Source organism: Patiria miniata, unplaced genomic scaffold (genome assembly GCF_015706575.1).
Source record: "Patiria miniata isolate m_02_andy unplaced genomic scaffold, ASM1570657v1 HiC_scaffold_29, whole genome shotgun sequence".
NCBI lineage: Eukaryota > Metazoa > Echinodermata > Asteroidea > Valvatida > Asterinidae > Patiria > Patiria miniata.
The window spans coordinates 7,058,874-7,130,962 of record NW_024037068.1 but is presented as its reverse complement, the minus strand read 5'-3'; the positions used below and the strand labels follow the sequence as shown (position 1 = coordinate 7,130,962).

General features: G+C 40.7%; 4 protein-coding genes across 6 annotated transcripts; 2 read left to right on the top strand and 2 right to left on the bottom strand.

The window, feature by feature from the left end:
- Positions 1-3,404: 3,404 nt before the first annotated feature.
- On the bottom strand, positions 3,405-6,811 carry LOC119735433. Its single transcript, XM_038209133.1, has 4 exons — positions 6,618-6,811; positions 6,367-6,426; positions 5,082-5,237; positions 3,405-4,320 (listed from the first exon to the last, which is right to left on the bottom strand). Exons 1-4 carry the CDS (start codon positions 6,619-6,621, stop codon positions 3,965-3,967), a joined length of 576 nt encoding a protein of 191 aa, XP_038065061.1. The 5' UTR covers positions 6,622-6,811; the 3' UTR covers positions 3,405-3,964.
- A 13,756-nt stretch (positions 6,812-20,567) lies between these two features.
- Positions 20,568-22,329, top strand: LOC119735911 (lactadherin-like). The gene is made up of 3 exons (XM_038209858.1): positions 20,568-20,664; positions 21,167-21,381; positions 22,183-22,329. Exons 1-3 carry the CDS (start codon positions 20,568-20,570, stop codon positions 22,327-22,329), a joined length of 459 nt encoding a protein of 152 aa, XP_038065786.1.
- Positions 22,330-31,793: 9,464 nt separating this feature from the next.
- Positions 31,794-42,458, top strand: LOC119735910. The gene is made up of 9 exons (XM_038209857.1): positions 31,794-32,256; positions 32,912-33,053; positions 33,678-33,917; positions 34,053-34,299; positions 34,733-35,242; positions 39,024-39,199; positions 40,044-40,283; positions 40,405-40,639; positions 41,626-42,458. The coding sequence occupies exons 1-9, from the start codon at positions 32,225-32,227 to the stop codon at positions 42,144-42,146; spliced, it is 2,343 nt and encodes a 780-aa protein (XP_038065785.1). The 5' UTR covers positions 31,794-32,224; the 3' UTR covers positions 42,147-42,458.
- A 6,465-nt stretch (positions 42,459-48,923) lies between these two features.
- Positions 48,924-59,955, bottom strand: LOC119736058 (actin, cytoplasmic-like). 3 transcript variants are annotated; one of them, XM_038210065.1, is made up of 7 exons: positions 59,872-59,955; positions 59,067-59,129; positions 53,238-53,282; positions 52,451-52,604; positions 51,586-51,825; positions 51,204-51,450; positions 48,924-50,738 (listed from the first exon to the last, which is right to left on the bottom strand). In XM_038210065.1, exons 2-7 carry the CDS (start codon positions 59,096-59,098, stop codon positions 50,221-50,223), a joined length of 1,236 nt encoding a protein of 411 aa, XP_038065993.1. In that variant the 5' UTR covers positions 59,099-59,129; positions 59,872-59,955; the 3' UTR covers positions 48,924-50,220. The 3 variants fall into 3 exon arrangements, with proteins under 3 accessions (XP_038065993.1, XP_038065991.1, XP_038065994.1); XM_038210063.1 differs by lacking the exons at positions 59,067-59,129; positions 59,872-59,955 and adding exons at positions 56,339-56,401; positions 57,146-57,240; XM_038210066.1 differs by lacking the exons at positions 59,067-59,129; positions 59,872-59,955 and adding an exon at positions 54,418-54,449 and having other exon boundaries at positions 48,925-50,738.
- Positions 59,956-72,089: the final 12,134 nt, after the last annotated feature.

Sequence of the window (72,089 nt, the reverse complement as noted above, 5' to 3'; positions counted from 1 at the left end):
ATTTGAAATTGTAAGTTTTTTTCCGGTCAGTAGTTTCGTAAGCGTATGATTTGAGTATAAATTTGCCTTTTTCTTTTCTTTGTATCAATATGGTGTTTTTAGTAAGGCGGCAGAACGCTATACCCAAATTTAAAGCCAATTAGCTAAAGTTGTTTAATGACACTCATTCAAATGGCCTTGTTTTTTCGACCGTAATTGGAAAAACTGACTCTCCATAGCAAACTATTGGTGACGCACTGCATTGTGAATCGCCCGAATTCTATGATTTTGGTCATCCCCCCACCTCCGTCACAAATTTACCCCACTGGCCGTCAGTGCACTCGCGTGGTCACGATTCTAATCATGCCACCGGCTGACGTTAATGTGACATTGTATTATAATGGCATCATTCCCTAGATTTTGCGTAAGTACAAGAAAAGATGGAATTTTCCAAGCTAGCCAAGGGAGCTGAATTAGAATCAGACAAACAAAATTCCCTCGTAAATATTTGTAAACGGGTCACTAGTTTGATATAAATATAATGAGGTAGGGGAAACTTGCTAGAATTTTTCTCTTTCAGCGCGACGTGTCAGTGCCGACCGAAAGACGCGGGACGCGAAACAATTGATGAGACAGAATAAGGACGAGCTTGGTAAGGTTAATTGCTCGTAGTGACTCTGAATAGTCAACTGCTCGGTACATAAGAATGATTGTAGAAAAGAGTTACGTAACAGCATTCATGTGTATAGCGCGATTCTGATGCATCTTTCGTGCAGCTATGAAACACAAAGTAACTCTCCCACTGCGGAAAGAAGGATTATGTTTTAAACGCAAAGAGAAAAGCACCTACTGAAACAGCCTAGTTGTTAAGCTGTCTGACAGCGGACCCAGGGTTAGGGGTTCGAACCCGCTCGGTGTCATTTTTTGGTTTTCGATGCCCGCGGTTCTGTCATTTAAGACTATTAATTTTCCGTCGTCATTTACCAACAGCAGTTAGCTCGGTCGGTCGGTAAGCTGACTCACAAGTTGGGACTGTCTGCGAAGTCCAGGTTGGCATCTGCGTATAGGTACGGGGTTCTTTTGCTGACTCGGCAGCAAGGCTTAGGGTGCCACCTCGTTTCCTCCCTTTATGGTGCCTGACTTCGAGTTACATGGATGGACAGGGAAGGAGGTGTGGTGGGCCGGGTACCGAGTCCCAGAAGAGTTCTATATGGAAGTCGGTAAGGGGCTCATTGAGTTAGGGTCATAAGTCCGACTCCTGAAGACTTGGCCATCGCCACATAACTTTTTGTTTTATTTTCTTTCTTATCTATCGGAGGACAATTGCAAGAATGATTAATTTGTTATATTGAGAGCTTGTACTGTAATCGTTCGAAAGTAAGTTTTTAAATTGCTCGAAAATACAAAATTCAATCCAGCTATAATGTTTTTATTTCATTGTCGCAAAACTGTATGTACATGCTCAGTACCTTTGCGCATACCTTGTTCAGGCCTGTTCCCTGATCCCAGACTGCAGGGGGGAGTCTTTAAATCCTATACTGGAATTGTTTTTACATTTTTATATTTTTATATGCACAGCTGTAGCTGTCAACCCCCGTATATGAAGCGACTTCGCGCGGCAGCTTGTGCCGACATGACAGAATGTACAATCTTTTGACATGGGTTTCAGAACCGGATTTAAACTTCGCGGAGTTTTGAGCAGCGGTGTTTATTATTTACATTCTTCACTTTGTTCTTATTCCCTCTTCCTTTCCCCTTCCTTCTCCATTCTTCGGAACACTGCTGCCTAGGGCCTACGAAACACTTAATCCGGGCCTGCGCGTAGGCCCTTTGTAAATTAGGATGGGAGAACAATGTGCCCCCCCCCCTCCCGTTCTGAGGGACCCCAAAATAGCTCGGTCCTATCCTGACAGGGATAAATAATTTGCGGCACCGGTTTGATGCTGACCGTTTGACGCTTTTTTATGTAATGGGGGCGGGGGGGGGGTGTTCTGAGGATTGTTTTGGAAAAATATATTGCCAATCACGGCTTCAATTTATGCGCTTGCGACAGGCTCACAGTCCATACAAATGACGTTCAATGCTTACAAACCATAGAAAGGTCTATCGCTTATCGGCTGACCAACATTCCTTCCAGAATTTAGGAAAATCGGCCGTCGCGTAGGCCCTTCGTAAATTAGGATTGGAGAACAGTGTGCCCCCCCCCCACCCTCCGCTTCTGAGAGGACCCCAACATAGATCGGTCCTATCCCGACAGGGATCAATATCGTGCGGAACCGGTTTGATGCTGACCGCTTTAGCTCATAATTCGTTGGCTTTATTCACTGGAAACAGGTAAAGGGGTTCACCCCAGTAATTAGGCCAACAATCCGTCCGCCAAGCTCATGAATAAAAGCTGTACATTCAAATTATTCTATATCAGATATAGTTCTGAGAGCCATGGAATTGGGGAATTGAAGACATAATGGCACTGCACTTCTTGCCTGGACTTAGGGCTTCCAACTCTGAGCATTTTGATGCAATTGCGTCCGTGGACAGACTTTCGAAAAAGTGCTGACTCAGCATTTATGGAAATGGAATAAACTCCGCTATTTTGTTGAGCAAAGGTTTTTTTGGTGGAACTTTTTCTGAAAAATTAGATCTTATAATTGTCAGACATCCTTTTATGCTATTCAGAACTTTAAATTTCAGATTTTAGTGGAAATTAACTACAACTATGACAGTATAATACACCATGTGAACTTTGACCTTGGCCTGACCTTGACCTAGGCCGACAAAACCGGGCACCCCCTCTAGAATGACTTCTTGGGACCTATACAGTTAGTGTACCAAATTTGGCGCTTTAATCCGGCGAGTCACGATGTTTTCCTCAAGTCACTGGACTACTTGCCTATGCTGGGAATCAGCAGTTGCAGTTCTGATGGCGGTGCGACGAGTTGACCGCAGAGTTTGGCGAAATAAGAGCTTCCTTTTGAGTAAGAAATCCTACGTATATAATGGTGTAAATCGAGGACACACACTTGCAAAATCATCGATGAATTGACGACAGAAACCAAATCGAGGACTCCTCGGTTGGGAAACGTGTACAAAACCAATGAAAGATGTTGCAAAAAAGTATAAACAAAGGAAAGGGGAAGAGGAATAACAGAAAATCCGATTTACACCATAAACAAACGTGCTGGTGACGGTGTGTGTGTGTACTAGTGCCTCCCCTTTTCTTGCATTTTGCTCGACTTGGAGGACAAGAGCCCATTAGGTTCCCGCTACATTAATATACTCTATGTTTGAAGAATTATTGCTTCTTTATTTAAAAAATCTATTATCACGAAAATTTGGAATTCCCCACGGCTTTCTTTGGATGGGGGTGCCTTGAACAGCAAAAAGGTTTGAAGCGATTACATAAATTTGGAAACTTGACACTATTATTTATTCACGGTACACAAAACAAATTGTCCAAAAACATGAAGTATTTTATTATTATTTTTGTATGGAATTGGACGCAGCTCTGATCTTTGTCTGAACATTTAGGCAATGTATTACTGTGGCATAATCAGATTTTACTAGATAGATCTGGGGCCCTTTAGCCAAGGCCCAGTGGTGTTCAATACATTCTCAAGCCTGTATAGCCAGGGGGACTTCATGGTAAAAACGACCCTCTCTTTCCACCACGAGGCTGGCTGTGGCCATGATTCTTAACTATGGCCTTCGCGTGATACTAAGTTGTAATGCAAACTATTCTCGTACTCTGAATATGAAATAGTACTAAATCACACCGGCCGTGCCTTTTATTATCTTTTCTTTGATAAATCAAATCTATATTTTGAGGTGTATCAAACTAAGGATTTCGAAACAAATGAAAAATATTAAGTAGCCTACGGTATGGAAAATATTTCTCTACAAAAAAAACACGGGAATGATACTTTAGTCGGCGAACATTTTGGCGGTGAGGATTCCCATCCTGCAATATTAAAAAGGGTGTTCAATGTCAGAAGATGGTGAACAGCCCCACTGAAAACCAACTAAAACCGACACCCATAGCAATAAGCCACAACAGCGCCCGCTCGTGGCCAGTGGCGTTGCCATCGCCGTCAGTTGGATGTACATGTTCGTCGTCGTGAGGACAGACATCCTCCGTTGAGTTACGGCGGTTGCAGCTGTCTTCATTGCAGAAACAAAAGCCGCCCTCTACGGTCAGGTCGTCCGGTGCAATGATGGGTATGAGTACCTCGAGCCAGTGGGCGGCATCTTGGTCGCAGTAACATTGGTTTTCAGGAATTGTGGTGTTGGGTATGGCACCTGGTGGAGGACCGCATAGACGCGCCACACCAGCCTGTGATGCTCCTGGAGAAAGAAAAAAAAATAAGTAGGCCTAAGTAAAAAAAAAATAAAAAAATAATAAGAGTTGGTAACAGAGTGCAGCCTGCACAAAAGTCTATTTAGTCGATACATAATAGCTGTTCGCGGCATGCCGTGAATCCCCATATTTTAAGACAAAACCCGAATGCAAAGCTCAGTTACATTCGGGTTCTTACCCAAGCCTGTACCAGGATTTGAACTCCATCTTATCTCAAAATGTAATCTACTTTGGAAGTTCATTACCGGTTGAATGCCCACAGCAGGAAGCAATTACTTATCACTTAACTGAACGACTTGTTATAAGTTTGCCTGAATCCGTCCCAAGTGGCCTACAACGCACACATATACGTATTATCTAGTGTAACATTATTGAATTTGCGTTTATTTCCAAAAATGAAACCAACTAATTTCCTTTGTTTTGATCGTAGGTTGGTGCGCAAAAACCGTACTAAATCCTGAATTGTAGGCCTGTATTTGTGTCCAGAAAGGATGGCCTGGACTAGCTGGCCTTTCGATCGTGGTTTGGCGAATCGCCTTCATGTATTAACCCAAAAAAATGTTAGAATGGAATGAGTTAAAAAAAAAGTAAATCCTGGTATGGAAAAGACCATAGCTGACTTTTAAAAGGCAAACCCAATACGGGAAGTCTTTCCATGCATACAGCCTACACTGTGATCCGACGAATTTAGTCCGTTTCACTCCTATTTCAAATTTCAAATATTAGCCAATTATGTATTATTGCATACCATTTGGTCTCGTCATAACTCCCTCAAACAACATACACTGGGCGATTCCTTCATCGCAGACTGTGAGCAGCTCGTCACCAGGGTTGTCGCAGTCTATTGTCGAGTCTGGCATTTCTTCCATATCGACGCACTGGTAACACGACAAGGCTGCTCCAACTGGTGGCAGCGGTGGGATACGCAATTAAAAAACAAAAAGAGAACTCAACGTTGCATGACATTAGTCTTGCAAAAAGCTGCATTTTGTTTTCACTGTAGACACACTTTTTTTTATAATCAGTATTCGTCTACACTCATTATCCAAAAATAGACCGGTCGGATTATTGCCTTTCAGAAATATGGACAAAATTGTTGCATGGGTGATATAACGTTCTCTCAACCTCGTCCCCAGTGCTTACTTTATTTCCAACCTCGTTTCAAATAGTAAGCCCCATAGTATCCTGATTCGATACCGCAATTTGCTAATGATGGATGTTTATCGTGTAGTTGGTGTTGTTATTTTCAACGTGCATCATACATCCACGGCTTCTCAATATTAATACTCCCTTTCTTTCCAGTTTGCTCATATTAATATGACATGTGATACTGCATATTGGCGGGCCAGATTGTAACATTTTAACTTCAAAAAAGTTGTGTTTTCATAACTCACGGCACAACGAATTGATGCTGTTTTAACCCCAGACACAGCATGCAAAAACAAACGCTAATGTAACGCACATGCAGGCACTAGACTATTCCTCATTTGCATATGTGTTCAAAATCTTGCACATGCAAGTGATCCAATACCAGGGTGAGAGAGCAGGTAGTGGTGGGCGTGTTCTGCTCGACACCCTAGGGACGAGGTTGCCGGCCACCATTGCTTCGCCGTCGCCTCTGTACAGTGTAGGTGACGCGATATGCCGTCTTCAGGACACCATGGCTCAAAAATCGACGAGTTTCTTTATTGCTGGAAATAAGCATCTGTTGCAAACAAACAGTGTTTTCGCCTACATTTTCTCCATACATGTAGAAAAATTTGCTATATAGCAAACTGTATGAAACACTGAATGTTTACGACTCTCCAAACGTGTGCTGGGATACTTCACAGCGCAGTGTCCGAATCACATGCAAGCTAGTACGCACGGCCAGAAATAACCACGCATCTATGGAAGCCACTGGCTATAGCGCCTGCAACCACTAGACTCTTGTGCCATTACCGACCACAGCCGTGTCATTCGGACACGGCCACAGTATACCGAATGCATTTTTACGTTCGAGCACCCCGAATCAGCTCGTACTTTGTACTCACCTTCATAATTGATTGAGACCAAAATTAGTCCATAAAACAGCATTCCCGTGAAGCTCAATTCTGATTAAAAAAAACATGCGAGAGAACATTAAACCCTAAACAGTTCAATATAGGACTGAGTGTATAATAATATACGAACATGATGTCATCTTGTGAACAATATGCCTTCTTTGGATATAAAACACATATACTTTTCATAAATCAAAGAGTACATGCATGATGCACGTCGTAAAAATGGGGTGAAAAGTTACCCATTTTGGAGGTCTGGCAAGTGCGCTGTCGTCGTGAAGCTTGGCATTCAGTAATATCCAAGACGATTTTGAGATTTAAAAACGATCTTATTCAGTATTCTTACGGTAATATAAAAATACAGCAGGTGGGCGCCTAAATATAACGACTATTTGCATGAACTATAGGTAAGCCTATGCAAATATTGTTGAGTAGAGTGCATTATTTTGAAGTATTACTAAGCAGATTAGTGTGTCTGACTTTGGAATTTGACCGATAATTGTTTGCGCAGTCTGGGTATATACGTAGTGCATGTATAGTGCATGGCGCACCCAGGATTTGTATATGTGTGTAACGCTGGGAGGGGGGGGCACTAATAATGTAGCCCCCCCCCCCCCCCCCCCAGTGGCGTAAACTGTGCCGGGAAGTGGGGTGGTGGGCTATGGGATCATCAACATCAAAAACTTGCCCGGCCGTGTAAACTCCAAATGGCGGGGGGGGGGGGGGGGGCGCTCTTAAGGAAATATGTTTACTCGTGCTTAAATCAAAACGGCGCCACAGTACACTAGGGGGCGCTCTTCAGGATATATATGTTACTCCTGCTAATATTAAAACTGGGCATTTTTAAAGCTTCTGTACTTTATGTTTCCACTTTTCAATGCTATTGAATACATTTTGGTTTGGGATGTTCGACAATTTCATACCTCGAAATCCGTATTTTTCTTATATCTTATCGGGGCCGTATCATAAGTCCGAAATTTGGGACTAGGCATAAATTCCGCCTCATAGGTCCGACGCCTCAAAAGTCCGACGCCTCACAAGTCTGAGAATGGACAACGCTGTTTTGGACTGATGCGGCGTCGGAGCTATGAGGTGTCGGACTTTTGAGGCGGAATAAATAAATGCTTTGCCTCATAGGTCCGACGCATCATAAGTCCGATGCCTCATAAGTCCGAAATTTCGGACTTCAAGTTAATATGAGGCGTCGGACCTATGAGGCGTCGGACTTATGAGCGGACCCCATCTCATCACGGAAAAGTGGGGGGGGGGAGGAGATGATTCAACAGCCCATCCCCTTCTGGTCAAAAATTGGGGGGATATCTACCCCCATCCCCCGGAATTTACGCCCCCCCCCCACCATGAAACATATAAACGTTTAAAGTAGTGCACTTTGCAAACAGATTAGTTTTATCCCCTACTTTACAATGTATACAAACTTAGTATGCATGTTCATGGCATGAAACTTTAAGTACAAGAATACATATACTACTCCTTCAATCGCTTTTCCCCTGTTCATGATTCCTTTACATGTTGCCGGAGGGGGTGGGATGGGCTTGGAGCCTCACTCAAGGAGGGGAGGGGGCCACTGTTTGGGTGCGCAACTAACGAACCATGTAAACAAAAACCGTAAAATCACTGTCCATTTTTCAGTAGTTTTTACGGTTTATTACCGTTATTGCTCGAACCGTCACAAGAAAGAACGTGCTACGTGAATTTCCCGTGAAAACTGGTGCCCTGACGCGTGCTGGGATTCACAATGCTTTTATATTTCGTAACATTTCAAAACCCATCCCCTTTCAAACCATCACAACCGCCTTTTTTGAAACTGTGATTTGTATACACACCTAGTACATACAAGGAAGCTTCGTTACGTGTTTAAAAGCTGATCATTGTATACTGCCAAAGCCGTAATGCTTTGATATTGCCGAATTTGAAGAGCCAATGAAGCAACTAAACTAATCCTGCGGTGTTGACCAACTAGACAGGTTGAACCCTTTCCGCGGGGTAAGTAAAACGTTGAAAATGAAAATTACATAACAAAGAACAGATGCAAGGTATGTTGCAACTGTAAGATAACTTTAGCTGAAATGATATGAAAACCACTAAAAACAGACACGCCGTAAAACTATGCATACCCCACTCCCAGCTGCCGCCCCCCCCCCCCGCCCCACCCCAGGCCCCACGGCACCCCACTTTGTATTAAGTTTGCACTAACGGCAAATTACCGTTAAATTTACCGGAAATTCGTGCTGAAATTACAATCACCGTCATTTAGGAAACCCGTAACGGACCGTAATGTTACGGTATTTTGTTGACAACCCGTTTGACAGTGCTATTACCGTAACATTACGGGAACATGTTTTACAGTATACGGGCTGAAGTGAAGATGAGCGGAATTGAAGAAAGAAAATCAGCGTATAGCTCGACCAGCTGACCAGACCGCCGCTTTCAGAAACAAGACATCCGAGTCGGGTGAATGTAAAATAGGCCAAGGTCTTTTTAATTGGTTTTAAATTTGGATTTTTGACCAACAAAGATGCAAATTTACACTGTTTATTCGCTAAGACTTTATTCATTAGGGTCCTATGTCCTTTGCAATTACGTTTTGCGTACGAACACTACTTGGCGTTTCCTTCGCAAACCTTTCTGGGGGCGGGATCACCATTTTTTGTTATCGAAATTCACAGAGAAAAAAACACATAATCAATTGTCAATTCATTAATCCTATCAAGCGTCGCCGTCTCGCTCTCGCAGGCCACGTTTCCCGACACGACGAACCCGCAGCTAAGCTCCTGCTATGGTAACCCGAGGCGAAGCGCCGAGTCGGCCGACCACACATCACTCTAAAGATGCTCCTGGAGAAGGACACTGGGCTCGAGGGAAACGAGCTACTGTCGGCAATGAGGAACAGAGCACGCTGGCGAAAGGACTTCGTGAATACTCCACCAACGCCTCAAAGCATTGGGTGACTCAAGAGAGAGAGAGAGAGAAAGATTTGGTTCAGTGCTGGTTGTATCAATAACCAGCGCAAAGTTGTGGCCAAATCCGTGTCGGTTGCGTTGTCATGAAGTGTTAAACCTTGTGCGTAGGAGAAACAGAGTCCGACTGGAATCCAGTTTACTACTGTTTTTGGCTTTTCCGCATAGTTTGTTCTCGTTTTTTTGCTTTTCGCAAACGGTGGAAAAGCCTTTGCTTTTGCGCTTTTTTTTTTTTTTTTGGCTTTTCCGCATAGTTCTGCTCAAGACAAAATGCATGACAAAATGAGGAGTTGCAATTGTAGTTTAAATTGTAATGACAAATCTGACAAAATGATGGTGTTCTGTGTTACATGCTTGTATTTATTCTACATGCAATGGAGGAATATTAGACATGACTCTCGCCAGAGTTTAAATGGAGTCATACAAGTCCAGAACTTTTTTTCTCGTTTTTTTTTTATCCCGTTCACGATCAACAATAATGCAATACATCAAGTTGTAATCATTCGTTTACAGATGTTAAGATTAATAATGTTTTAAATGTGCTTCAGAGTTCTTGATTATGTCAATGGGATACAGATTTTTTTCTGAAGGCTTAAGCCACATGTGACTTACAATTGGGGTCGAGGAGTTCACTGCATTTAAGAAACACTTTTGTTCAATCATACTTGAGGTGAATGCAACTGGTGTCCATGTACCAAGACTACTGTAATAGCCCATTTGGAGTTGTGACAAAATTTGAACTTGTTGGAATAAGGTTTTGTACTTTTACTGTTTTGGGAAAAATAGTTTGTACCTGTTTTGAGCAGATATTTTGTAATTTCTCTGTTTTTAGAATATAACTAATCATGTATCACTAACCGTTAATGTAACAACAATTGACTGAAAGTGTAGTAAAAAATACTACACTCTGCCTATCACTACTTATAGATGATACAAGAGAAATTGATCAAGAGTTTTGTAGTAAATGCTACACTGTCGGTCATTTGTTGTTACATTATCGGTTTGTGAGAGATATTCTTTCAAAGTTTTTTTTATGAAGGCTTTAACTTCATTATAAAACGTACACTTTTTTCAATCCAGAATTCAATCCCTTGTGAAATATGGTGTAGTAACAAATAAGTCACGTGATCCGTGTGGCTGTGCGTCATATTTCTCGTCCAGTGAGCACACACATTCACACACCCAAGTTTACGTTACATACCAAGTGTGGACTTTCCATTGCTTTCGTGTAGTTAAGAAAAACCAGTGAAAAAAAAATCAGTTTTCTCAAACTGTGAAAGCTCTTTCAACCCAATTTTTTTCTATGATTCCCTTTAGTGTTTCTCTTTATTCTGCTACGGATAAACCTAACCCAAAAATGCCTCTAAACCTGTTTTCCAGAAATGGGGAAACACTGTGTGGACTTGCCCAAGTCCGCACAGTGTCTCCTCTACCTGGTTTAATGTGGACCTCTTTTGTTCAGAAGTCCACACAGTGAATGTAATGCCTGTACACTCACACACACACACAGAGTGTCGTTTTTTGCTATGCTTCCGAGGATCGGCTTTGTGTTTTCCTTTGTTTCCTGATCTAAACCTTTCCCATAGACTTAGTGCACAAACCTGCGTTCGAGGACAATAGGCAGGATGAATGGCCCCTTTGTGCTCTTTTTGTTGTCTGTCCTCGAGCGAAATACAATACCAGAACACAAGCTCATTAGGTCATAATATTGGTACAATTCGAGACCACCTTGAAAAGTAGGTATTAGGGCCTCGAATCGTATGCGGAACAAGTATGTGTGTTGTGTGAATTGTGATCAAAATGCACCGAAGCCATGCCGCGGCTGTAGAGTATACGACAAAACTGAGCGTCAATCGTAATAGTGCCTTGTAATATTCCATTCAGCGTTACAATCGATACTAGACTACGGTGGTTCCAATTTAGACGAGTCCACAGAATTCTTGGCCTCAATTCCTTCTAGCCAAAATGGCGAAAAAGATAATGCTCTGTGTACTTTCTGTAAGTTAGAGAGCCAAACGCTTGTTCATATATTTTGTAGAAGTGAGATTTCATCTATGTTTTGGACCCAGGTTAATGATTAGTTTGAGAGGACTCTTAACTTAAACATACGCTTAGACGATGAGGCTATACTTTTCGGTATCAGTACAAAATCGTGGATTGCTCTCAACCTGATCCTTACTTTGTGTCGTTTTCACATTTATAAGATGAAGATGAACGATAACAGACCATCCCTTGCACTATTGAAAATTGATTTAAAACGTTATTTTACTTTGGAAAAGTACATCTCGATTACAAATGGATCTATTGCAAAATTTCATACAAAATGGTACTGTGTCAAAATAAACGCTGTATTCAAAATGTGTTATAGGTCAAGATATTTTGCGACATTGCCTTGGTTTCTTAAGTAGTTTGTGTAAAGCTGAGAAGATGCTTTGAGGTTGAATAAAATATTTCCTCCAGGGGAAAAAAAACAAAAACCGAGCGTCACATGACATTGGGTTTCGCTCTGTCATGATCGTCGATGAACCAACTCCAAACAGTAACCATTGTTACGGTTACCGTGGAAACAATGGGACCACAGCAAGCGATATTCCAAACATAAGGCTCATCGTGCCAGCGCCAGGGAGTGGCGCTCTGCCCGGTTTGAACGCAGATATCAAAATGAAGACCTACTGGCTGGATATGAAAAACCCGCGTAAAATGTGGGTCTTCGGTTGGACTTTGGGGCTTTTTAGTTCCCTCTGTATTCTACCTGTACGAGGGAACACGTGTAGTGTCATGGTCAAGGCTGCACCCGGTGATGATCTGACCGCACTTCGTAACAAGGCTTTCGCGTCTTTCAGAACCCAGTGCCGTGGTAAACAAGGCAAGTAATTCTACTCCATAAAGATCTGTTAAAAGTGCAACTATAGCATGTTGTCTTACGGGGAAATCTCAGAAATGTAGTGGTTGTGCCAAATAACAAGTAAGAGGTTTTTTTTACAATTAATATAAGTCCTTTGATTGCAAAACCACATTTCTAAAATTATCTGTTTGCTAGCGTTTTGCGATCCGTATGCAAATTAGGAGACCACGTTACTATAGTGTTAGTCTCTTTATTATATTTAAAATCGAGCTTTATCTTATCGAATAGACAGGGACCGTGCAATGGAGTTGTTCCCATGATTCGAATTTCTTGAAATGCAATTACTTTTCGAACTTCAGGCTTTTCCGCCAACTTTGCAGATTGGCTTTTCCGCCATCAACAGAAAAGCCATTGTTTTTCTTCCGGTTTTTGTGTGTAGCTTTTCCGATTAGTTGCGGAAAAGTCTTTTTTTTATTCCTCGTCATTAATGATGCATCTAGGAGGCGCTGTAAGATCTCCCGGCTTAACATCGTATAGGGGTGCACCAAATCAAATACATTCCCATAGACAACAGTGTAAATGCCCATACTTCAAAATTCTTTTAAAAATACTCAAAACTCTCACATGTGTTCAAGCTGCACAGAAAAATGATGATCAACATGTCATTTTTTATTTCATTTAAATTTTTGTTGGGTTGACAGATGACTTTTCGAGACATTCCCACGCAAAGAAAACGACCCCTAAAAAAGTAGCCATCTGGAAAAGTAGCCATCTTGAAAAGGGATCCCTCCACAACATGGCTAAATAGCGCCACTTTAGAGCCCGATTGCATCCAAAAAGCTCTGAATTGCAAGCCCCAAGTCTGGGCCAGAGGTGTATTGCCATATCTCTTCAATCTCCCAATTCCATGGCTCTCAGAACTCTCTAATATAGAATTTGAGTGTATAACTTGTATTCCTGAGCTCGGCGGACGGATATTTGGCCTATTTACTGGTGTGCACTTATAGGCCTACTAAAAGAAAACCGGATCCGGCATAATATTCACTAGACATTTTTCTACGCATTTTCAGCTGATTCATTGCGTGGCGACATCAACGCGGTTCTGCTTTTTCACATTGCATTGCGCCGATAACCATCTTTTCACGTTACATTGTGTGATCTCACTACATTGTGACTAGTGTGGTTAGTCTAATACGGAAAAGTGTGTTGTTAAGGTAAGGGACGTGTAACTTCACATTTGCAATTTTTAAAAAGCTATTTTAGTATACCCACCTTTTCAGATGCGTATACAAGGCCATGCTTATCAAATTCTTGATTTTCATAATATATTTGGGTCTACTGTGTGTTTTATGCAATATCATACTATGTCTGGGTATATTGTGTACTGTGTATTGTGCAATGTCTTATTCCTGTGGTTGTGTGATCTTTTAAGGTCATTTTATCAATTTTATCAATCAATCTCATCCCTGCGGCCGATTTCATGTCTCGGGCCACCATTTATTGTGTACGTTGCGCAACATTTCAGTCATGACAAGAAAGTTTCTTAGTGCGTAAGTTTGTGGATTGCTCAACAAATTATGGCACGACGCAGTTATTTGAGGTGGCTTACCGTGTGCTATTTTACTTGTGACAGAATGTTTAAGTTCGGGAGCTGAGCTAGGGGGAGTGGGGACGTACGCCCCCCCCCCTTATTCTTGAAAAAAAGAAGATGTTCTCCCCACGTACAAACGTGCATATCGGCCCGATACGCTGGAATAACACACTATAATCGTTACAAAAGCCATTATTTCATCTTGACATGCTAAATCTTGACGAAAAAGCCTATACATCTGACGCTTTTGTGAGCAAAATGCACCGAAGCCATGCCGCTGTACGAGAATACGACAAAACTGAGCGTCAATCATACTAGTGCTTTGTAATTTTCCATTCAGCGTTACAATCGATACTAGACTACGGTGGTTCCAATTTAGACCAGTCCACAGAATTCTTGGCCTCAATTCCTTCTAGCCAAGGCCGTAGGAAGGCGGTACGGCAGGTACGACTATCGCCGTACCAATAATAACAGGCCAATTTTTTTTTTATTTTTGTTTAATGTACACAAGGCCTTGCATGGCCCCAAGGGCGGATTTTTTTTGGTATCTAGATGTTCTGTGGTGCGATCTGAGGCAATTTCTGACCACTTTTACCATTTTTTTAAAAGGAAAATATGGTGGTGTACACAGTGCCTTCCTTTATTGCGATGCCACTAAAAAAAAAATGGGTTCTTTTGCGGGGGGGGGGGGGGGGGAGGGCATGGCCCCCGTTGCCCTGCCCCACATTTTTCTTGTTTTCTTTTTGTGTTTTGTTTTGTTTTTGTTTTTGTGTTTAAAGGGAAAGGGCGTAATCATACATGTCGCCACTAAGCCTACATGTTAAGTTAAACGGAATGACGTTTGGCCGCCACCATGAATTTTAGTTTTTCTCAGACTTGTACTTGTGTTTTCTTAAAAATAAGTGGTTTTCTAAATGAGAAAATAGCAAGGAAGAACCGGTTTTGTGCAAGCAAAATTCAAGGAATAATCCGTTGAAGTAGATATCTTGTAGGAAAATTCCAAAATTATTCAAAGAAAGTAATTACCACCGTGAATCAGAGTTTATGAAGGGACGGAAAGTGGGATTTGCTATCAACAAGGCCGTTCGTCGTTCTTTACCTCATGGGATGTGAATCAATTGGAGGACGAGAGACTCTGCGAGCTGATGTATTTTTTTAGAAAGAGAAAAAAAAATTAACAAATACGCTCGGCAGTTCAATCATGTACATACATCGGTATCCATACCGGTGAATTAAGTCTTAAATAAACGGAAATCTTCCCAACAACCTGGTTGCCAAAAAAAAAAAGGTTTTTCTAAAAACTACATCAGCCCGCAGAGCCTCTCGTCCTCCAATTTGATCCACAACCCATAAAAGATCAAGAATGAGGAACGGCCCTGTTGATGCTGATAGCATATCCCACTTTCCGTCCCTTCATAAACTCTGATTCACGGCGGTAACTTTCTTGAAATGATTTTGGAATTTTCCAACAAGATATTAGTATCAACGGATTATTCCCTGAATTTTGCTTGCACAAAACCGGTTCTTCCTTGCTATTTTCTCAAGGAAAAAACGCAAATCTAGAAAGAGAGTCAAGCTACAGTTTTGATGTGATGCTTGTGATGTAATTTATGGTTAAATTCCATTTAACTTAACATGTAGTGCATGGCGACATGTATGATTACGCCCTTTCCCTATAAAGACAATCATGGATCAAGCTAAAGAGCGCAAATCTAGAAAGAGAGTCAAGCTACAGTTCTGATGTGATGCTTGTGATGTAATTTATCAACTATGATGACCCACCCACTAAAACACGAATACATTTCATTCAAAAAGTCAGGGGAAAGTGGCCAGGAAATGCCTCAGATGCAAAAATGAAAATTGATTTAAAACGTTATTTTACTTTGGAAAATACATCTCGATTACAAATGGATCTATTGCAAAATTTCATACAAAATGGGACTCCTTAGAAGTACTGTGTCAAAATAAACGCTGTATTCAAAATGTGTTATAGGTCAAGATATTTTGCGACATTGCCTTGGTTTCTTAAGTAGTTTTTGTAAAGCTGAGAAGATGCTGTGAGGTTGAATAAAATATTTCCTCCAGGGGAAAAAAAAAAAAAAAAAAAAAACGAGCGTCACATGACATTGGGTTTCGCTCTGTCATGATCGTCGATGAACCAACTCCAAACAGTAACCATTGTTACGGTTACCGTGGAAACAATGGGACCACAGCAAGCGATATTCCAAACATAAGGCTCATCGTGCCAGGGAGTGGCGCTCTGCCCGGTTTGAACGCAGATATCAAAATGAAGACCTACTGGCTGGATATGAAAAACCCGCGTAAAATGTGGGTCTTCGGTTGGACTTTGGGGCTTTTTAGTTCCCTCTGTATTCTACCTGTACGAGGGAACACGTGTAGTGTCATGGTCAAGGCTGCACCCGGTGATGATCTGATCGCACTTCGTAACAAGGCTTTCGCGTCTTTCAGAACCCAGTGCCGTGGTAAACAAGGCAAGTAATTGTACTCCATAAATTACTGTTAAAAGTGCAACTATAGCATGTTGTCTTACGGGGAAATCTCAGAAATGTGGTGGTTGTGCCAAATTACAAGCAAGAGTTTTTTTTTTTACAATTAATATAAGTCATTTGATTGCAAAACCACATTTCTAAAATTATCTGTTTGCTAGCGTTTTGCGATTCGTATGCAAATTAGGAGACCACGTTACTATAGTGTTAGTCTCTTTATTATATTTAAAATCGAGCTTTATCTTATCGAATAGACAGGGACCGTGCAATGGAGTTGTTCCCATGATTCGAATTTCATGAAATGCAATTTCTTTCCGAACTTCAGGCTTTTCCGCCATCAACAGAAAACCCATTGTTTTTCTCATTTTTTTTTGTTGTTGGCTTTTCCGCTTATTTGCGGAAAAGTCTGTCTTTTTGTTCCTCGTCATTAATGATGCGTCAAGGAGGGCGCTGTAAGATCTCCCGGCCTAACATCGTATAGGAGTGCAACCAATCAAATAAATTCCCATAGTCAACAGTGTAAATGCCCATACTTCAAATTTCTTTAAAAAATACTCAAAACTCTCACGTGTTCAGACTGCACAGAAAATGATAATCAACATGTCATCTTTCATTTTATTTTCAATTTTTGTTGGGTTGACAGATGACTTTTCGAGACATTCCCACGCAAAGAAGACGACCCCTAAAATTAGTGATGTTTCCCAAAGTGGAAAAGTAGCCATCTTGAAAAGGGATCCCTCCACAACATGGCTAAATAGTGCCACTTTGGGGGCCGATTGCATCCAGAATGCTCTGAATTACAAGCCCCAAGTCCGGGCCAGAGGTGTATTGCCATATCTCTTCAATCTCCCGATTCCATGGCTCTCAGAACTCTCTAATATAGAAGAATTTGAGTGTATAACTTGTATTCATGAGCTCGGCGGACGGATATTTGGCCTATTTACTGGTTTGCACTAATAGGCCTACTAAAAGAAAACCGGATCCGGCATAATATCCACTAGACATTTTTCTACGCATTTTCAGCTGATTCATTGCGTGGCGACATCAACGCGGTTCTGATTTTTCACATTGCAGTGCGCCGATAACCATCTTTTCACGTTACATTGTGTGATCTCTATCACAGTTTTTAAGCAAACATTTCATATTATAATTTTAAACATCACTACATTGTGACTAGTCTAATACGGAAAAGTGTGTTGTTAAGGTAAGGGACGTGTAACTTCACATTTGCAATTTTTAAAAAGCTATTTTAGTATACCCACCTTTTCAGATGCGTATACAAGGCCATGCTTATCAAATTCTTGATTTTCATAATATATATGGGTCTACTGTGCGTTTTATGCAATATCATACTTTGTCATACCTCTGTCTTTATACTGTATTTTCATTGGCCCAGGACGATCACCTGACCGGGCGATAAATATGCATGGCACACTCCCGTTGTATATCACATTGTGATATCACATGCATGTAGACTAGTCCCCGCCCCACAGTCCAAACCATTTATGCGCGGACCGCGTTTAAACCAGACTATACTTGTACTCACTGGTACCCCGCAGTACTTTCACGTTCCACAATATAATGTATAGCAGTGAGGGAGCAGTGCATTTGCAGACGATATTTACTTTAATTTGGCGGCCAGCGACGAGCCGCATTAAGATTATGTTTACGTTTTGACTGACTCTAGTAACGGTGGCTAGGCCTTCAGAACTTCGGAAATGCAGAGCTGACACAGTTAGTTTTTTCGTATACGATCCTCATCAGCCTCAACATGTCAGCTGAGCCCGGAGGCACAGATTCTCCGCCCCCAAAAAAGGTTTTTGAGCCGCTCCAAACAACAAATAAAAGATTTAGCTTTTGAACAAGACTCATCGAACACCAAACGTTGTACCGACTACGCAGTCCGCTTTGTACGAGAATTGTTATTAAATGGCTGTCAAGTTGTCATAAAAAAAAATAGCCATCGCCGTTTGATATAAATTTCTTTCTTTTAAGGGTCTGCATCGTTGTCACTACAAACCAGGTTTTTATTCATTGTCCCTAATATGCCAGGGGATAAGATTGTTTTTCATTAAACTTGTAAAACCTTTACCCAAATTTCCCTGAACTTAAGCTTGTTTTAATGCCCCTACATCTATATATGTTGAAAGAAAATTTTTCAAAGATTCCTTCAGTTTGCCACCCTTAATTTCCCTTAGAAAAACAAGTAAAACATATCATCCAGACAGAGGTATGACAAAACAGTTGTTGACTGATGTGATGTGGGATATGACGTTTTGAACACCCTCGAGGACACATGGCACCCTCGGCTTCGCCTCGGGCGCTATGCGTCCCTCGGGTGTTCAAAACGTCATATCCCACATCACATCAGTCAACAACTGTTAAATGTCTGGGTATATTGTGTACTGTGTATTGTGCAATGTCTTATTCCTGTGGTTGTGTGATCTTTTAAGGTCATTTTATCAATTTTATCAATCAATCTCATCCCTGCGGCCGATTTCATGTCTCGGGCCACCATTTATTGTGTACGTTGCGCAACATTTCAGTCATGACAATTTTAAGAAAGTTTCTTAGTGCGTAAGTTTGTGGATTGCTCAACAAATTATGGCATGACGCAGTTATTTGAGGTGGCTTACCTTGTGCTATTTTACTTGTGACAGAATGTTTAAGTTCGGGAGCTGAGCTAGGGGGAGTGGGGACGTACGCCCGCCCCCCCCCCTTATTCTTGAAAAAAAAGAAGATGTTCTCCCCACGTACAAACGTGCATATCGGCCCGATACGCAGGAATAACACACTATAATCGTTACAAAAGCCATTATTTCATCTTGACATGCTAAATCTTGACGAAAAAGCCTATACATCTGACGCTTTTGTGAGCAAAATGCACCGAAGCCATGCCGCTGTACGAGTATACGACAAAACTGAGCGTCAATCATACTAGCGCTTTGTAATTTTCCATTCAGCGTTACAATCGATACTAGACTACGGTGGTTCCAATTTAGACCAGTCCACAGAATTCTTGGCCTCAATTCCTTCTAGGCGTTATAAGGGTTTTCGACTGTACATGATGTATTCCCAACTTTGATTATTACATGTAGCCTACAGGTTACCTTTTTTAAAGTTTTTTTTACTATTATTTACTATCATTTATTTATGTATTTAGTCTTAAGTAGCCCACTTTATTTCTGTACTATAACAAATCATTCTACTATGTTTACATGTTTACTTATTTACTGTATACATAGCAATTTAAGACACAATGCAGTGTTTTGTTTTATTCGAAGTTTTATTCATTAAGGACTTGTTTTGTTAATATTGTTTTATATTCTTTAAGGTTTTACAAAGTTGTTATTTATTAGCAAAGCAAAAACAATCTTAAAAAAACAAGAGCTGTTTCAGGTGACTTGCCGAAACAACTAAAAAGGAATCAGAAAAACAAAACAAAGCCAAGAATCAGAAGAAAGGCTTCCCTGGACGTTGTCCGAAAAAAAGCCAAGCAAATCTTCATTCACAGACGGACGATTGAAACGTGATGGTCACCACTTAAAACACTTCGTCTGATTGAGCAGCAGCGTCAAAGTACAAATCAAAATCTACAAACATACAAAGTTCCATTACACATTTCCAAGATCTTTAATAATAATAATAATATTGGACATTTATAAAGCGCAAAAATATCCACCGTGAGGTGCTCAAGGCGCTATACATAATTGTATACAAGCAAAACATCAGCAAAAATATGAATTAATAAACAAACTAAACAAATTAAGGTAAGCAACGGAAGAGCAGAAAAACAAAATAAACATAAATGCAAGGGATTAATTGAAAGACGACATGAGGTGAGTTTTGAGAGCTGTTTTGAAGGACCGGATGGTTTCTGAGGTTTTGATGTGAATAGGTAGCCGATTCCACAGACGAGGTGCTGCTACAGAGAAAGACCTGTCTCCCCAAATACGGTGTGATTTTGGCTCATGTAGTAGATGCTTGTTACTGGATCGGAGAGTGCGGGAGGGTCTGTAAGTGGAAAGCATGTCCATGATGTATGAGGGGGCTTTGCCATTTAGAGCTTTGTAAACCAACAACATCATTTTATAGATTATCCGAGAGGAGACTGGTAACCAGTGTAGATTTAGAAGGTGGAATCCGCGCCCGGCGATGTCCATAACAAAAAATGAATGCGATTGATTTAATGAGCCCCGCCCAACCCTTATCGATTGTTTTCCACTACTCCGACAGATGTTTTGGAGTGCTCTGAGGAGGGACCCTTAGGAATGGAAGATGGTCGCATCCCAGATGCAAGCATCACAGCGTCGTCAGTGTACAACAACGACCAAGGCCTTTTCGGACCCACCAGGGCTCGGCTTGGAAGTAACTTTCATTTTCGTTCAACAAGTTCATGGGATGAAGAATAAGACAACTCAAACAAAAATAATTTGTCAAAGGTTACAAAAAATGCCAACAGTTTAAGACTCTCCTCGGAGGGATGGTGCTTCAAAGTAAAGTCTGTTTTTCCTTAAATTTATAATTACTCATTTTGTGGTCAGAAACTTTCACAGGTTTCACAAGTCGCTCATGTAAACGTAGCATTGGCTGAATGTCATAGAGGTGCTAAGAACAACACATAAAACACATAACGCGGGAAGGGTTACCAGCAAAAAGTATGTGTATTGCTTGTGACTGTTTTCATGCCGATTTTTGATAAGCATTTGAAATTGGCCATGCGATACTTTCTCCTTATTATCCGCTTACTTTGCAAGTGTGGCCTCTCCCTGGTGTAGCGCTTGTGGCAGGTTGTCAGTTTTGCTTAGCACATAAATTTGCTAAGCAGTGTTTTATGCTCAGCATGTTTGATTATCTGCTTACTCTGCAGATCCGGACCATGACGGAGCCTGGTGTAGGGCTGGTACTGTTGACACCGATCCATGGATCCAAGTCGACCTCGGTTCCAATGCAACCATTACTGGCGTTATCACCCAGCTGCCCCCGGGTCGTTACTATTGGGTGGAAGAGTTCAAAGTGGCCTTCAGCGACGATGGCCAAGAATGGACCGACGTCACTGATTGTGGATCAAGTACACCGATGAAGGTATAGTCCAATCGCATTGTTCAATTTGCCCTTTCGTCGATGTTATTTCATAAACACTGTATACTCAGTGTTGTCCGAGGGTTTGTGAGATAAAATTCACAATCTAACTCAGTCGGTTGGGACTCGAACCCACGACCTCCTGTTTACGGGTGCTGATGTTGGATGGAAATTAATCTAGATCCGATTCGAACCAGCCACAGACCCAGGCAAGTCGAGTGGTAAGAACCCACGACATCCTGTTTACGAGTGCAGATGTTGGATGAAAAGTAGATCAACATGGGCGTCGCCCGGATTTTCCCGGGGGGGGGGGGGCAAAGCACATTTCCCCCAAAATTGCTTAACTTTTTCAACATATTCTCATTGATCATTTTTCCGAGCGTGGGCAGGGGAACATTTGCCATAATCCCCCCCCCCCTCCCCTTTCCCACGTCTATGTAGATCAACTTCGAACCAGCCAGCAAACCCAGGCAAGCTTGCTGGTCGATTAAAACATTCGCTCTTTTAAATATAAGTAAAGGAAAGGGAAAAGGCCAATTTGGGATTTGTTGTCATATCGACTTATTAAACGTTACCTTCCAAACCTTTTCAGGCAAAGCTGTCTTGTGTATAGTGTTTTAAATACTTTAAATCCCTCATTATTTTACTGATTCTACAAAGCCCTGAAAACTAAGATTATGCATGGCGTAGGACGAGGGCTCCCTCTATTGCCTCTGCTGAAACCGTTTGACTGCAAGGGAAAACTCATCCCCATTAACCTTTCAACGCTGGTTTAAAATCGTGTTCATATTGTTGATTCCACAGTTCCCTGCAAACTTTGACGAAAACAACCACGTGACCACCACTTTCCCGAAGGCTTTCCAGGCCAGGTTCCTGCGTATCCTGCCTACTCAGTGGAAGGCAGCATGCTGTATGCGCTTTGAAGTCCTCGGCTGCACAATAAATGAGTAAATTCCATCGATGCTAACTTGGAAAACCTAGCTCTAGTGCTCGCTGGAAATTCGACAACTTGGAGCATGGGGATATATCAGTCATAGATGCGTGATGGTGTTAAATTTAAGAATGCTTCAATCAAAACATAAAGACACATAGGATCATTTGCAGTTACCCAGAATCGTACCCAGCGATTGAACAAGAAATCCTGGCTCAAAGTGAAGATGGGTCTGGTAACCAATTCCCTGCCTGAAATGGCATCATTCGGAAGAAACGATCTTTGAAGGTGATTTTAGAAATTTGCCTACGTGCAGGGACAGCCTTGTACGTGCGTTAGCAACGGAATTTATTTACGAGACGCCAACAAATTGCGCATTTGTTCTCAAAATGTTTAGTATCCACTGGGCTGCAAATTCAACAAGTTAGTTATAATGCACCCGTCACATGATTTTGAGCGACTTTGTCGTTAAACTGAAGAAAAAACATGCTCAAAGACCAAAGAGACATTTAATTGCACTTAAAGTGCTCCTCATGAGTCCCCAATACAATACGGACGTTCTGAAGTAAGTGGACGTAAGTGTTATTTCTACAATATGGCGGCCATCTTGGCGGCCATCTTGGCGGCCATCTTGGATTTTGACGAAAATCGGTTATTTGACGTAACGTTTGAACAAGGCATCATAGGAAGGAAAACGAACACGTTTTTTTTTTTGGGGGGGGGGTAATTTGGGTGTACGGAATCGATTGAAAAAAAAATATTTTCATAATTTGAAAGAGACATTTGCACTTGAAGTGCTCCTCCTGAGTCCCCAATATGGACGTTCGGAGTTGTTCCCACCTCCTACATTGTGAGTGGGGGCTATGATGGAGGGGCCCGTCACCAGTCTAAAGGTTAACCCATGTTTCAGACATAGACTCCTCCACAGTTTTAAATTGTCAATTTTTCCAATGAGCTTTAGAGGAAGGAGTTTCCCATGCTTCATTGATGCCGGCAAAAGAAATCGGTTGGATGAAAACTGATGGTTAACAGGAACTTAAGTTTTTTTAAAGATTTGTTTAGATTCTTAGTGGCTTAATCAGTAATAATATACAATGGTGGCAAGATTACCATATGCGAAGTTTACTAATTTTCCTCTGTATTGACTTACAAGCCCCCAGATAGCAATTTCATGTCATCAAAGTCAATTTGAGCAGTGAGAATATACAAGCATTTTCTTAGAAAACACTTGAGTGAACTTCGTATATGGAAATCTTTCCTACAATGACATGTATTTACATTTTGTAGTATCCTTTTTTCATGAAGCAAATTGTGAAAAAGGATAGTTTTGGAAGACCAGCTAGAATATGGATTTTTTAAAAATCAAAATACAATGCTCTTAAAGGGAGACTTATGGCCGGTCGCGCTCTTTTGGTCTCTAAAAACGCACTTCTCACGAAATAATAATCATTGGAAAGATTAATGACAAGTGCAATATAAACGTGCACACAACTATACCTTAAAAAGTGACGGTTTCATTTTCGAGTTGAAATTCAATGGCTTCTTTTAACTGCCCGAAATATTTAAGGGCAAGGCAAAAAACACTGACGCGCCACATGTAAACAAACGGGCGTTTTCAACATTTTCTCTGGAATGTCAGACATTTTGCACAGGACTTTCTGGGACCCAGAAAGCACTAAGTATTGACAATCTCCGGATGGAAGTGCACCGGAATTGTGAATAATTACTTCCAGCGTCACAAACTATTATCCTTGTTGAAGTATGGCGAACACAATAAGAAGACACCATTTGAAGTGGATGAATTTGAGTCAATATAAAAAATTAATCCACTCAAAATCGCTTAGTAAACCCATGAAATGAATATTATTCAGCATGCACTGCAAATAATTTTGTTCTACAAGACTTTAAAATTCCAATAAATATTGCATGAAACTTTCACATGTCCAATATAGCTTACTTTATGATATTAGCAAATCTGGTATGCAACATGTTCTTAGTTTAGAAATGTCATTATTATATAGATTATTACTCTTTTTTAACTGTCCTTTTTCAACATGGTTAATCATGTAGTTCAGTATCTGGTGGAAAAAGATTTGGAAAAAAATATCAACTGGAAAACAGTTTTTATCAAATTGTTTTCTTTTGCTTCTTTTCTTTCTTTTTTTTTCTTTAGATTTTGAAGTGGTTAAAGGTTATCGACACAATTAGCAAATATTCAAACATTGAACTTTCAAAACATAATGAAATATCCGACTTTATTGTTAGGAAATAATAAGATTTAGTCTAGTCGGAAGATAGGGCTCCCATGCACCCCCTGGATATATATTTTAACCTACTTTTTTGCAATTTTTAGAGTGCCTAGTGAACGAATGTTGATGTTCCTAAGATCAAATATTGTCCCATGTGGTTAATTTGGCGGCCATCTTGGCGGCCATCTTGGATTGCGACAAAAATCAGTAATTGAAATAACTTTTGAGCCAGTCATCATAGGAAGACAAATGAACATATTTTCGGGGTAATGTTGGTGTGAGGAATCGATTGAAAGTGTTATTTTTTATAATATGGCGGCCATCTTGGCGGCCATCTTGGCGGCCATCATGGAATTTGACGAAAATCGGTTATTTGACGTAACTTTTCGTCAGAATCCAAGATGGCCGCCAAGATGGCTGCCTTATTATAAAAATGACGTTTTCAATCGATTCCGCACACCGAAATTAAACCATAAAACATTTTCATTTGTCTTCCTATGATGCCTGGCTCAAAAATTATGTCAATAACCGATTTTTGTCGCAATCCAAGTGGCTGCCAAGATGGCCGCCAAATGAACCCCAAGGGACAATATTTGATCTTGGGAACATCAAAATTCGTTCACGAGACACCCTAAGGATTTCAAAAAAAAGTAGGTTACAAATATATATCCAGGGCGTGCAAGGAAACCCTATCTTTCGACTAGACTAATTCAGCATCCTGTGAAATCATTTGCGCCTAGTATGCCGTATTTTTGCAGACAAAAGGAATAACCATCATTTTCTCGCGATGGTTAGGGCCAGACCTTTAACCCCTTAAGGACGGGGTGTAATAGGGACATTCCTCCACACATAGAGCAAGTGGCCCGCATGACTGCACAGCCTTTGTGTGGTAGCAGGACTGCACAAAAGCAGCAGCTGTGGAACTACCCACTAGCCGTGTGCCACGGCATACCACAGCTGGCAACTGCATTCCAATGAGGATTAGCGGCCGCGGCCATGACCCCTTCCCGTACGCATGGGGTTAACAGTCAATGAAAACATGCTTTGCGTGAGAAAAAATACAGATGCATTGTTACAGTTTTCTCAAAAGTCAATATCACATTTCGTATCAATGTACCAACTTATGTCAGAGGCGGATCTAGTAACTTTTGCTGGGATTGGGTTGGGAGGAGGGGGAGTGGTTCAGGCCCGTCAGATACATAATAACCACTGCAGAATATCTTTACTTTATTATGTCAGAGCAGGAGAGGGGTTCGACCCCCCCCCCCGCCCCTCTTGATCCGTGACTGCATTGTCACTTACAGTAAAAGGCAAGTCTGTCAAAGCCCCATGTTATGGAATTTTCAAATTCAATCCTTATTAAAGGCTCCTTTTGGTGTTCCACTTCACTTTGTTTTTATATTGTTACGAACCCAGAATGCTTGATTATGGAAATCTAGCGCCCTCTGGATTCACTCTGTCCATGAAGTACACAATCTTCTTGTTGTCTTTTATAGTTCCTTATTTTACCTATTTATCGTAAATTGCCAACTTGCACTTTTATTCCCAGGGTCTCTTACCAAGCACAGCGCATGATGCAATACCACGCGCGCTACTGTATGCATTATTCATGTAGCGATGTACATGTGCGCGACTGACCACACCTCCCTTCGCCCCAGCGAGCTAAGTTCCTTTCCCCATAGCATGCGTGCTTTGGCGATCTCCGAGAGACTGCTCAGCTGCACGCAGCATGCTCCCCCGTGTGTTACCCATGAACACTTACTTGAGTTCTCGGTCCAGTTTTCTAGTCCCGTACTTAGCTCGAGGGAATGGAATGTTACCCTTGCGTGGTCGCGTAGCTGGGCGTGGTAAGACATCCTGTGATGTCAATAACCTGTGACACAGTAACCTTTTAGCTTGTCACTCACTCCATCAAGGTTGCTGGAGATGTTGTGTAAACACTTTTGCACTCTGATCTAACTATTTGCACACATCCCTCTCTGTATTTGCACACTTCTCTCTCCATGTTTTCCCTTATGTAAATGCACACGTTTCTAGTCTCTTGCACTAGGCACTCTTAATAAATCATGTGACTAGTCATGTGACCCTAAGACATGGAAGATTACTATTGGTTAATTCCTAAATCAGTGCTCATGCATTATTTAATCCCGAGACTTCTACTGCCTATAAATACCGGAGGTTTTCCTCACTTTCGGCAGTGCGGCGAACCACGAAACCAATGTAGTGCGAACGAACCCTAAACCCAAAGTTGTGCGGCAAACTTATGTGTTGTGCGGTAAATCGTATGATGTGCGACGAACTCGACTCTGACAGACCGATTGTTGTGCGACTCTTGTCACTATGAAGCATCGGCCTCCCTTAGTGGTTGAGGCGCGGTGAAGTAATAGTGCAATCACTAGTACTAGTGTTATTATGAAGCATCCTTCTCCTAGATCCCTCGAGGAGTGTGTAGAAGCTGGTGAAATAGTAATACACTAGTCCCAATGGTGCTGTGCGGTTTCGAATGGCCATTGGACTGCTAGTCTTAGCTTGAACATGTTGTGCGGTTGTCTGGTGTTTTAGCCCAGCCAGAGCTAGTTCATCCCCGTCACCACAGCGGACCGCTCCCGCTGTGGCCAGCCGGCTCCCCGTAGCCATTCCCCCGTAGTTCAGCTATGCTAGCCCAGTCTTGTCATAAACACTATCCTTGGTGCATAGTGCCTCGATTGACCTTGGATACCCGATACGCCACATGCACACTTTGGTTCGAACTGTAGTGCGGCCTGGTACACTTGCTGGCCCCGTCCAGTTACCGTTGCCTCCCCGGTCACCGTAGCGGACCGCTCCCGCTTCGGTCTGGCCGTCGATAACCCGTACCGTGCCGGTGCCCACTCAGTTCGTATTGGTTGACATGGTTTTGCCATTGTACATAGTACATGTATAGACTTTGTAGACGCCAACCTGTTATCTCTATAACGCTACCAAAGACTACCAAAAGGAGAAACCCTATAGGTTGATGAAATCTAACAAAGTTATGTAAAGTGAAGAGATGAATAAATCAGTGTATTGACATGTGTGACTGTCACCCCAAAGTTCTGTTTCCCTCCAACTTATTGAATTATTGTGGACTCTAATAAATGTTTCATGAACTGCTATTAGGGAACGCAACAATATTTTGTATTTCCAGTTTTAAGGGTGAGGGGCTTTGTTTTTTTTGCGTTTTCTTATTTTGCAAATTACTATATATTTGGAGAATGTTCACAATAAGAAACGATATTATTTTGAAACATGTAATAAACATATTACAATGTACATTTTAATTTTTGCCCGGTACAATATTGCATACTGCGTTTCTTATTTCAATTGGAAATTGCGACATTAATAATGGCATAGTCATATTGATCGAACACAACTTCGTTTTGATTGTAGTCAATCATTAAAAATTCATTGATATATTAAATGGACCTTTGCTTTGTTTTTAATACTACTGTAGGCCTGCCAAGCAGATATCAAACTAAATAAACCAAAGTTTTAAAAAATATAGGATTAAAAAATCAAAAAGTTATGTGCTAGCCAGGCATTCAGGGATTGGATGGGCCATAACGATGCCCCATCACAATCCCTTATAGGGCCCTTCTGGGATCTCGGGGGTCCCGGCCAATACACACTTCCTTCCCTGTCCATCCATGTAACCCCGGAGGGCCAGTCACCATGTAAAAGCAAGAGCTAAGGGAGGAACAGGGCGGCACCCTAAGCCCTGATCCTCCGAGTGGACCACATGCCCTGAACCTGTACGAAGGTGCCAACCTGGAACTCGCGGACAGTACCAGCCGCAGTGCTTACCGATTAAGCTAAGGTACAGTTGGTATTTTACGACGGGAAATTAAACATCTTATAATGACTGAATAGAACGCGAGCGGTGAAAAGCAAAAAAGACACCGACGGGATTCGACCCCGGACTCCGCGATTCGTGGACGACGAATCTAACCACTCGGCCATCAGGCTTCCTTGGAATTCTCCTCAAAAACAAGTTGTCTTAATAAAAGGCGGAGAAACCTGGAACATTGATTTGTGCATCTGTTTTGGCTCCATGGACGAACAGAATTGAAGTCTATTATTTCGGGCAATAACGAGTCAAGTGTTTTCATTTGTTTGGAAACTAATGTATACGGCAGCTTTGTTACGTGTGCTAAACATACTCATCGTTACGCAACAATGAACACTATTGTCATGGGGGCTTTTTTTAAACAGGCATCAGGTGCGTTCAGGGGCGGATCCAGGAATATTTGCGCGGGTGGGGAATCAGGTCCATCAGAAATGTATATCCGATCTTATCATTATTATAATTGTTACCATATTCATATGTCAGAACGGGGGGGGGGGGGTTCGACCCCCTTCTGGATCCGCTCCTGACTTCTACTCTTTGTATTTGGACAGATACAGATTCTAAAATCCGTCACTACTATTTCAACATGGTACGGACGTCTTTAAAAAAGGAAACGATAATTGTTTTTACCGATTTGTTTGTTAACACTGTAAATCAGGCCTATAGGCCTATTCCGTTTGCTGTTCCCAGCAGCCCTTCATCAGCCTGTTATCAAACAATAATTTCGTGAAAAATAACGTCAACAGCAAGTTTTCATCCTCAATTTTCAAAAAACGAATATTAAAATGTAGACCAAAAATCAACATTACACCAGGACATCACATTACACTATGGGAGCTGTTCACGATGTGCCTCCTTACAGCTGAATGAGAAGAGCTGATGAGCTTCACAGAATCTTGTGAAGGAAGTGAGGATGGCATATGGGGTAACTTACCATGTCCTATAAATAGAGAAATAATTAAAGCTGCTGCAGCCAGGTGCAGGCTAGACTGGTTCCCTGACCCCATTGTCCTTTGGCCTTAAAAAAATATCTTTAGGGCTGCAGACCAGTAAATAAACTGCCATAGACCCCAATGATAAATGCCCCAACTTCAAAAATTCAGGAAGAAAACTCATAACTTAACTCTCCAAGGTATTCTTCTTTTTTGGGGGGTGGGGGTGTTAACTGATGACTTTTAGGAGAAATTGCTATCCGAAGATGATCACCCCTTAAAATTTGGTCCTGAAGCCCATCGCCATTTTGAAAAACGACGCCTACCCTCCATTGCAAAATACAGCGCTTTTAGGGCTCCAATTTCATCCAAATTGCACAGAACTACAAGCTCACAGTTTTAATCCACACATATAGTTTACGGCCCAAAATATGCACAAAAAGCGAAGAATTTGAGGGCATACAAATCGTGATTTGGCCGGCGTAGGCAATTTCGGACCGATTTACTGGACTGCACCTAGAATATTTCCCGGCCCCTACCTAAGGTTGCAGGCATAGGTCCGAAATCGCCTACGGGTACTCGTAAAAGGCCGCTGGTAAAAAGGGCACTTGTTTAAAAAAAAAAGGCATACTTTAAACAAATGTTGGGGGGTTAGACGCTGGTAAAAAAGGGCCCTTGTGTACAAAAGTGCAGTCTAAACAACAAATATTCGGAGGTAAATACCCCCTCCCACCCCGCAGACGTAACTTCAAGTTACGGAATTTTAAACACAACAACCGTTTTAAAGTTCTGTCCGGCACGGATCACAAAAAGGTAAGTGTTCTTGCAGCAAAATGAAAACAAATCACATCGGGATGTGTTGTTGAAAGAACGCACACATTTCTTTGTGATCCGTGGACTGAACTTTAAAACGGTGATTGTGTTTAAAATTCCGTAACTTGAAAAGTACATAAGTAATTCTAATGATTGTACTCAAAGAAAGCTTATGAACTGGGCTTTTATATCCTAGATTTTGAAAGTGCTGCATGCAGAACTTCACCTAAAAAATAGTCCCGACATTTGGGTTTCGTTTTGTTTTTTACTCACCCTGTATAATTATGATCCGTGTAGTGTACATGACCCACACTTCAAAATTTATTCCCTGGTTAACAAATATACTCGGAATCCGGGTTCCGCCACATTTTCCTACGCTTTTGCGGGTCAAAATTACTCATATCTGACTCATTTTATAGCTTTAAAGCCTCGTTTTGAAAGTTTATAAAGGTTGACCCCTTGTGAACTTCAATCCCAATGGGCCTTATGCACGAGTCGGCCATATTGAATTGAGAGTGAGGTAAAATGGAACTTTTGGATCTTGCGAAGAGAAATGAAAGCTAGTAAATTACTAATTAATTCCAGTCTGCTTCCATTAATAATTTAAAATTTATAATTGAACATTCCCTCATATTTAAAGCCAAATTAAAAGAAAAAGACAAGTAAAATAGGGCCGCATTATGCCTGCATAAACAGTCTGGCGCCATCCCATTAATCGCTTAACTATATAAATACATTCAGGGAACTCGAATGTAAACTTTAGGCTTACATGCTATACATTTTTAGCATGAGGTGATAGCAAGAAAGTGTTTAGAATTGTGTTTACTCGCTAAACACATTTGGTTTAAGCCAGTCAAATATCCACACAGAGGCAATTAGGATACCCTCATCCCAATTACTAAAATTAAAAACTTGGTCCCATGGTCAATTTGACCTCTCTTGGGAAATTATTCATAACTCTATCAAAAACTATCAGATGTTGACGTTTGATGTCTCATTTTAAAGTGGAAAGGAGTATCTTTCAAACCATACCTATATATTAGGGCCTATCTATGTTGGTTACACATTCTATGTCTGGCAACCCGTCATATTTTGTTTGCATTTACTGTATTTGCCAGGGTTATTATGCAGGTGCAAAAACGCTGAGGTCAATTGTTCGAAATTTCCATTTCTACCTCAATCCCAAGGACAGTTTTCAATATCCAACAGATGTCATCATTTCATATGGTTGTCTGAATAAATGAAATTTCAATTTAAAAAAAGAAGAACATATTTGAGAATTGTCGCCGTTATATGCTGCATTGTTGGTGCCTAGGGCCACGTGATACATAATTGGGATAAGTGCACGTACAATATAGCTGCTTCTCTTCCTATAACACCTGTCATTCTGTTCCTGGATGCTGAAGCCATAGGATCACATGCGGACACCGTAACTTCAATTTGTAAGTTTAGCACACCCTTTTTTTTCTACAGGTTGAGAGCTTAAAGTAGCCATGCGTAGTTACATTACATTAACAAAAAAAATGGATTCAATTATCGTCAAAGGATGAAAACGTAGTGTAGATCAGGGAAGCACCCCACCCATAAAGGGGGGGGGGGTCAAAGATGGTTAAAATAATTGAAATACACTTAGTACTTAGTTATATTCCTAAAGGCACGATAATTCACCTGTTACGCATTTTGCTCGTTTCAAAAATAATAACAACACTCAAAATCCCAATAAGAATGTTCCAAACCTAACCGCTTCAGGTTTCAGCTCTGTGGAGATAACGCTTCTCGAGCACTCAGTGCAAAACCATGCACAGCCTTTTGAATATTACAAACACGATTTCATCCACAGCGCTCTTTGTTTCCCTCAATTACATTTCTTAATTTCTTCTAAATGAAAGCAAACCAGACGGAATGTCACCGGGCGTTTCTTAGCGCAGTACGATCTTTGATCCAGGCAAGTTCTTACATTTTGTGGCAACTGTCGGGAAGAATGTCGGTGCATTAATATTTGTCACCACCTTTTCTTCAACGCTGGCATTTTGAGATTGGTGAAGAAATTCAAGTCATGACTAGAGTGGAACGACGTCCAGAAAGGGTGTAAGTACCATATATCTTCGAAGTTCAGATTATTTGTACATTTTTACAAAAATAGTTCTCTAACAATTGCTTCGTAAGTTGACGTAACTATTAAATCACTGTTAATAGGTCGTATCTTCGTGCGTTTGCGTTGACATCGTTTGTCAGCGCGTCGTTGACATCGTTTGTCAGCGCGTCACATGTGCAATGCATAACGCCATATTGTGGTAGCGCAAAAACGTCGTGCGTTAAAAATTCCTCCAAAATTCATATTCTGTAAGTAATATAGTCAATTACAGATGTGGGAAATACGAGAAATATTGAACTGGAAATCACTTCCACCGAAAAAAAATGTTTTTGTGCTAATAACAATCTTTTGGCTGTGCAAAGCGAAAACAGCCGTTTCATTCAATTCCATTCGGAGGTGTAATAGGGCGAGAGTAGTAAAATTATTTTCAAACTCGGATTTTGAAGAATTTGTACGTATAAAATAATGGAACGTTGGAGTGTTTATATGCAAAAGCGTCGGGATGCGCAGTTTTGACACAAAATATCTAGTGCGTCGCATAGAGTTCTCAAAACGTCATCTCGTTCGTTTCTATTTATGGTTATGAAGCTACTGTGAAAATGTTTCCAGATTGATTGTTTATTGGAATAATATTTCTTACTTGTCCAGTGACATACTTCATGGGCGTTCTCATGATGATGTGGCGAGTATCGTGATAGACAGTGGATCCAGCATGACCAAGGCCGGCTTCGCGGGGGAGGACGCTCCAAGAGTCTCCTTCCCCAATATCGTTGGAAGGCCGCGTCACAAGGTAAAACGTTTGATGTTAAAGGGGCACTAAGGTCTGAAATCCCCAAAAATGTCATGTATTTGACTAATGGATTGTTTGAATGTCCTATTTTAAAGATCATATTGAAAGGAAATAACCAAATGTCTAATCGTTCCAGAGAAACGACGAAAACAACTGGTTGTTTGCATTCGACGCGGCGGACATTGTGGCATACGCATACGTATTTCAAGCCGTGTATATTCAATGGACCGCACACGTTGGGGGTGTGTGTGTATCAAACACACAGCACCAGTTCAAAAATGTTGTTTCTCTCACGTCCGCTGAATGCGAACCACTTTGTGTGGTAGGATTCACAACTAGCTAAGCCACGCTAAATGTGCTACCTGCACACGTCCGACATGCGCTTGGCGCACTGTATGCGGACGTAATCAAAACCATTCACACGGCCGTCCGTCCGTATATTATTGAAATTTTGGGATAACGCGCCGTATAAAAATGTTCTCGCTATACGCTATATACTGACTATTGAGTGTTGACCAATGACCGGTCTATCTGAATATGATTGGGTTTTTTTGTAGTCAACGTCACGCATTCCAAATGTCATGATTTTGTCTTTTTTTCATGACTGGTGATTTATTTTGTGAGGGTGTCATGGTCGGCATGGGACAGAAGGACGCCTACGTTGGCGAGGAAGCCTCGAGCAAAAGAGGTATCCTGAACCTGAAGTACCCCATCGAGCACGGTATCGTCACTAACTGGGACGACATGGAGAAGATCTGGCATCACACCTTCTACAACGAGCTGCGTGCGGCCCCAGAGGAGCACCCCGTGCTGCTGACTGAAAAAGTCCTGAACCCCAAAGCCAACAGGGAAAAGACGGCAGAGGTGATTATATGTTTTTTTAATCCGCCACGGCACTTTCTTGGGCCTAATTTATGAATTAACAAAAATGAATTCAAACAACGAACATTTTATTTTCAAACATATGTTTTATTATAAACTTGTAATTACATGGTCTAGATCATGTTCGAAGTTTTCAACGTACCTGCACTGTACGTGGAAATACAGTCTAAACTGGCTCTCTACGCCTCTGGTCGTACTACGGGAATCGTGCTAAACGCTGGTGGGGGCGTCACCTACGCTGTGCCCATCTACGAGGGTTACGCCCTGCCGCACTCCGTCACCCGCCTGGATTTGGGAGGGGATGACTTGACTGGCTATCTGCTCGGGATGCTGTCAGACCGAGGCTACTCTTTCACTACCGAGGGTGAGTGTCATACGAATTGACCGTTCGCCACCCATCACCGTAAGAAAAACAATGCTTAATTTGTCCAACAACTGGCATAAAGGTGCCTCATTATTGGTTAATTCGGGTAGCAATTGACCAAGTATTGGAAAGAAATCGCCCGATTGCTGTTAGATGGTAGCCTATAATTTATGTTGAGGACAATGGGGCAAAAGAAATACCAATCAATTTCCAAAACCTTTTTTTACAGTGATAGTGGGTTGCTGTAATACGGTTGATATACTTAATAACCACTTATATAGTATCAGTTGCTTCGACGTGTTCAACTTTCATGTATTCACCATGCATGTGAATTAATGTTCCCACAAAAGGGAATTTAAAATGCCTGTACGCTGCAAATCCAAAAGAAAGTGCATTCGTCTATATTTGTTTCTTGTTTCATTTTCACTTAAAGCTGAGCGTGTGATTGTCCGTGATATGAAGGAGAAGCTCTGCTACGTTGCTCTTGACTTCGAGCAGGAGATGCAGACCGCGGCTTTCAGCTCCTCCCTGGAGCTGACCTACGAGCTCCCTGACGGACAGGGCGTCACTGTCGGGAGCGAGCGGTTCCGCTGCCCAGAGGCCCTCTTCCACCCGAGCTTCGTGGGCATGGAAGGCGACGGAATCCACGTGGCCACGTACAAGAGCATCGCCAAGACTGACTCGGGCATCCGCCAAGACATGTACGGCAACATCGTTCTGGCTGGCAGCTCCACCTTGTTCCCCAGCATCGCTGAACGAATGCGGCAGGAGGTGACGGCCCTGGCCCCGCCCACCGTGAAGGTCAAGATCATCGCTCCCCCAGAGAGGAAGTACTCCGCGTGGATCGGCGGCTCCATCTTTGCCTCACTGTCCACCTTCCAGCCGATGTGGATCAGCCAGCAGGAGTACGAAGAGTCTGGACCAAGCGTCATTCATAAGTCACATTTCTGATTGGCTCACTAGTGTAATTTCTGATGAGCTGAATAACAGGAATATCATACAAAATGATAAATATTCATGAGGGCAGTGGTTAGAATAACTTAAAAAGGTGACGGTTGAAATGTTCCGTTCCACGAGACGGAGATGCTTTCTGAATTACCGGTGCAGCGTGCATATCCGACTCAATGAAATATGGACTCATTGGTAGCGTTGCGCATGCGCTATTTTTAGGATCACATACGGGAAAGTGACCTGTCACGTGCGAGGAATTAACCAATAATAGGGGAAAGGAGTCCGATTTGCATAGGAGTCGGATTATGATACCGGTATGTTGTGCGTATTTTGCGTTATCGTGTTCCAACAAAAGAGGGCGCATTTTTACTACTTTTGAGAGCCCCGTCCATATATAGACATCGAATAAAACCTGTGTACATGTCACTGTCGGCACAATATTTACTGGGGGAACTCTGTTTGCATTCAGTTTTAGGTATTTTCTTATCTTGCACGAGCACACCAAAGTTAAGTACATGTAAACTTTTGTCCCGAGAGTAACCTAAAACTAACATGAGATCAGTTGTGGTTTTCATATGGATATTTTAATTATAGGAAATATGTAACATCTCGTGGTTTGAGTATTCATATTATATATTCCTCGGGTCGGAAATTTATGTTTATTACTATTCAGTTTGCAAGGTCAATCGTACAATATACAATTTATTAGTATAATACTATCACGAATTGAATTGCAAATTCTGGTTCGAGGGTTTTATTCAAAAATATTTATTTATAGAGGATGAAAGTATAACACACAACGAAGAAAAGTCTAAACAGTTTCAATTCTTAATTAATTCATTTTTCGCTTATAGTTTATGAGTTTGTAATTTTTTGGTTATTCTTGTCAAAACTGTATTTTTGGAGCTTGGGAATTTCTGAAATTTGATTTTGGGACTGGAATTGTATCGTTTTGGTTTGCGGTGACACCGTGTGGTAATATAATAACTGCATAGAGATATTTAGTAACTTGTCCTGCTTATTATCAACTTTCGCTTAGTGGTTTTAGTTCCGATAAGAACAGTCATGCTTTACGTTCTAAAAGAAGGTATATTTGGTCTTAAAAGCTGAAAAAGAGCGGAAGACACGATAATTTGAGACAATATTTACCAGGGTATTTATGCATGTGCATAAAAGCCGAGGTCAGTTCTTTGAAATATCCATTGAACCTTACGACCAAGTCAGTTGTAATCTACAACAGATGTATTATGATTTCTTTTATGGTTGTCTGAATAAATGAAATATTAATAAGAAAGGGATACTATGAGAGAAGAGTCACCGTTATAATGCTGCATGATTGGTGCCTTAGGGTCACGTGAGTGCGCGTACAATGTAATGGAGCTAGTTGTTCTCTTCCTATAACACCTGTCATGCATTCTGTTCTTGGATGTTGAAGCCCGAGGACCACTTGCGGACACTGTAACTTCAATTTGTGAGTTTCACACTATTCTTCTCCATGTTTACAGCAAAATGAGCCAATCCTTCTTTATATTTGAATTGACTAGGCCTATTAAATTATTCAATTATTCTTGACTTCAAGTGTTTAAATCCAACATTTTCAATGTCAAATCCAAAACTTTAACTCAACCAACATGTTAGATGTTGGTTCAACACTTGCAAAGTTAACACTTTAAAAAATGTTACATGAAAACTCACGACCAAACCAACATAAGTGTCGGAATCAACACTACATTTTGTAAAGTGTATAGGGTTAGCTGAATGAGGTTGCGGACACCGTAACTTCAATTTGTGAGTTTCACACTATTTTTCTCCATGTTTACAGCAAAATGAGCCAATCCTTCTTTATATTTGAATTGACTAGGCCTATTAAATTATTCAATTATTCTTGACTTCAAGTGTTTAAATCCAACATTTTCAATGTCAAATCCAACACTTTAACTCAACCAACATGTAATTAGATGTTGGTTCAACACTTGCAAAGTTAACACTTTGAAAAATGTTACATGAAAATGTCAGCTTGTGTTGGATTTAGGCCTAACATTTAAAATGCTGGATTCAACATTCAAAATGCTGAATTCTTCACTTTCAAAGTGTAGTCACTCACGACCAAACCAACTTAAGTGTCGAAATCAACACTACAGTTTTTAAAGTGTATAGGGTTAGCTGAATGAGGTTTGACTGTTTTCTACAGTCAACCCTAGCTCCAACTGTATATAGAATGTTTTTAGAGTTGTGCGTATCGGAAACAAACTTTTCCCACAGTCTCTGAAATAAACTGGTTGCGGTTTTAACAGTCAAGATCATATACATTTGTTGCATACGGGAATAAAAACAGTGCCTTAATTTTTCCACCCTTTTCTCTTCAACACAGGCTTTGAGATTGCGGTGAAGAAAACCAAGAGAGCACAATGTCTTTCTTTTTGTCACTTCAACGAGGTTGTAACTACCTTTTTTTTCAACAATCACATACTTATGGATTCGTACATTATTGACGAAATAAATTCACGCTGTATACGGTCGATCTCGATTGCATGCCTTATCATTTTTCTAGTCGTATGCATCAGCGAGTCTCAATGCAACACGCCATTGCCGTGGTACAGACCTTTCTTTTGTTTGTAAACATTGGCGCCATTTTATATGGGCAGCCGCAAGCGCATAAATTGAAGCCGTAGTTGGCCGTTATTTTTCCAGAAAAAAACCTCAAAACGCCTTCAATACATCGTAAAAAGGCATGTGTAAAAATTATGTTGTATGGTCGTTGACAATGTTGTATTTCCAAATATCAAATAATATTTGAGTTATCTGTAATAACTCTTCTTCATTTTTGCAGTGTTGGGCCTTCCATAGTTTTGCAACCCGTGGTTGGCAAAATGTGCAGTTTGCCAACCAAGCGTAGCAAGGTCTATAGTGCATTCATCGAAATTTATAATCTTGTGTAGTCTTGGCCCAACACCTCAGTGATCAAGAGCATTGGTTGCATTGTTGTGTAGCGCACTTGCATAATTGGTATCGACTGATGTGTCGGGCGAGCAATCGAACTTATAAAAGAGTTATTAGCATGTAATCTTGTTCGTTTAAACTGTTCTATTTGAAAATGATAGGGGTTAGTCGAAATTAAAGCTGGGTAGATCATTTTGTGCATTTTTTTCGTTTTGAAGCAACCTTTTGCTCAAAATCTAAAAACGGGTGCTTAACAACTAACCTGAGGAAAACGGGTGCTTTCATCAACCTGATGTAGTTGTAGCTCTGTGACTGCAGTATAATTCCGAGATAACAATATCCTAGGATCTCTGTTTCAATTCAAAAAGTTGCCGACTCATATTTTTAATTACGCCCGATATCTGCATCCGGGACACATCCTCATCCGATTGCAGCAACTACGCGATGCCACGCGCTGATGAATTGACCACAGATTTGGAATTGACAAAATAATAGCAGCCATGCGCGCGTGTGCGTCGTGTCATCACCCTAGCGCACCCATTCACGGATTCGCCGAATTACAAACCAACTACTGATGGAAATTCCAAATGTGCGTCACTTGACATCACTTTGGCAAATATTTCATTGTTTTCCTCAAAATTACAGCACGCCAAAAAGAATAATTACACAGGGATTTTAGTGCCATTACTATCTTTCAACCAAGTGTTTGATTTTCACAACTAATTTTGTCAGTTACTTTTTGCATAGCCGCAAATTAACTACTCTAACTTTAATGTCAAAATATTTCCCGATAGGCTTGCATTTACCTGGGTAATATGTCTTTTTTTTTCAAGATCGTAAAGTTAAACCTGAGGAGATAGATCGTGCAAACCTAGTTCGTGAGCGTTCTTCTGATGATCCGGTGTGCGTCGTGATGGACAGTGGATCCAGCATGACCAAGGTCGGCTTTGCGGGAGAAGACAGTCCACGGATCAGCTTTCCCACCGTTGTAGGAAAACCGCGTCGCCAGGTACGTAAAACGTTGTCTTAAAGGTAGTGTATATCATTTGTGCACTTTTTGTTTGGTTTGAAGCAACAAGAGTACTCAAGATCTACAGATAAGAAGGGTGATTAACAACTAACCTGATGAAGCTTTAGCTCAGTGAATAACGTATATTCCAAGAAAACAATATTTTATAGGATCTCAGTTTCAATTCAGAAGTTGTCGAGTAACATGCCTCGACTCCATGGGCGCGTGCGCGTTCCTTCACTTGCGCAAGGCATGATGGGAAACAACATGGCGCAGCAAGATCGTATCCATGGAAATGAAGTTGTTGAGTAGTAACGTTTTGAATTGCGCCAGAAATCAGCGTCTGGGACACGTTCTCATTCAGCCGATTGCAGCTTCACGATGTCACGCTCTGAACCGACGAATTATAGCAATTAGACACAAACTACTAACGGAAATTAACCCCCAAAAGGGGGCTTTAGACGAATATTTGGAAATGACCTTCTTTTATCGTTTTCTTTAAAAATGACAGCATGCCAGAATGAAAGAAATTTTGTCTAAAAAAAGCATTCTTTTCAACGATAATTTCGTCAATTACTTTTTGGATAGCTGCAAATGATATTCTCTACATTTAAAGGCACAGAGGATCATACCGTATTATTATTATTAAAAAAAATGTGAATTCCCTCTGGCTTGCATCATTTAGAAGAAATCAAGAAATGCAGGTGATTTCCAACGATCAGTAATTGACTAATGGTTGGAAATTAAAGTACCATTCACTCAATAAGATTTAGAGGAAAAAGATTTTATTCCCAGACGTTCGCTATTAACTTGTAGGTTTTGAAGATATTTCAAATTCCTTTAGGGTGTCATGGTCGGCAAGGGGCAGAAGGATGTCTACGTTGGTGAAGATGCCTTGAACAACAGAGGGATCCTGACCTTCACTCACCCAATGGAGCACGGCATCGTTACCAACTGGGACGACATGGAGAAGATCTGGCATCACGCCTTCTACAACGAGCTGCAAGTGGCCCCAGAAGAGCAACCCTTACTGCTGACTGAACAAGTCTGGAACCCAAAAGCCAACAAAGAAAAGATGGCAGAGATAAAAAGACATGTAAAAAAAAACATATCTTCGCAATAGCACTATCTTGGGCCTCATTATCAGAGGTGTATAATAAGGGCGACAAATTTTAAAAAATATTGTTAAACCTTATATGGTCTAGATCATGTTCGAGACCTTCAAAGTACCCGCACTGTACGTGGAAACACAATCTGTACTGGCTCTCTACGCCTCTGGTCGTACTACGGGAACCGTGCTAAATGCCGGTGGGGGCGTTACCTACGCTGTGCCCATCTACAAGGGTTACGCCCTGCCGCACGCCCCCATCCGCATGGACCTCGGAGGAGATGACTTGACTGGCTATCTGCTCAGGATGCTGTCAGAGCGGGGCTACACTGGTGAGTTACGATACCACGCTTTTCATTGTTCACCGCCAATGGTGAGTTAGGCCTGTTGTGTCATTTTTAAAAGTTGAGTGTTCACCACCCTTCACTGTAAAAAAAAAAAAAAAAAAAAATTGTCCAAAATCTGGCGGATCCAGACCCCCGCCCCCGCTCTGACACCCACAATAAATTATAACAAAAAGTGCATCAGTAACAATGTGCTGCGTTACCTAAATGTCCGCCTGTCCTCAACAATCGAACATAAAAATATCTGACGGGACTCCCCCCCCCCCCCTTGCAAAATTCCTGGATCTGCTCCTGATAATTGGTATGAATTTACCTCCTCGTTGGTTAACTCTGGAAAAATCAACTAAGTATTGGGAAGGATTTGCCCGAGAGAGCGGCAGCCAAGGGCGGATCCAGAACACAATTTGGGGGAACACAATTTGGGCGGATCCAGAACACAATTTGGGTCCCCCAAAAAAGTGGGTCAAAAAAATTACGGCGTGGGGTTCGGGGCCCGCTTAAGGGCCCCGAAAATTTTTTGGATTCTAGATGCTCTGTGGTGCGATCTGAGGCAATTTCTGACCACTTTAACCAATGTTTTTTTGAGGAAAAGATGGTGGTGTACTCATTGCCTGCCTTTATTGCGATGTCACATAAACAAAACAATTGGTTTAGTTTTTTTGGGGGGGGGGCATGGCCCCCTTTGGCCCCCCTGGATCCGCCCTTGGCGGCAGCTGATATGCTGACTGGGAAACTTTACCAACATTTTCGCTCAATTTTCTTTACAGTTATGGTGAGTTACTGTACCATGTTTTAAGTTGAGTAATCACCCTCGATGGTGAGTTGCTTTGACGCGTTTTAGGTTGAGTGTTCACCATCCATGGCGAATCAATATTCCAAAGAGCTGTTCAAAGGAATTTAAAATACTTGTATCTTGAAAATCAAACACAAAAGGTATTAGTGTACATAATATTTCCGTTTTATTTTCACTCAAGCTAATCGTGAGATTGTCCGTGACATCAAGGAGAAGCTCTGCTACGTTGCTCTTGACTTTGAGCAGGAGATGCAGACCGCTGCTTCCAGCTCCTCCCTGGAGACGAGCTACGAGCTCCCTGACGGACAGGTGATCACCATCGGCAACGAGCGGTTCCGCTGCCCAGAGGCCCTCTTCCAGCCGAACCTCTTGGGCCTGGATGGTCCCGGGATCCACGAGGCCACCCACAACAGCATCACGAATTGCGACGTGGACATCCGGAAGGATCTTTACGGTTACATCGTGCTGGCCGGTAGCGCCACCTTGTTCCCCGGCATCGCTGACCGAATGCAGAAGGAGGTGGCGGCCCTGGCCCCGCCCGGCAACGTGAAGGTCAAGATCATCGCTCCTCCAGAGAGGAAGTACTCCGCATGGATCGGTGGCTCCATCTTTGCCTCTCTGTCCACCTTCCAGGAGTTTTTCATCAGCAAGCAGGAGTACGACGAGTCTGGCCCAAGCGTTATTCACGAGATAAATAGCTGATTGGCAGATAATAATTAATTTCACGTGGTATATACACCTTGCAACTGACGTCACATCTTTGGGCAGGTCAGTGTTCCTCTATACTGTGGACAAGTGTACGAGCATCGCTCTCTCATTGTTATTGAAATGAAATGAAAAAAAAAACCTGTCCCCAGAGAGGGGACATCGTGCAAGGGGTCTATTGATAATAACCGTGAGCGATTTTGACCCTGTGTAAAGGGGTGATACGAGCAAACTGGTATTTGCACACAGATTATGAGTTTTCCTCAACATGACACTTTACTATAGCGACTTTTCTTCGATCTTAAGTTTTCTCTTAATTGTTTTCATAATATACATTTAATATGCGCGAGTGCTATCTGATGTAAAAGTAAGGTCTTACATTAGCTTATTAACAACGTAATATACAAAATGAATTCGAAATAATTCTACAAAATGTATAATGGTTGGGGTGTTTGGTTGTTAGACTTGTCCAATTTTACTTCTTTATATAAGTTTAATTGTTTTCTCAGATTCATCGAGTTAAAATTCCTACACTTCTACAAATTTGAGAGAAATGACTTTCAGTTTCTATTAATCTAAAGCTAATCTTGAAATTCCACCGGTAATTGTTTGGCGAATAAAGGGCGACAGTTTTCAGAACTATAATGTCACATCACGTTAAAGGTGACTACTTTGTGTTGATAAAAATAGTTTTCGATATTGGGATTTTTGGGTTATTCTTGTCAAGACTGTAATTGTGGAGTTTGGGAATATCTGAAATTGGATTTTAGAACTGGGATTTTATTTTTAAAACGTCTCAGTGTTATCTGGGTTCACGAAGGTTAAATTTCAGGTGTTTGTTGGTAAAGTTTCATCACTATATGATCCGTGTACGTGACCCACACTTTAAACAATTCCCCGGTTAAAAAATAGACCCCTGGACCGGGTTCCAGTGGCGTTTATCTGTGCCAGCGAGTGGGGGGGGGGGGGGGGGGGGGCGGGGCAAACATTGCCCGGCTGTGGAAATTCGAAAAGCCTGGGGGGGGGGGGGACGGGACTGAACACCACATTACACTAGGAGGAGCTCTTCAGGATATATTACATTATGCATACTCTCGGTTACATCATGACGGCGCATTTTAAATGCTTTTGTACGTCGTTTCTCTACTTTTCAGCGCTATTGAACACATTTTGGTTGTTCGGATGTTCAACAAAATGCCTTGAAGTCCGCAATTTAGTTCGCATCACGGCAATTGTGGGGGATGATTCAATAGCTCACCCCCCTGGTCAAAAAGTGGGGGATATATACCCCATCCCCCCCCCCCCCCTCCGGATTAACGCCCCTGCCGGGTTCCATCATACATGATTTTTCTCGGTCAAAACTTACGCTTCTCCCGGTCAAAATGGTACTTGTCTGACTCATATAGAGCTTTAAAGGCTCATTTGGAAAGTTTATAAAGGTTGACCCCTGGTGAACTTCGATCCACACACGATCTGCAATTGGAAGCTTGTCTCTAGGCTGTGGAAGAATATACCATCATCATGTTGTGGCCATCTTGATTTTCCCATTCAAATCAACGTAACCAAAGGGAGGCAAGAAGGAAACATAGTCTGGTTCCTTTTTGTAAAATAAAAAACCCAAAACAATCAATACTATTATTGGATACAGGGAACATGACTGAAATGGTGGCAACATGATAAGGTCTATTTGGCCTTAAAAGCTGCAAAAGAGCGGCAGACACGATAGGCGTGACAATATTTACCAGGGTAACTATGCACGTGCATAAACGCCGAGGTCACTTCTTTGAAATTTCCATTTAACCTTAATACTAAGTGCAGGTTAAATCCACAACAGATGTATTTTCTTGTTTTTATGGTTGTGTGAATAAATGAAATATTAATAAAAAAGGGATAATATTTGAGAACTGTCACCGTTATAATGCTGCATTGTTGGTGCCTTATGGTCACGTGCTACATAATCGGGCTAAGTGCGCTTAATACACAATAATTATAGTTGCTTCTCTTCCTTTAACACCTGTCATTCCGTTCCTTGATGCCGAAGCCCGAGGATCACAAGCGGACACCACTTCAATTTGTGAGTTTAGCGTCACTATTTTAAATTACCAAAACATTGATTCAATTATCGTCAAAGGATGAAGATGTAGTGTGGATCGGGGAAGCACCCCGCTCGTAAAGGGGGCGGGGTTCAAAGGTGGTAAAATTGATATACACTTATGTTGTTTGATTAATTATACGAATCAATAGGCCCACGCTTATGGGCCTTTTTCGCAAGTCGGCCATTTTGAATTCAAATTCTTAATTTTTTTGAACTTGCAAAGAGAAATGAAAGCAAGTTGATGACTTATTATTTCAAGTCTGCTGTGATTAAACATTCCCTAAAAATGGCAGTAAAGTAACGCTACATTGATGCCTGCAAAAATAGTCTTTAGTGAATACATTCGGGGAACTCGACAAAAATGGCCGACTCGTCCATTTGAATATCCAATTGAAAAGAAAATTAGAAAAATAACAAAATTGCACGGTTTAATATGAATCCTTATTTTGAAACATACACACAGTTATAACGTGTTTCTTAGCTACATTTATTTTTACATTATTGTATTCTTTAAGGCACGATAATTTGCTTTTCATGCAATTTGTTCCATTCAAAAATAATAACAGCACTCACAACCCAAAGAAGAATTTGAATATCCATTTGAAAAGAAAATTAGAAAAATAACAAAATTGCACGGTTTAATATGAATCCTTATTTTGAAACATACACAACAGTTATAACGTGTTTCATTTTGACTTTTTTTTACATAATTGTATTGTTTAATGCACGATAATTTGCTTTTCATGCAATTTGTTCCTTTCAAAAAATTAGAACAAAGACCAGCACAAAGCTTCAAAAAATAGAAAGCGAATTAGACTTTGAAAAAGAAGTTAAAAAGCGGGTAGACGAACGGCTGGCAAAAGAAAAAAAATCTCTTATCGAAAAACTTACAAGTTCAAATTCTCGGTAAATAAACATTATGAAGGCGATCCTCCGAGTTATACCTCTATTTCACCTCTTAGGGCTACACCCTCGGCCCCGCCTTTATTGTAGTGGTCATCGTATCTTTTTAGTGCCTTATTAAATTGATTTTGAGTCACTTTAAATAAATCTCTAACTCGTTCTTTGTCTAATCCAACGACGTGATGATAACACGCCGCTATTAACGACCGTTTAACGCAACCATTTCCTCTCAATGTTTTGTAATTAACGAGCTCGTTATATTTGTTGATTGTTTCTTGGACATCTTCTAAGTCTTGCTCTGGACAAAAAGAAAAAAATAAGTTTCTCCACAGTTTTTCTTTTGTTTCTTTTTAAAGTTGACCAATTGATACGATCTTCTTGCGCATTTTCTGCCGAAAAATCAAAGTAACGTGAGACTATTTCACCGCACGTTTCACAAACTAAAAAACCATTCTCGATGATTATATGGTGATCGCACTGATCCCCAAGTTGCGACGTCTCAAAGTATTCCATCTATTTAATAAACTTCAATAAAAATGATTGCATTTTTAAATAAATAAAATATCGCCCTCTGTTTTTTTTATTGAACAGCACCTATCTTTATAAAATTAAAATCAGATCTCTTAGCGCCTATAAATAGCACCCTCTGTTTTTTATCGGTACATTAACCCTTATCATAAAAATTAAATACCGCCCTCTGTTTATAATTGATATCCCTCACACCCATAAATGGCGCCCTCTATAGGATATACAATACTCAGACACAAACAAAAAAACCTTGAAGAAACAAATTATATTTACAACCATTTATTTATACAAATTTAACTAAGATTTACAAACAAGTGATAAACTTTAAAACAAGTGATAAACTTTAAAAACAATGATAAACTTTAAAACAACAATATCAAAGTCTTTTTAAAAAGCATTCACGTTGCTAGGCACCACACTTAATAAATCATACACAAATAGACTCTGATTGTTAATGGTCATACTCGGACCGAATACAATAGAAATCACTAGTCATGTAAACAACTTTGATGATTCATTTAACGATCAGCCTTGTACCGAATACAATAAAACCACACTCCATTGTTAAATGGTCATACTCGGACCGAATACAATAGAAATCACTTGTCATGTATACAACTTTGATGATTCATATAACGATCAACCTTGTCTAGTTATCGTGACAAGCAGTGCCTTTGTACACACTTTGTACCCGATGGGTTATATACAAAAACATATCGACTAACTTCATGACAAAGCAATGTATAATCAGGTAGTCCTATATGTACTTTGTTTCCAAATATTGGCGATATGTGAGACTTGCAACATAAGTTTAATTTCTTTTCTAAGGCTGTAAAGTTTGTAAAATGGTAGTCCTAATAGCCTAAACAAGGGATAGTCGCATAATAAATGTGAAATCACGCGTAGCTTATTCGCGTAAGACCGCTGGATACCTACGTTGTCTTTTACCCAGTCATCCCAGGATTGTAATGGTTGCTCATAAGCATGAATTACATGAGCAATATGAAGTACTCTTCCATAGTCTAGATAAAAACGGATTGTGAGGGCCTCATGTCGCGCAACTCTATCATAGGCAGCTACAAGATAATAACGGGCTGTCTCCAGGTTTTTTACTTCAGATAATTCACCTAAAGGACAGTGGCTTTCCTGAGAACAGTCTTCTTTTACGTTACCAATTAAATATAGATGCAGATCATTTCCAGTAAGCTTAGACGTTGTTTGTTTATCTAATAGAGATCTAATATTTCCTTTTGGTTTTTTGGGTATTGATAAATATACGCTGGGGCCTTGTTCCTCTAACTCACCAAGAAATGTAACATTTTCTTGGTGATACTTTTTATGTGCCCTTATTTTTTTTATCTTGTGCTTGCTCCATTGGTGGGTGTATTGCGTTTCTTCGTCCATCTGGGGTTTTGTATCGTCGCTTACCGGTGTGCTTGAAGGTGGTGTGTGGAGGGTGTTGGTTGTTAGATGTTCTGTAGTCCTCTCTGCCAGAATTCCTCTTGTCAGAGTTCTTCTTCAGTTCTGCAAAATATATTTAAAAAAATAATAGGTTTAAGAGTAAAAACCTACTGTAGAGTTTATCAACACAGGTTAAACATTCATACGACTTCCAAATATAATCTAAACTTATGTTTTCACGTCGGCGCCAGGCGTCAGTTTGATTCTTGAATCATAATTCACGTGCACACACTGAATGTTAAAAAAAATACACAGCGATCTATACGTACCTTTTTTAGCAAAGATAGAGTTGGTCCTGTATTTGAAAATAAAGCCAGTGTAATGTTGATTGTCGTCTCCTTATACGTTCAGTTCTGTACAGGCAGATCCCACTAAACTCTGTCTTATATGCTTCTGGCAGTGCTGTAAGGGCCATCTCACTTATATAGGAACTAAAATTAGCAACCATTGTTTGCTTCTGACGTATGCTGACGTATGCACACCCTTTTTCCTAAACCATTGTTTGCTTCTGACGTATGGGGTGAGTCATATGCATACGGCCCCAACTAACAAAAGCAATTCACGACTCATTGAATTTGAATAGGTGTTAACCTGAACTGAAGTGCAGAAGTGCAGCGTCACCCAGAGTTCATATATTTGTAAGTCAAGGTTGAAGTAGACTTGTATGAGTCGTATTTAAACAGATTTTTTTATTTTTTAACACAAGATCAACAATGATCTGGTTTGGGCCGATTCCGAGACTGAGATATTGGGAGGGGAGAGATATATTTGGGAGTTTGGGTGGGGGCAGAGATCATTGGAGAGGGGGAGGGGCAGAGATCGTTGGAGAAGGGGATGGGCGGGGCTAGGGGGCGGGGAATCATTGGAGAGGAGAAGGGGGATAATAGGGGGAGATAATGGGATTTGTCGCCGTACCCTCCCCCTCCTTCTACTCATAAGTATGTGAATGTTGAAAAAAAGGTAGTTTAATACAACCTCGTTGAAGTGACAAAAAAAAAACACATTGTGCTCGCTTGGTTTTCTTCACCGCAATCTCAAAGCCTGTGTTGAAGAGAAAAGGGTGGAAAAAATAAGGCACTGTTTTTATTCCCGTATGCAACAAATGTATATGATCTTGACTGTTAAAACCGCAACCAGTTTATTTCAGAGACTATGGGAAAAGTTTGTTTCCGATACGCACAACTCTAAAAACATTCTATATACAGTTGGAGCTAGAGTTGACTGTAGAAAACAGTCAAACCTCATTCAGCTAACCCTATACACTTTAAAAACTGTAGTGTTGATTCCGACACTTAAGTTGGTTTGGTCGTGAGAGACTACACTTTGAAAGTGAAAAATTCAGCATGTTTAATGTTGAATCCAGCATTTTAAATGTTAGGCATAAGTCCAACACAAGCTGACATTTTCATGTAACATTTTTCAAAGTGTTAACTTTGCAAGTGTTGAACCAACATCTAACATGTTGGTAGAGTTAAAGTGTTGGATTTGACATTGAAAATGTTGGATTTAAACACTTGAGGTCAAGAATAATTGAATAATTTAATAGGCCTAGTCAATTCAAACATGTAGAAACAATTGTAAACATGGAGAAAAATAGTGTGAAACTCACAAATTGAAGTTACGGTGTCCGCAAGTGGTCCTCGGGCTTCAACATCCAAGAACAGAATGCATGACAGGTGTTATAGGAAGAGAACAACTAGCTCCATTACATTGTACGCGCACCCACGTGACCCTAAGGCACCAATCATGCAGCATTATAACGGTGACTCTTTTCTCATAGTATCCCTTTCTTATTGATATTTCATTTATTCAGACAACCATAAAAGAAATCATAATACATCTGTTGTAGATTAAAACTGACTTGGTCGTAAGGTTCAATGGAAATTTCAAAGAACTGACCTCGGCTTTTATGCACATGCATAAATACCCTGGTAAATATTGTCTCACATTATCGTGTCTTCCGCTCTTTTTTAGCGTGTAAGACCAAATATACCTTCTTTTAGAACGTAAAGCAGGACTGTTCTTATCGGAACTAAAACCACTAAGCGAAAGTTGATAATAAGCAGGACAAGTAACTAAATATCTCTATGCAGTTATTATATTACCACACAGTGTCACCGCAAATCAAAACGATACAATTCCAGTCCCAAAATCAAATTTCAGAAATTCCCAAGCTCCAAAATACAGTTTTGACAAGAATAACCAAAAAATTACAAACTCACAAACTATATAAAGCGAAAAATATTTTAATTAAGAATTTCATTTTTTTTTAGACTTTTCTTCGTAGTGTGTTATACTTTCATCCTCAATAAATAAATATTTTTGAATAAAACCCTCGAACCAGAATTTGCAATTCAATTCGTGATAGTATTATACTAATAAATTGTATATTGTACGATTGACCTTGCAAACTGAATAGTAATAAACATAAATTTCCGACCCGAGGAATATATAATATGAATACTCAAACCACGAGATGTTACATATTTCCTATAATTAAAATATCCATATGAAAACCACAACTGATTTCATGTTAGTTTTAGGTTACTCTCGGGACAAAAGTTTACATGTACTTAACTTTGGTGTGCTCGTGCAAGATAAGAAAATGCCTAAAACTGAATTCAAACAGAATTCCCCCAGTAAATATTGTGCCGACAGCGACATGTACACAGGTTTTATTCGATGTCTATATATGGAAGGGGCTCTCAAAAGTAGTAAAAATGCGCCCTCTTTTGTTGGAGCACGATAACTCAAAATACGCACAACATACCGGTGTCATAATCCGACTCCTATGCAAATCGGACTCCTTTTCCCTATTATTGGTTAATTCCTCGCACGTGACAGGTCACTTTCCCGTATGTGATCCTAAAAATAGCGCATGCGCAACGCTACCAATGAGTCCATATTTCATTGAGTCGGATATGCACGCTGCACCGGTAATTCAGAAAGCATCTCCGTCTCGTGGAACGGAACATTTCAACCGTCACCTTTTAAAGTTATTCTAACCACTACCCTCATTAATATTTATCATGTTGTATGATATTCATGTTATTTAGCTCATCAGAAATTACACTAGTGAGCCAATCAGGAATCTGACTTGTGAATGACGCTTGGTCCAGACTCGTCGTACTCCTGCTTGCTGATCCACATCGGCTGGAATTCGGACAGTGAGGCAAAGATGGAGCCACCGATCCACGCGGCGTACTTCCTCTCTGGGGGTGCCATGATCTTGACCTTCACGTCGGGCGGGGCCAGGGCCGGCACCTCCTGCCGCATTCGTTCAGCGATGCCGGGGAACATGGTGGAGCTGCCAGCCAGAATGATGTTGCCGTACAAGTCTCGGTGGATGCCCGAGTCAGTCTTGACGATACTCCTGTACGTGGCCTCGTGGATTCCGTAGCCATCCAGGCCCAAGAGGTTCGGCTGGAAGAGGGCCTCTGGGCAGCGGAACCGCTCGTTGCCGATGGTGATGACCTGTCCGTCAGGGAGCTCGTAGCTCGTCTCCAGGGAGGAGCTGGAAGCAGCGGTCTGCATCTCCTGCTCGAAGTCAAGAGCAACGTAGCAGAGCTTCTCCTTCATATCACGGACAATCACACGCTCAGCTTTAAGTGAAAATGAAACAAGAAACAAATATAGACGAATGCACTTTTTTTGGATTTGCAGCGTAGAGGCACTTTAAATTCCCTTTTGTTGGAACATAAATTCACATGCACGGTGAATACATGAAAGTTGAACACGTCGAAGCAACTGATACTATATAAGTGGTTATTAAGTATATCAACCGTATTACAGCAACCCACCATCCCTGTAAGAAAAAGGTCCTCAACATAAATTATAGGCTACCATCTAACAGCAATCGGGCAATTTCTTTCCAACACTTGATCAATTGCTACCCAAATTAACCAATAATGAGGTACCTTTATGCCAGATGTTGGACAAATCAAGCATTGTTTTTCTTACGGTGATGGCTAGCGAACAGTCTATTTTTTAAATGGCATAACTCACCATTTGTGATGATCAATTACTAAAAAAAAAAAAAAGAACTGGTGGCACCGTACGTCACTCACCCTCGGTAGTGAAAGAGTAGCCTCGTTCTGACAGCATCCCGAGCAGATAGCCAGTCAAGTCATCCCCTCCCAAATCCAGGCGGGTGATGGAGTGCGGCAGGACGTTACCCTCGTAGATGGGCACAGCGTAGGTGACGCCCCCATCAGCGTTTAGCACGGTTCCCGTAGTACGACCAGAGGCGTAGAGAGCCAGTTTAGACTGTATTTCCACGTACAGTGCAGGTACGTTGAAAACTTCGAACATGATCTAGACAATGCAATTACAAGTTTATAATAAAAAATATGTTTCAAAATAAAATGTTCGTTGTTTGAATTCATTTTTGTTTATTCATAAATTAGGCCCAAGAAAGTGCCGTGGCGGATTAAAATAACATATAATCACCTCTGCCGTCTTTTCCCTTTTGGCTTTGGGGTTCAGGACTTTTCCAGTCAGCAGCACGGGGTGCTCCTCTGGGGCCGAACGCAGCTCGTTGTAGAAGGTGTGATGCCAGATCTTCTCCATATCGTCCCAGTTAGTGACGATACCGTGCTCGATGGGGTACTTCAGGTTCAGGATACCTCTTTTGCTCGAGGCTTCCTCGCCAACGTAGGCGTCCTTCTGCCCCATGCCGACCATGACACCCTAACAAAATAAATCACCAGTCATGAAAAAAAGACAAAATCATGACATTTGGAATACGTGACGTTGACTACAAAAAAACCCAATCATATTCAGATAGACCGGTCATTGGTCAACACTCAATAGTCAGTATATAGCGTATAGCGAGAACATTTTTATACGGGGCGTTATCCCAAACTTTCAATAATATACGGACGGACGGCCGTGTTAATGGTTTTGATTACGTCCGCATACAGTGCGCCAAGCGTATGTGGGACGTGTGCAGGTAGTACATTTAGCGTGGCTTAGCTAGTTGTGAATCCTACCGCACAAAGTGGTTCGCATTCAGCGGACGTGAAAGAAACAACATTGTTGTACTGGTGCTGTGTGTTTGACACACAGACACACCCCAACGTGTGCTGTCCATTGAATATACACGGCTTGAAATACGTATGCATATGCCACAATGTCCGCCGCGTCGAATGCAAACAACCAGTTGTTTTCGTCGTTTCTCTGGAACGGTTAGACATTTGGTTATTTCCTTTCAATATGATCTTTAAAATAGGACATTCAAACAATCCATTAGTCCAAAACATGACATTTTCAGGGATTTCAGACCTTAGTACCCCTTTAAGATCAAACGTTTTACCTTGTGACGCGGCCTTCCAACGATATTGGGGAAGGAGACTCTTGGAGCGTCCTCCCCCGCGAAGCCGGCCTTGGTCATGCTGGATCCACTGTCTATCACAATTCTCGCCGTATCGTCATCATAAGAACGCCCATGAAGTCTGGGAGTTATTTCACTGGACAAGTAAGACATATTATTCCAGTAAACAATCAATCTGGAAACATTTTCACAGTAGCTTCATAACCATAAATAGAAACGAACGAGATGACGTTTTGAGAACTCTATGCGACGCACTAGATATTTTGTGTCAAAACTGCGCATCTCGACGCTTTTGCATATAAACACTCCAACGTCCCATTATTTTATACGTACAATTTCTTCAAAATCCGAGTTTGAAAATAATTTTTCTACTCTCGCCCTATTACACCTCCGAATGGAATTGAATGAAACGGCTGTTTTCGCTTTGCACAGCCAAAAGATTATTATTAGCAAAAAAACAGGGTTTTTTTTCGGTGCAAGTGATTTCCAGTTCAATATTCAAAGTTCGTTTTTCCCACATCTGTAATTGACTATATTACTTACAGAATACGAATTTTGGAGGAATTTTTAACGCACGACGTTTTTGCGCTACCACAATATGGCGTTATGCACATGTGACGCGCTGACAAACGACGTAAACGCAAACGCACGAAGATACGACCTATTAACAGTGATTTAATAATTACGTCAACTTACGAAGCAATTGTTAGAGAACTATTTTTGTAACAATGTACAAATAATCTGAACTTCGAAGATATATGGTACTTACTACTTTTCTGAACGTCGTTCCTTTCTAGCCATTTCTTCAAAATGCCTGCGTTGAAGAAAAGGTGGTGACAAATAGTAATGCACCGATATTCTTCCCGACAGTTACCTACAATCTTGCCTGGATTAAAGATCGTACTGCGCTAAAAAAAACGCCCGGTGACATTCCGTCTGGTTTGCTTTCATTTAGAAGAAATTAAGAAATGTAATTTAGGGAAATAAAGAGCGCTGTGGATGAAATCGTGTTTGTATTATTCAAAAGGCTGTGCATGGTTTTGCACTGAGTGCTCGAGAGGTGTTATCTCCACAGAGCTGAAACCTGAACCGGTTAGGTTTGGAACATTTTTATTGGGATATTGAGTGTTGTTATTATTTTTGAAACGAGCAAAATGCGTAACAGGTGAATTATCGTGCCTTTAGGAATATAACAGAGTAAGCCAAGGTAGCTAAGAAACACCTGTTATAAACTGTTGTTCAAAATAAGAATTAATATTGTGGCGGAGTGGCCGCTGGCGGCGCTGTGCAGTGACCTAGTTTTGTGGCAGCCATTTTGGGGGTCGCGTGATGCACAGCGCGCGCGTGATCACTGCATGATCAGCTCCTGTACAGATGTGCCAAGCGGGCTTACTTCGCGCGGTTTACGGAGTTCACGTCTGGCGGTCTTACTGGAAGGATATGTTTGCGATAGACAGCGCTTTTAGAATAAGAATCTTTAGAATTGTCAGGCTAGTACAAAACCAAGTGATTTGTGTAAGTTCAAGAGTCAGAATAAACCAATCATCAAAATCATGAAGGACATTTCATCGTCTATTTATTGTGTGGAATAACTAAACAGAAGTTGACGTTCCCCAGAAACCCTTACAGCTCGAGATTTACGTTACAATATTAAATTATTTTTCTAAGTTTGCTTTTCAAATGGATATTCGAATGGATATTGAATGCAGTTGGAGTGCATAAGTGTAGGCCTATATTAATTCGTACTTTATCAAACAACGTACTAAGTGTATTTCAATTATTTTAACCATCTTTGACCCCCCCCCCCCCTTTACGGGTGGGGTGCTTCCTCGATCTACACTACGTTTTCATACTTTGACGATAATTGAATCCATTTTTTTGTTAAAGTAATTACGCATGGCTGCTTTAAGCTCTCAACCTGTAGAAACAAAATGGTGTACTAAACTCACAAATTAAAGTTACGGTGTCCGCATGTGATCCTATGGCTTCAGCATCCAGGAACAGAATGACAGATGTTATAGAAAGAGAAGCAGCTATATTGTACGCGCACTTAGCCCAATTATGTATCACGTGGCCCTAGGCACCAACAATGCAGCATATATCGGTGACAATTCTCAAATATGTTCGTCTTCTTTTTTAAATTAAAATTTCATTTATTCAGACAACCATATGAAATGATGACATCTGTTGGATATTGAAAACAGTCCTTGGGATTAAGGTAGAAATGGAAATTTCAAACAATTGACCTCAGCGTTTGTGCACCTGCATAATAACCCTGGTAAATACAGAAAATGCAAACAAAATATAACGGGTTGCCAGACATAGAATGTGTAACCAACATAGATAGGCCCTAATATATAGGTATGGTTTGAAAGATACTCCTTTCCACTTTAAAATGAGACATCAAACGTCAACATCTGATAATTTTTGATAGAGTTATAAGTATTTTCCCAAGAGAGGTCAAATTGACCATGGGACCAAGTTTTTAATTTTAGGCATTGGGATGAGGGTAGCCTAATTGCCTCTGTGTGGATATTTGACTGGCTTAAACCAAATGTGTTTAGCGAGTAAACACAATTCTAAACAATTTCTTGCTATCACCTCATGCTAAAAAACGTTAACCCCTTAAGCACGGGGTGTGATGGGGACATTCCTCCACACATAGAGCAAGTGGCCCGCATGACTGCACAGCCTTTGTGGGGTAGCAGGACTGCACAAAAGCAGCAGCTGTGGAACTACCCACTAGCTGTGTGCCACGGCATACCACAGGTGGCAACTGCATTCCAATGAGGATTAGCGGCCGCGGCCATGACCGCTTCCCGTGCGCATGGGGTTAAGTGATGAATGGGATGGCGTCGGACTGTTTATTAGTAATTAAATAGCTTTCTTTTCTCTTCGAAAGATCCAAAAGTTCCATTTTACCTCACTCTCAATTCAATATGGCCGACTCGTGCGTAAGGCCCATTGTGATAGAAGTTTAAAAGGGGTCAACCTTTATAAACTTTCAAACGAGGCTTTAAAGCTATAAAATGAGTCAGATATGAGTCATTTTGACCCGGAGAAGCGTAGGAAAATGTGGCGGAACCCGGATTCCGAGTATATTTGTTAACCAGGCAATATTTGAAGTGTGGGTCATGTACACTAACTTTCGTGAACCCAGATAAGACTGAGACTTTATGTATTTTACTCATCTGTTGTCAGTTTTAGAAACAAAATTCCAGCTCTAATATCAAATTTCAATAACTCCCGACCTCCACAATAACAGTCTTGATGACAAGAATAACCAAAAACTCCCAGTAGCTTCATAACCATAAATAGAAACGAACGAGATGACGTTTTGAGAACTCTATGCGACGCACTAGATATTTTGTGTCAAAACTGCGCATCTCGACGCTTTTGCATATAAACACTCCAACGTCCCATTATTTTATACGTACAATTTCTTCAAAATCCGAGTTTGAAAATAATTTTTCTACTCTCGCCCTATTACACCTCCGAATGGAATTGAATGAAACGGCTGTTTTCGCTTTGTACAGCCAAAAGATTGTTATTAGCACAAAAACAGTTTTTTTGGTGCAAGTGATTTCCAGTTCAATATTTCTCGTATTTCCCACATCTGTAATTGACTATATTACTTACAGAATACGAATTTTGGAGGAATTTTTAACGCACGATGTTTTTGCGCTACCAAAATATGGCGTTATGCATTGCACATGTGACGCGCTGACAAACGACGTAAACGCAAACGCACGAAGATACGACCTTTTAACAGTGATTTGATAGTTACGTCAACTAACGAAGCAATTGTTAGAGAACAATTTTTGTAAAAATGTACAAATAATCTGAACTTCGAAGATATATGGTACTTACAACTTTTTTGGAAGTTGTACCGCTTCAGACATGACTTGAATTTCTTCACCAATCTCAAAATGCCTGCGTTGAAGAAAAGGTGGTGACAAATATTAATGCACCGATATTCTTCCCGACAGTTGCCACAAAATGTACAATCTTGCCTGGATTAAAGATCGTACTGCGCTAAGAAACGCCCGGTGACATTCCGTCTGGTTTGCTTTCATTTAGAAGAAATTAAGAAATATAATTGAGGGAAACAAAGGGCGCTGTGGATGAAATCGTGTTTGTAATATTCAAAAGGCTGTGCATGGTTTTGCACTGAGTGCTCGAGAGGCGTTATCTCCACAGAGCTGAAACCTGAACCGGTTAGGTTTGGAACATTCTTATTGGGATATTGAGTGTTGTTATTATTTTTGAAACGAGCAAAATGCGTAACAGGTGAATTATCGTGCTTTTATGAATATAACAGAGTAAGCCAAGGTAGCTAAGAAACACCTGTTATAAACTGTTGTTCAAAATAAGGATTCATATTAAATTATTTTTCTTAGTTTGCTTTTCAAATGGATATTCAAATTGATATTCAATGCAGTTGGAGTGCATAAGTGTAGACCTATATTAATTCGTACTTTATCAAACAACGTACTAAGTATATTTCAATTATTTTAACCATCTTTGACCCCCCCCCCCTTACGGGTGGGATGCTTCCCCGATCTACCCTACGTTTTCATCCTTTGACGATGATTGAATCCGTTTTTTTGTTAATGTAATTACGCATGGCTACTTTAAGCTCTCAACATGTAGAAAAAAATGGTGTGATAAACTCACGAATTGAAGTTACGGTGTCCGCAAGTGATCCTATGGCTTCAGCATCCAGGAACAGAATGACAGATGTTATAGAAAGAGAAGCAGCTATATTGTACGCGCACTTAGCCCAATTATGTATCACTTGGCCCTAGGCACCAACAATGCAGCATATAACGGCGACAATTCTCAAATATGTTCGTCTTCTTTTTTAAATTAAAATTTCATTTATTCAGACAACCATATGAAATGATGACATCCGTTGGATATTGAAAACAGTCCTGGGGATTAAGGTAGAAATGGAAATTTCAAACAGTTGACCTCAGCGTTTGTGCACCTGCATAATAACCCTGGTAAATACAGAGAATGCAAACAAAATATAACGGGTTGCCAGACATAGAATGTGTAACCAACATAGATAGGCCCTAATATATAGGTATGGTTTGAAAGATACTCCTTTCCACTTTAAAATGAGACATCAAACGTCAACATCTGATAATTTTTGATAGAGTTATAAGTATTTTCCCAAGAGAGGTCAAATTGACCATGGGACCAAGTTTTTAATTTTAGGCATTGGGATGAGGGTAGCCTAATTGCCTCTGTGTGGATATTTGACTGGCTTAAACCAAATGTGTTTAGCGAGTAAACACAATTCTAAACAATTTCTTGCTATCACCTCATGCTAAAAAACGTTAACCCCTTAAGCACGGGGTGTGATGGGGACATTCCTCCACACATAGAGCAAGTGGCCCGCATGACTGCACAGCCTTTGTGGGGTAGCGGGACTGCACAAAAGCAGCAGCTGTGGAACTACCCACTAGCTGTGTGCCACGGCATACCACAGGTGGCAACTGCATTCCAATGAGGATTAGCGGCCGCGGCCATGACCGCTTCCCGTGCGCATGGGGTTAAGTGATGAATGGGATGGCGTCGGACTGTTTATTAGTAATTAAATAGCTTTCTTTTCTCTTCGAAAGATCCAAAAGTTCCATTTTACCTCACTCTCAATTCAATATGGCCGACTCGTGCATAAGGCCCATTGTGATAGAAGTTTAAAAGGGGTCAACCTTTATAAACTTTCAAACGAGGCTTTAAAGCTATAAAATGAGTCAGATATGAGTCATTTTGACCCGGAGAAGCGTAGGAAAATGTGGCGGAACCCGGATTCCGAGTATATTTATTAACCAGGCAATATTTGAAGTGTGGGTCATGTACACTAACTTTCGTGAACCCAGATAAGACTGAGACTTCATGTATTTTACTAATCTGTTGTCAGTTTTAGAAACAAAATTCCAGCTCTAATATCAAATTTCAATAACTCCCGACCTCCACAATAACAGTCTTGATGACAAGAATAACCAAAAACTCCCAGTAGCTTCATAACCATAAATAGAAACGAACGAGATGACGTTTTGAGAACTCTATGCGACGCACTAGATATTTTGTGTCAAAACTGCGCATCCCGACGCTTTTGCATATAAACACTCCAACGTCCCATTATTTTATACGTACAAATTCTTCAAAATCCGAGTTTAAAAATAATTTTTCTACTCTCGCCCTATTACACCTCCGAATGGAATTGAATGAAACGGCTGTTTTCGCTTTGCACAGCCAAAAGATTGTTATTAGCACAAAAACAGTTTTTTCGGTGCAAGTGATTTCCAGTTCAATATTTCTCGTATTTCCCACATCTGTAATTGACTATATTACTTACAGAATACGAATTTTGGAGGAATTTTTAACGCACGATGTTTTTGCGCTACCAAAATATGGCGTTATGCATTGCACATGTGACGCGCTGACAAACGACGTAAACGCAAACGCACGAAGATACGACCTATTAACAGTGATTTGATAGTTACGTCAACTAACGAAGCAATTGTTAGAGAACTATTTTTGTAAAAATGTACAAATAATCTGAACTTCGAAGATATATGGTACTTACAACTTTTTTGGAAGTTGTACCGCTTCAGACATGACTTGAATTTCTTCACCAATCTCAAAATGCCTGCGTTGAAGAAAAAATGGTGACAAATATTAATGCACCGATATTCTTCCCGACAGTTGCCACAAAATGTACAATCTTGCCTGGATTAAAGATCGTACTGCGCTAAGAAACGCCCGGTGACATTCCGTCTGATTTGCTTTCATTTAGAAGAAATTAAGAAATGTAATTGAGGGAAACAAAGAGCGCTGTGGATGAAATCGTGTTTGTAATATTCAAAAGGCTGTGCATGGTTTTGCACTGAGTGCTCGAGAGGCGTTATCTCCACAGAGCTGAAACCTGAACCGGTTAGGTTTGGAACATTCTTATTGGGATATTGAGTGTTGTTATTATTTTTGAAACGAGCAAAATGCGTAACAGGTGAATTATCGTGCTTTTAGGAATATAACAGAGTAAGCCAAGGTAGCTAAGAAACACCTGTTATAAACTGTTGTTCAAAATAAGGATTCATATTAAATTATTTTTCTTAGTTTGCTTTTCAAATGGATATTCAAATGGATATTGAATGCAGTCGAGTGCATAAGTGTAGACCTATATTAATTCGTACTTGATCAAACAACGTACTAAGTATATTTCAATTATTTTACCCATCTTTGACCCCCCCCCCCTTACGGGTGGGATGCTTCCCCGATCTCCACTACGTTTTCATCCTTTGACGATGATTGAATCCATTTTTTTGTTAATGTAATTACGCATGGCTACTTTAAGCTCTCAACATGTAGAAAAAATGGTGTGATAAACTCACGAATTGAAGTTACGGTGTCCGCAAGTGATCCTATGGCTTCAGCATCCAGGAACAGAATGACAGGTATTATAGAAAGAGAAGCAGCTATATTGTACGCGCACTTAGCCCAATTATGTATCACGTGGCCCTAGGCACCAACAATGCAGCATATAACGGCGACAATTCTCAAATATGTTCGTCTTCTTTTTTAAATTAAAATTTCATTTATTCAGACAACCATATGAAATGATGACATCTGTTGGATATTGAAAACAGTCCTTGGGATTAAGGTAGAAATGGAAATTTCAAACAATTGACCTCAGCGTTTGTGCACCTGCATAATAACCCTGGTAAATACAGAAAATGCAAACAAAATATAACGGGTTGCCTGACATAGAATGTGTAACCAACATAGATAGGTCCTAATATATAGGTATGGTTTGAAAGATACTCTTTTCCACTTTAAAATGAGACATCAAACGTCAACATCTGATATTTTTTTTATAGAGTTATGAATAATTTCACAAGAGAGGTCAAATTGACCATGGGACCAAGTTTTTAATTTTAGGCATTGGGATGAGGGTAGCCTAATTGCCTCTGTGTGGATATTTGACTGGCTTAAACCAAATATGTTTTTTATTATTATTATTATTATTAATGGTTTATTGTTCTATTCTATCGCCGCCAGCAGCGGAATTGCAGAATAGTTACATAAAAAATAAAATTACACAGAGATTTAAAGAATAACCATCATGAAAGGGCATAGGAAGGGAGGGAGTGATAGGGACGGGTTGAGGGGAATGGAGCTGGGAAAACATGTATGGTATTAAAGTACACAGATGGAAAACAAACAGTAAAAATCGAGAGAAACAGTTTAGTGAAATACAAATGCAATAAAAACCAGGCTTCCTTTTTAAAATTGTGTACAAACAGGCTGTAAAACCGCACAGGATGAAAAAGGTTGGGAAAAGAGGATGAAAAGGTTGGGTGTACACAGGGGCAGAGGTTGATACAAGTAGGATAGGGAAGTTGTCTTGGGGATGGAAGGCATGGGAAGGGAGGTTGTTATGTGAACAACAGGATTGTGGAAGGGAGGGGTCAAAGGTAAAGAAAAACAACGGGAACACTCAAATGTTACAAAGGAAAAAAAAAATTCGACATAAACACAAATGCATAAAAATTCAGGATTGCAGCTAGAGGTCAGACCCACTAGATAGTTATTATTAGTGGTTTTCATTCCAAATCTTTGTCATGTAAACAATTGGGCTTTTTTGGTACCGCTTAGTCTTACAAAGAGGTAGGGAGTATTTGTTCATTTTCTGAGGTCTCTATGATGAACATTCCTCCTGCTTGGCGGAAGCCAGCTGCTGTAGTGTTTGGATGCAATCAGCGATTGGAAGAATTTCATGCACATCTGCTCCCTCCTTTCAGCCAAAGTGTTGAGGTTGCAGGCAACAAGTGCATTTTCATAGCTAGTGTACTGTTTGCCATCATGATCTTACAGGCTCTACGTTGAATTTTCTCAAGCATTTCGCTTTCGACCACAGTGAGCCCGGAATGCCAAGTAGGAGCAGAATATTCGCATATGGGTCTAACATAACATGAATAGATTGTAACCATGTCCTGTAATGGCATATTAAAATGCATCAATGTCTTTATCATGTGGATCCTGCCATTAGCTTTCTTTAGGATGGATTTGACATGAGTGTCCCATTTTAAGTCCTTAGATATTTGCAGTCCCAGAATCTTTACTGCATCGACTGACTGGAGTGGGGTATCGTTGATTGTGAGTGGTAGTTGGGTCGGGAAGTTCCCTAGCGAAAGTAACCTGCATGGTAGCACATTTATCAGCATTGAGTCTCATGTGATTGTTCTGGACCCACTCGGCAAGGTTGTCAAGATGACTTTGCATATCCGATGGGGTCTTCCGGTCACAATGCCCAACCATTGTTAGGTCATCAACATATTTCAGGACGGTAGGTGTGATGTCCCCTACTGCATCATTGACAAGTGCCAGAAATGCAAGTGGGCCGATGCGTGTTCCCTGAGGTACTCCTCCCCTGAGCGGTTTCCAGTCACTTGTTACACCACGGTAGCGGACACACTGTTCTCTACCGCTCAGGAAGTTGGCTATCCATGTTACGACAGAGGGGCGAACTCCGAGATTGACGAGTTTATTGGCGAGTATGTTGTGATCTACTGAATCGAAGGCCTTGCTGAAGTCTGTTACTACTACTGTGCTCATAGTACCCGGTTTATCTGCATTTCTGTGAAGGGTGTCCAACAGTTTCACTAGATAGTGAGTCGTGGATACTCCTTTACGATTGCCGTACTGGTTTGGATCAATCTTGCTGTGGATGTCATCCAATAGCCAATCCGCGATGAATCCTTCAGCCACCTTAGCGAAGTGATCAGTCAATGATATGGGTCTCAACTTATCCCAAGTAGCTGGTGTAGTTTTAGGGGTGGGAACCACGACTGCTTTTTTCCACTGTTGTGGAACGACTCCTTCGCTAAATGAGTTGTTAAGTATGTCTGTTAGAGGGCCAGTGAGCTCACAAGCAAACTCACGAATTATCCTGGTGGGGACACCATCTGGACCAGCAGATTTGCCCAATTTGGTCTTCTTGAGCACTGCGTAGACTTGATAGTTCAGTACTCTTGGGTCAGGTTCAGGGTCTGGACAGTTGGCTGGCAATGAAGCAGTTTCGAGTGGTTTAAGGTGACTCGATATGGAGACGTAGTGGTCGTTGATGCAATTCGCGACATCCACCGAGTTGTGTACATTAACGCCAGGAGGGGGGTTAATTATGGTATGTTTTTTACTCATATTTGACATAGTGCGAATATGTGTATGCCATTCAGCAGGATTAGCGTTCTTGTGCTGCTGTACGCGATTCGTATAGTAGTTTCTCTTGTTTTTGCCTATCATGCGCCTCACCTTGTTGCGAAGCTGCTTCCATCTTGGGGAACGATGTTCAGTGTGGAATATTTGCTGTCTTTCCAGGATGACGTTTTTGATGTACGTTGTCATCCATGGTTTATCTTGGGAATGAACTTTGATGGATTGGGTTGGGAAGTAGGAGTTTATAGCTCCTTGTAGAGTATCATAAAAAGCTGAGCACTTGTCTGTAACACAGGACTTGGTGTAAACCTCTTCCCAGTCATGGGAGTAAACACAATTCGAAACACTTTCTTGCTATCACCTCATGGGAGTAAACACAATTCGAAACACTTTCTTGCTATCACCTCATGCTAAAAATGTATAGCATGTAAGCCTAAAGTTTACATTCGAGTTCCCTGAATGTATTTATATAGTTAAGTGATGAATGGGATGGCGCCGGACTGTTTATTAGTAATTAACTAGCTTTCATTTCTCTTCGAAAGATCCAAAAGTTCCATTTTACCTCACTCTCAATTCAATATGGCCGACTCGTGCATAAGGCCCATTGTGATAGAAGTTCACAAGGGGTCAACCTTCATAAACTTTCAAAACGAGGCTTTACCAGGGAATATTTGAAGTGTGGGTCATGTACACTACACGGATCATATACAGGGTGAATAAAAAAACCGAAACCCAAATGTCGGGACTATTATTTTAAGTGAAGTTCTGCATGTAGCACTTTCAAAATCTAGGATATAAAAGCCCAATTCATAAGCTTTCTTTTAGTACAAGAATCATTAGAATTACTTATGTACTTTTCAAGTTACGGAATTTTAAACACAATCACCGTTTTAAAGTTCTGCCACGGATCACAAAGAAAATGTGTGCGTTCTTTCAACAACACATCCCGATGTGATTTGTTTTCATTTTGCTGCAAGAACACTTACCTTTTTGTGATCCGTGCCGGACAGAACTTTAAAACGGTGGTTGTGTTTAAAATTCCGTAACATGAAAAGTACATGAGTGATTGCAATGATTCTTGTTCTAAAAGAAAGCTTGTAAATTGAGCTTTCATTTCCTAGATTTTGAAAGTAACATGCAGAACTTATCTACGACAAAGGTCCCGATATTTGGGGTTCGTTTTTTTATTCACCCTGTAGTGATGAAACTTTACTAACAAATAACTTATATTTAACTTTCGTGAACCCAGATAAGACTGAGACTTTATGTATTTTACTAATCTGTTGTCAGTTTTAGAAACAAAATTCCAGCTCTAATATCAAATTTCAATAACTCCCGACCTCCACAATAACAGTCTTGATGACAAGAATAACCAAAAACTCCCAAATTCATAAACTTTAAGCAAAACATTATATAAATTAAGCAGTTTAAAATTCAGACTTTTATCCGTTGTGTGTTATCTGTTCGTCCTCTATAAATAAATATTTTTGAAGAAAACCCTAGAACTATGATTTTTGCAATTCAAATCGATTGTCCTTGCAAATTAAGCATAAATAAATGTAAATCTCATATACCCAGGGAATTTCTAATAGTAAATCCCATAGCAAGGCCTGTCAGCGCCAACCAGCATGGCTCTCATGTATCGCAGTCTAAAGGTACCTTAATATAGATGGATTTGGACAAACTATAGCTTGAAGGAAAGCTGATTAACAGGCCAACAAGCTGGCAAATCGGCAAGGCTTCAGACTTGAAACTTTTTGAGTGAGCGTCAGATGTATCTTCATGATACCACTAGTTTCGTTTTTGTGCAGTAAATCCCATAGCAAGGCCTGTCAGCGTAACCTTTTTAACAAAATTGTATACAAAGTCACATAGACTTACCCTTGAATCAGTTACTTAAAGCCCTGTCACACTGTCACGATGTAGCCTCCCGATCACGATAAGACAGTGCTGAGACGCAGGACTCGACGACATCGTGAAACTCGCAACCACATCTTTACTTTATCGGTGCGACTTCTTGAGCGCCGTTTCGGCATCCTGCAGGTCGTGCATGGTCGGCAGTGAAGCCACAATTTGTATCAACAGTTGAAACATATCGTGATGGCCGGCAAAAAATTGAAAACGGATCAGAGTCTGTTCTCTGTACTCAAACGGTTGTGTCGTAACGAAGTCGTAACGACATAGTAGTTGCGAGATCGGCAGTGGTCGTGCATGGTCGGCCAAATGTTTTAGCTGACTTTGAAACGACCATTACGACGTGAAATTCCGAAGATGACGTCACTCCGTCGTTTCGGCATCGGTTCTTGGTCTTTTGTGTCGGTACTCAATCGGTTGTGTCGGCACGCTGTTTGCACTCTGTCGGTTATGTCGTAACGAGATTTTATACTCAGACACAAAATGTATTAACTTGAGACAAAAAATAATGGAGTTTAGGCCAAATCCTCAAAGGAATGTTTTCTTCCGGATATCAGATAGGGCAAACCGCTCATAATTATCAATGATAAATCCAAGATAATAAATAATGGGCATCGCCAGGCCCGACCAGTAATGGGCAACATGACATGCTAAAAGCCAAAGAGGCATGCATGTCCATGAGCAAAATGCAGTTTAAATCACACTTGTATTAACCCCAGTTAGCTCTCAACTGATGTTACATTCAGTCAGGAAAACATATAGCCTCGGGACACCTTGGAGCGCTATGGCAACTTATCAAATTGTCATCATAACAACAAGACACAAAAGGGAAGCGATTTATTTGCCCCAAAATATTATGGAGTTGGTTACTGGCTGTCTGCATCCACAAACAAATTGCTAGACAAGAAAATTAAGTGGAACATAGCATCGCACTATAGTCCAGTAGACATTCTTAAGGAAAAACACATTATAGCCTCATGACACTTGCCAGCATAATTTTGGGGAAAAAATCGATTTCTTTTGCCTTGTGGGTGGAGTCAAGGGGGTGGCAGCAGGTGGAAAATTAAATGAATGAAAAAATGCCTGTCTACGCTATGGATGGCTTTGACAACGTAGCTGTATAATAGACCAGTTCACTAATACATTCAAAGTCATTCACGCATGCGCATGAATGGACCCGGAGGCAAAAAGCGAAAGCGACTCATTTCAAATGTACAGGGGTCCAACAGTTTTGTCATTTTCTTTCATTTTCTCCATGATTTGTCCCATTTGTCTTTGGAAAAGTCCATAAACTCGTCATAGGTATCACTTTCTGGTGTCAGTGGGTTTTTGGGATACAAAATAAAAACTTTAAAAAATAATTTCGTCCCGTGCGCAACGAGGCCGAGGGAAATCCGCAGAGCTCCTTTTCTGCACGAGTGCCAAGACATAACCGTGTGCTTCGGGTACCATCCACGCCGGCACAAACCGTGCACGGCGCGGTGACGTTGACCGGAGATTGAGCGTAGAAGCCCGGGTGGCCCCACGCGAAAATCACGCTGCGCCGTATCGGCAAAAAGTGCATTATTCTCGTCCAGCACTTCTAGTTCTATAAAGATGGCGAAGGCAATATTTCAAATTATCGATATTAGTTTTTATTATTTAATAAATATGGAAGCCGGTTCGTGCCAGGTTTTAAACGCGAAAAAAAACACACAATAGATTTTTTCAATAGTTTGGGGGGAAAATGCAGTAATTTTGCAAAATTATGCAATATTATTTTGCATAATAAAACTTTGTGAGGTAACAAAATGAAAGCGTTAAAGACGAAAACTCAATTTTTCCAAAAATCGAGATACGATGGTTCGTGGTGCGACTGACTTCTTTTTTGTTTTACGATGTTTGACATTCACGATCACATACACTTAAACATCGAATGAAGGTTTTCAATTTCAATATTGGATATTGAACATTCACAAACGTTTTTACATCGAATGTAGGCTTTACATTTCGATACTTACCTTTCGCCATATTTCTTGTGAGTGAATAACCCATCTACAACCGCGGATGTACAAACGTATTCGAATATTGTATGTCAAATATCGACCTGACTTTAATGTCACTGTATTTATTGTTTACTATTCCGTGAAAGGACGTTGCCGAAAATTGCTCATCAAGTTACCCGGATCCAATCGAAGGTTGCACCACTGAATATAACCCGGTCTGCACTGAACAGGATTACGTGTACGGGAATATCTGCAAGCTTTGCCGGGCTCATCAACTGAACCAATTGCCGGCCGGAACGAGCTATCAATACGGCCGGTGTCGTCATCGTCACTAGAAAACAAACCTTGAATGACAGGTATCCACTGATTATTGTCATCGTCTCCAATACTAGCAAAACTTAAAACCACATGATCAAGACAATCGCTTAATTTCTCATAATGCCCAACAAACAGTCGCTACGACGTGCAATGTTTTCTCTCTAATAATCAATATTATTTAAATTACGGGATTATGGTACCTTTCCCATAAAAAAACGGACATTCCATAAACTTGTGCATTTGAAAAAAATCCTAACTTTAATAATCCGTAACATAACCTATCCTACCCTAACTTTAGAAAATGTGGGTTTCGCATCACAAGCAATTGATTAATTAAAGGTATAACATTTGATGAAAACGTGTCTTCCTAAGCCTACATTTACAGGAATTAATATAATTGATGTTACTTAGAGAGCGGCCATCATAAGCCTCCGTTGGCCGCCATTGTATTTTAAATGAACTGAGTAGGCTTAAGCCACGAACAATAATCCTTGTGGCCTTCAGATGCCGCCATAATGACAGTAATACTAGTTCGACGGTTAGCTGTTTCTTCCAGCGCAACAAATTTACAAACTGAATTCATTTTCCATTTGGTATAATTAAAATGAGCACAAATACAAAGACAATGAATTATTTTATAATTAAACGCGAGTGGATTTATTACTAATTCGTAAGTGGGCCTAAATTACTTGAGTGTTTCAAGATAAATACTAATTGAAAAGTATATTTTGGGGTGAAACTATTATTGTATTATGCGTAGTTTGCGGTTAAAAGATGTATGCTTTTTAAACATGCAGACCTGACTAGACTTTAGATTAGCGGAAACGTTTTACAACTGAGGTCGTAGCACTTCCCTTTAATTTCTAACTTAAAAAACAAACAAATCAAATTACACAATTCCTGATACATAAGAATTATGCTGCTTACCTCAATATGGTGTCCACATCATGCCGATATACCACGTTTTTCATCTTAGGCAAATAGGTGACATGCTGGATGTCAGGAAGACAAGTTTATTCCTTTCGTTTTATCACGTTGTGTGCTTTAAGCCTGCAATTGTTCTGCTAATTCCTTCTATTATATCTATGTAAGCATTGATAATGTTTGAATACTTTAGCACTCTTGGGGTGCATTTCTGTGTATTCGCATAAAAAAAATGTGTTAACGGAAAACAAGACATTCTTCCTGCAGTTTTGCCATTTTCTTTATAAAAAAATTTCATAACATAATAATGAAATACATCTACAGAAAGAAGATTATTATATTTTGTTGTCAAAGGACTGTGGAAGGAAAGCAACTTGGTTCCAATCTTTGGTTTCCATATTGCGTGTGTGGTTTTTTTTATAAGATAAGGCGGCCTAAAAATGGAGGGCGCTGTTTGGATTTGGTATTTTTTTTTCAATAATAGCCAGCGGCGTAGCCAGCAGGGGGGGGGGGGGGTTGTCTCCGAATATTTTGGAAAGACTGCACTTTTGTACACAAGTGTCTTTGTTTCACCAGCGTTTAACCCCCCCCCCCCAACATTTGTAAAGTATGCCTTTTTTTTTTTTTTTAAACAAGTGTCCTTTTTACCATCGGCCTTTTACGAGTGCCCGTTTTGGAATTTCCAACAAACGTACGCAATTGTGCCGTCCTGGGCAGCGCCACCTACTCAGTGGCGTATGGGGGGGCCAGCCCCCCCCCCCCCCCTCCTCTGGAGGATATATTTTCCAAAACTGTTTTGTTCAGCAAATATTTCAATAAATGGTCAGAGAGTTCTGACATTTTGAAAAAAAGAATGCCTACGATCCATTACAAACAAGAGCAAGTTTAGGGCCCCATTTTATCCGAATTTATAAGGAAATACAAGTTCGCAATCCTGTTCACTGATGTCACCCTTCTTTTTTTTTCTTTTTTCTTTTTACAAACCCTTACGTTTATGGCATACTAAATGCTCTAATAGGAAAAAGAAATTAGGGCATGCTTAGGCCAAAAAAAAAAGTCTCCGGTTTCTGGTATGGAGCTTGCCCCAAAAGTGGAGCGGCGACGCGGCTTTTTTTTTTTTTTACCGGTTTTTTTTTTTTTTTTGCTTCAAATGTCGGCTGATGACTGCAAATGGTGCCCGACTAAACTTAGTGCAAATATATGCAAATATATGGGAGTCCAGAGAGGCTTATTCTTATGAGAGGCCTATGCTTATTGTTTCTGTCATGAAATGAGTACAAAAGGTACTTTTGAGAGCTGTTTTTCAGGTCCTGTTTCGACCCGAACGTGCAATTTGTGTAAAAGTCGTCGTTGCGGGCAGCAAACAAAACACAGTAAATCGTGACGTAATAAACAGGACTCGTATATGCTACTCTGCATCGGGAGTCCTTTTTATTACGTCACGATTTACTGTGTTTTGTTTGCTGCCCACAACGACGACTTTTACACAAATTGCACGTTCGGGTCGAAACAGGCATGACAGGACTTGAAAAACAGCTCTCAATAGTACCTTTTGTAGTAATTGTACTCATTTTATGACAGAAACAATAGTCGTTTTTATTTCATCACACCTTAGGCTACATATACCCGAAGAATGACGGAAATGTCTTCGAGCATTCCACAACCTCTTTAAGAATTCACGAGGTACGAAGCGCCGAGTGAATGCGTAAATTAAGAATCCACACTTACGAGTGTACTCTTCGACTTAAACCATTGCGTCAAAAGAAGTATTGGCATTAGTGGAGATGAAAAGACTTGGGGAAAAATGTTGCAACCTGACGCCACTTCCGCGATTGTGTGCAAAGTCTATGGAGAGTCAAGAAAATTGTGTAAGTATTTCCTAACAAAATTGGAAATATATCTCAGTACCAGATTCATGTCTTATCATCATTTTTGTAATGAATGACCTCCATTGAGATATATATGAAGAAAAAAAGCGGCGTCAGGTTGCAACATTTTTTCCGGCTCCTTCCGTCGACATTATGGATAGTTCAGACGATGATTTCTTTCTGACTCGAAGTAGGTTTTGCAGTGACGGCAGAGAATCTGACAGTGAAGATGCATTGGTAATTTCGGAAGGAAATGTTCACGCATGCAGTCCTATTAAAGCTCATTAGGAGAACAATTGTCCGACGTGTTCAAAGTCTGGATTCGTAATTCTGAAGCCACACTTTACTAAAGATTCAGTTAGGCCAAAAAACAAAGTCTCCGGTTTCTGGTATGGAGCTTGTCCAAAAAGTGGTGCGGCGACGCAGCTTTTTGTTTTTTTTACCTGACTTTTTTTTTTTTTACCTGACTTTTTTGCTTCAAATGTCGGCTGGTGACTGCAAATGGTTTTTGGCCTTAAGGAGAATACACGAGCAAGTGTGGATTCGTAATTTAAGAATTCACGAGGCGCGAAGCGCCGAGTGAATTCGTAAATTAAGAATCCACACTTGCGAGTGTATTCTTCGACTTAAACCATTGCGTCAACAGAAGTATTGGCATTAACAGTGAGTGGAGATGAAAAGACTTGGGAATAAAATGTTGCAACCTGACGCCACTTCCGCGATTGTGTACAAAGTCTACGGAGAGTCAAGAATTTTTTTTAAAGTTTTTCCTAACAAAATTGGAAATATTTCTCAGTCCCAGATTCATGTCTTATCATCATTTTTTGCAATGAATGCCCTTCATTGAGATGCTATATGGAGAAAAAAAAGTGGCGTAAGGTTGCAACATTTGTCCCGGCTCCTTCCGTTGAAAAATTGATAGTTCAGACGATGATTTCTTTCTGACTCGAAGTAGGTTTTGCAGTGACGGCAAAGAATCTTACAGGGAAGATGCATTGATAATTTGGGAAGGAAATTTTCACGCAGACGGTCCTACTAATGCTCATTATAGAGAACAATTGTCTGACGTGTTCAAAGTGTGGATTCGTAAATCCGAATCCACACTTTACTAAAGATTCTTCGTTCCGAATCCACACTTTGTGACCAGCGTAACAGATATGTAGTTCCGAATCCACACTCTTAACAATAGTGTGACGTCATAGCAATGGTTTAAGAGCAGGAGAGGGGTTCGACCCCCCCCCCCACACCCCCCCCCCCCCCCCCGCCCTCTGGATCCGTGACTGCATGCCACTGACAGTAAAAGGCAAGTCTGTAAAAGAACCATGTTATGGAATTTTCAAATTCAATCCTTATTAAAGGTACATTCGGGTGTTCCACTTGACTTTGATTTTCTATTTTGCATTTCCAGTTTTAAGGGTGAGGGGCTTTGTTTTTTTGGGTTTTCCTATTTTGCGAAACATTTGGGGAATGTTCACAATAAGAAACGATATTATTTTGAAACATGTAATAAACATAATTATTACATTGTACACTTTAATTTTTGCCCGGTACAATATTGCAATTTGAAATTGCGACATTAAAAATGGCATTGTCATATTGATCGAACAAAACTTCGTTTTGATTATAATCAATTATTAAAAAATCAGGCCTGCTGAGCAGATGTAAATATCAAACTAATTAAACCAAAGTGTTAAAAAATAAAGGCTTTTAAAAAAAATCAAAAGTTATGTGCTAGCCAGGCATTCAGGGATTGGATGGGCCATAACGATGCCCCATCACAATCCCTTATAGGGCCCTTCTGGGATCTCGGGGGTCCCGGCCAATACACACTTCCTTCCCTGTCCATCCATGTAACCCCGGAGGGCCAGTCACCATGTAAAAGCAAAGAGCTAAGGGAGGAACAGGGCGGCACCCTAAGCCCTGATCCTCCGAGTGGACCACATGCCCTGAACCTGTACGAAGGTGCCAACCTGGAACTCGCGGACAGTACCAGCAGCAGTGCTTACCGATTAAGCTAAGGTACTGTTGGTATTCTACGACGGCAAATTAAACATCTTATAATGACTGAATAGAACGCATACGGTGAAAAGCAAAAAAGACACCGACGGGATTCGATCCCGGACTCCGCGATTCATGAACGAAGAATCTACCCACTCGGCCATCAGGCTTCCTTAGAATTCTCCTCAAAAACAATTTGTCTTAATTAAAGGCGGAGAAACCTGGACCGTTGCTGCGTGCATCTGTTTTGGCTCCATGGACGAACAGAAAAGTCTATTATTTTGGGCAATAACGAGTTAACTGTTTTCATTTGTTTGGAAACTAATGTTTACGGCAGCCTTGTTAGTCGTAGACCTTTACGTGGACTGCGCTTAACATACTTATCGT

Bases quoted from the DNA above. Each gene is read 5' to 3' on its own strand.
- LOC119735433 (XM_038209133.1), bottom strand. The intron at 5,238-6,366 runs GTGAGTACAAAG...CGCTGCCACCAG, and splicing joins GGTCTCAATCAATTATGAAG to TTGGAGCAGCCTTGTCGTGT. The intron at 4,321-5,081 runs GTATGCAATAAT...TTCTTTCTCCAG, and splicing joins AGTTATGACGAGACCAAATG to GAGCATCACAGGCTGGTGTG.
- LOC119735911 (XM_038209858.1), top strand. From the start codon at position 20,568: ATGGAAGATGGTCGCATCCCAGATGCAAGCATCACAGCGTCGTCAGTG. The intron at 20,665-21,166 runs GTAACTTTCATT...CTTACTCTGCAG, and splicing joins CACCAGGGCTCGGCTTGGAA to ATCCGGACCATGACGGAGCC. The intron at 21,382-22,182 runs GTATAGTCCAAT...TTGATTCCACAG, and splicing joins GATCAAGTACACCGATGAAG to TTCCCTGCAAACTTTGACGA.
- LOC119735910 (XM_038209857.1), top strand. From the start codon at position 32,225: ATGACTAGAGTGGAACGACGTCCAGAAAGGGT. The intron at 35,243-39,023 runs ATTTCTGATTGG...TTTTTTTTCAAG, and splicing joins AAGCGTCATTCATAAGTCAC to ATCGTAAAGTTAAACCTGAG. The intron at 39,200-40,043 runs GTACGTAAAACG...AAATTCCTTTAG, and splicing joins TAGGAAAACCGCGTCGCCAG to GGTGTCATGGTCGGCAAGGG.
- LOC119736058 (XM_038210065.1), bottom strand. From the start codon at position 59,098: ATGTCTGAAGCGGTACAACTTCCAAAAAAGTT. The intron at 53,283-59,066 runs GTAAGTACCATA...TCTTCAACGCAG, and splicing joins GTACAACTTCCAAAAAAGTT to GCATTTTGAAGAAATGGCTA. The intron at 51,826-52,450 runs GTAAAACGTTTG...TTATTTTGTTAG, and splicing joins TTGGAAGGCCGCGTCACAAG to GGTGTCATGGTCGGCATGGG.